The sequence below is a fragment of the Tasmannia lanceolata genome, unplaced genomic scaffold (assembly GCF_043159265.1).
Source record: "Tasmannia lanceolata isolate RefF3 unplaced genomic scaffold, GAP_Taslan_0.1 ptg000007l, whole genome shotgun sequence".
NCBI classification, from domain to species: domain Eukaryota; kingdom Viridiplantae; phylum Streptophyta; class Magnoliopsida; order Canellales; family Winteraceae; genus Tasmannia; species Tasmannia lanceolata.
Window position 1 is genome coordinate 6,980,896 of NW_027518684.1, and position 70,751 is coordinate 7,051,646.

The window sequence follows — 70,751 nt, forward strand, 5'->3', positions numbered from 1 at the left end:
AAGTTAAACAACCAAAGCTACTCTACCATTCGAAAAAAAAAAGAAGCGACCAAAGCTACATTACAGGTGATGCAGGGTAAACTGCCAGGCTCGATGAAGTTCTTGACAAGTAGGAGTTGCTAATGGGTAGCCCAAGAATAGGTCCTATGATTGGTTTCAAAATTGATTAAAAGGGAACTTTCAATCAATTCCTGGTGAAGAATGGATCTTAAAAAAATAACGCTCAACTTCAAATTCAAACCGTGATATATGGTATCCCTTCAAAATCAGTCCATCCATGGCATAGAATTTTGGCCAAAGTTTCCCTTTTAAATTGTAACTAACACAAATGAGCAGTGACTGTAACAAGTATAGCAACATGTGGTTGCAGAAGTAGTGGTGAACAAATTGACATGCACAAACCGAGACCGGTAATTTCATGGTTCTGAACCTAGTTCAAAGGACAAAGAGTTTGACCCCTTTACTTTCAGATACAACTGGATTGCAACTGGTTCCTTATGTTCAAGAATTCCATTCTCACAAAGTCCACTTAGTCAGCCAATTACTGAGCAGCAAAACTTCTCTGAAACGAAATCTAAGTAGACCCAGAAAACTGAATTGAAGAAAACAAGTTCTAAGACTTGATTTCGAAAAACAGAGTATACTCACGGCCACAGCTCACTTAAACATATCAAAGTGCAGAAATCAGTGGTCTTTAACAAGACTTCAAGTAATTTGTATGGAGCCTAGATCTGAGTTAGAATAGTCATTTCTACACACACAGGTTCAAATTTTGATCTTGCAATTGAAAGATCTGGTGTAAAAACGACTTTGAAGGTAGCTACTCAGCTTGAATTCCAATTAAACCAATAGATTGTTCAGAAACTCCAGATCTGGATGGAGCTACTTGGACCTTCCAGATCTGGTCTACGATTGCTCAGGCTTGCAAAACTCAATCCTGAGAACAGTCTATCTTTGAATTCATAAGCTTTTCAATTAAAGTGAATATGAAGAAATAAAAATGCAGTGTTGTTGGCTGGCTCAAGGAGGTTACCACGCATTTCGAAATCCCTAAACTACCCATAGGCTATTAGTAAATGACTAAGAAGGACAAAATGACACAAAAATGACACTAGCTGCAATTAACCACTAATGAAACAAGAACAATCCTACACTAAAGAGCAATGAAAGGCTCATGTGAAGACTCCAAGGGGATGCTCCTCCATCAATAGGAAACCCATCAGTGATGACCAGTCTGCTCTGAGCTGCATCTTGCTTAGCCAATTGGTCCCCTCTTTCAAGTTGGCCGAGCTCTAGTAGTGAACAAGATAGTGATTTATAAGGGTACACGAATCAGAGATGGTGCAAACTTCCATGGCCCCTTCCGACGTTCCTTTTGCCCGAAAACTGCCACTTTGAGTCCTCTTCAACAATACAATCTCCACCAAGACAGTCATTGAAAATGCGATGGTTGATGATTTTCTTCCTCACTTGTTCAGTAATTTTCTGTTTTTCCGTGTTGTTTCGTTTTGGTTTATCTTGAAGGACCAGCTTTGTCATTAACAAACAGTTTTAATGAAATTTGATAAGATGGGACTGTTCGGTATCCATGTTTAGTATGAGATCAAGACCTATGATGTTGCTTGGTGCAGATCAATGATCCCAAACAATGTTCTGTATGGGTTTTAATTGCAGGACAATCTTGGACACAAGCACTCAGGTTTTAGCGAAGCCAGAAGTGGTCGCCAAACTGCATGAAGTTGAGAGGAATTAGGGTTTACAAGGGTTGTACAAATGTAAAGAGAAACTCTCTGATTGATTATCTAAATTGGAGAGAAGGATGAGGACTGCAGGCTATTTCTTTGATTTTTAGCGTAAGAAAGGATAACTCCTTTTCCCTATAAGAAGAGCATCTATACCATGAGAATTCTTTGATTTTTTGAGGGTAAGAAATGATGACTCCTTTTCCCTACAAGAAAGAACATCTATACCATGAGAAAGCTCTGATAGCCAAAAACACGCATCTGCCTACAAATAAAAAAAGAGAAGCAGAGGAGATGCCTGATCTAGGAAAATTTGAGTGATGCTGTCGTTCAGGTCCTTCGATTGAATGTTTTGGAAGATTCGGCCAGATTGATTTCAGACTTTATCATGGACACTATGTGACCTCCCACGATCCTAAACGTGATTGGGTTAAGCTCTGAACTCCAGAGTTTCTGGATAGAAACGAGGAATGCTTCACTAGGACACAACATCATTGTCATACAATGAGACACACCCACTGTTACAAAGTGAGCTCTGCTTTTGAATGATATGGACCATTAATCAGGTATGCCCGTTGGATCTCCAATGACCTAATAACTATGCTGATCAGAGAATAATATGTATTATTGGTCGTTGAATCAATGAGAACTCATTGCCCTTGAGTAGTTTTTCATTCTCCACATATAACATACAAAAATACAAATTATTAGATGTTAGATTGCCCGATTGGGGTATTTTTGGCCTATGGTGATCCAAAGCCAAGGCCTATCAGATGGATGTTCAGATCGGTCAAAGGTGAGGCCCAGTAATAAAAAACTGTCACGCTAAGGATGGAAAAAAGAGATAGCCAGTCCTACTTGTTAGAGAGCCCAGGATTAAAGCAGCTTGAGAAGAAAGCTCGAACAAATGAATCAGTTGCCGTCAAACAGGGGAAATATGATTAGCAAACATGATCACTTCTGAAGAAAATTGAAGCACTTGCATATCGATGAGATTTTGTATTTGGAGCTCTCAGTTGAACAAATTTCATTACAAGATAGCTCAGTGCCTCAGCAGTAGGCAAAAGGGGGCATCGGTGTTCAAAAACTCGGACTTGGATGAGAACTTGGCCAAGTTTAAGGGAGTCTACTCAGGCGAGTCAAAGGAGTTATGATTGACTAGGTAGGGCAATATTCGGATTCAGATGAGAACTCAGCCAAGGAAACCCCAGTCAATCCAGCAACTCTACGATTGATTTGGGGAGTTTCCAAACAGTGGCGGAGATTGCTTAGATAAGTTAAGCTTCACTCCAAATCTAGAACAGTGCGGACTCTTTATAGGGGCGAAATATCTGCTATCTGAATGTGGAAATGAAGAGTTTTTGGCATTGATTGTTCACCAAGCTTCATCCTGCAAAAAAAGTTTGCAGGGGCAGGCAATAGAAAGGATCTAAAATAAGTCTATAATATTTATGGCAAGTTAACAATTCAATTTGGACGAGAAGAAAAGTGGTACTCCCAAGCGTGTAATGGATTAAGACGGAACTAATTATAATTGTAACTATTGAAATACATACCGAATGTTAGGCTGCATACTGATTTTATACTCATCAATAATTTGCTGGCCACTAATATTGAACTATTAAATACTTCCTCTACATGAAAATATGGCATCTCCTAAAGAACAAAAATGAATGTTTAAGCTTGGAGAGTGTTCATGTCCAATGATAGGGTTCACATGCAATTACACCCATGTGTTTCAAAAGCAATGTAAAGTCCAAGATTGATGCATGCTTGAAAATAGATGTGGACACAGCAACTCAATTAAGATGACACTATTATTTAGACAACTTTGATTTGCATAATGAAGAGGTTTTACCAACAATTTTGGGCTTCCTGCTATATCCTTCAGATTACACTTTTGGAGGTAAACTAATGACATCCCAAAAATTGGATCAGAACCCAAAAATTGGATTAGAAACAAATGATTGTTTCTAAGCATTCATGATGCCAATTGAACATAAGCTGAATTAGTTCCAGATGTAAAAAAGCATTCTATATAAGTGTTCAAACACACGCACGAGCACGTGCGCCCACACATGCGTGCGCGCGCGCGCGCGCGCGTGTGTGTGTGTGTGTGTGTGTGTGTGCGCGTTCAAGAAACATGGGAGGTCTAACTTCTATCAAGGGCGGGCTTTTGTCATTTCATAAACCATTTCCCCCATCGTACTATTCTCTTTCTTCATCCCACAGAGTTGAGAACGTGTGTGCAAAGGAAGGGGCCAGGATAAGAAGAGGTAGGGCGTTTCAATGTTTAATATCATAATATTGATTGCCAATAAAAAAAACATTTATGGCCTGTAATGGGATGATTAAGAATATAAAAGGACAAAAGAATATGCTGTAGAAACCATTAAAAAAAGAATATATTGTAGAACATGCTAACAACCTAGTGGTCAGGCACCGGGCAATAGCATAGCTAGTTCTAGGAATGAATACACCACTATGTATAATATTAAGTAAACAAAGATTTCATAAACTTCACGGGCAAGAATCGGTCAATAACTTGATAAGAAAAGACCGATCTAAGGATCTTACATTTCAACAACCCAGTAATTAAGACATGACAATTTCAACTCAACTCAACAAAGCCTTTGTCCCAAACTAGTTGGGGTCGGCTAAATGAATCCTTTAGAAAAAAAATTCATGAAGAAAGTAAAAGGAATCTACCCGGCTCTAATCTTGGTTCTAGTTGGGTTCTTCTACGTGGATCATTTTCTTCCATTCTATCCTATCCAAGGTCATGTTCTCTGCTGTGTTCCTAGCCATCAAGTCTTTCCTCACTGTTTCTACCCAAGTTGTTGAGACATGACAATTTCAATACAAAAAAATAAAGATACATGACAATGAGTGAGAGAAACTGGGGATTGGGAATAATGCCTCAATGACTATTAGAGGAAACACAAACCACTCTTAGACAGTAAGATAAAAAGATCCAACAGGGGCTTTTTTTCCCGTTTTGGCAGGCAATAAGCAAGAACAGCATAACTGAGCCGAAATTGACACCTTATGTCCCGATCAAAACCATAACAACGTGGTGAAAATATCCACTATCATTCACAGAGCTATTAGAAATATCCAAATACATCATAACAATCCTTGCGAATTTTAGGAGTGCCCAATTACAATCATCCTACGTTGAGTTTAGGAATCATGTAGCAACAACATTTGGATTTTACCACCAATTGAACAACAAAACCTCCATTCCATATTAATTTCCTTCTGCCTTAAATATGGTTACGATCTCTAGCACTACCTATGATTCCAAGGAAACCATGTTAAATCCAGCTAAACCAGCATTGAATACAAGGAATAATAGAACTTCTGGTAAAATGCCATAGTAGGAAAAGTGAGTGAAGATCTGCGATAGGAACACATATGAAAAGTAGAAAAAGAAAATCCATCTCTACAACTAAGAATATAATCATCAGAAGACATGTCCTTATAGCTGGTAAGAGCTTAAAAGGGCATATGCACTATTTTATTGTGATGGCACTGCCAGGCAAAACAACATCCCAAAGCCTAAGCAGAAATCCACAGCAACATGCCCCAAATTGGGAAAAGCAACAAAACGCAATGCTAACAAGTGGCAAGAAAACAATGACAATTCTCAGTTGAGAGCACCCACACCAGTCTTACCCTGCTTGGCGAGCTTCGTCCATTCAGTATGATATGACCCTGGACGATCAACTCGCTCGTAAGTATGAGCCCCGAACAAGTCCCTCTGTGCCTGAACAAGATTCGCAGGCAACCTTGCACGCCTGTAAGTATCAAAGTACTGAAGGCTAGCAGACATTCCTGGAATACTGATCCCAGACTCTATCGCCAGCCCTACAACCCGCCTCCATGCAGTTTCTCTCTGTACCATCTCCCTCGAAAACTCACGATCAACTATCAGATTTGGCAACTCTCGATCTCGCTCATACGCCTTCTTGATCCTGTCCAAGAATATGGCTCTGATAATGCACCCACCTTTCCAAATCCTCGCAAGTTCGCCTAAATTAAGATTCCATCCCTTCTGAATACTCTTTGCTCTTAACAGATTCATCCCTTGTGCATAACTACATATCTTCGATGCGTAGAGTGCCTGCCGTACATCATCAATCAGCCTCTTCTTATCTATGCTCCTCCCAACCAAAACCTCCCCTGCCTCGCGAATTCCCGCCTCCTTCAAAACCCTCGCCGCATCCTCTCTCTCCTCCTTCAACCCACTCAAATACCTACAATCCAACGACGCAGCAATCGTTGGGGCTGCAACAGAGAGCTCCGCCGCCTCCTGGACAGTCCACTTCCCAGTACCTTTCATCCCAGTCTTATCAAGAATCTTATCCACCAATTCATCATTTCCCCCGCTGAATACATCCTTAACCCTAAAAATATCCCCAGTAATCTCAACCAAGAAACTCTCAAGCTCCCCACGATTCCAATCAGCAAAGATATCGGCGAGCTCAGAATTGGAGAGCCCACCAACAATCTTCAAAACATCATAAGCCTCAGAAATAAGCTGCATATCCCCATACTCAATCCCATTATGAACCATCTTAACAAAATTTCCAGAACCCCCTTCCCCAATATAAGCCACGCAAGGGCCATCATCGACCTGTGCCGCGACTTTTAGGAGTACATCCTCCACATTTTTATAGGCCTGAAAGGAGCCACCAGGCATGAGTGAGGGGCCATGGCGGGCCCCCTCCTCGCCGCCTGAAACTCCCATGCCTATATATAAGAGGCCGCGTTCGGAGGTTTCGCGGATCCTGCGCTCTGTGTTTTCGTACCACTCGTTGCCTCCGTCTATGATGGAGTCGCCGGGGTCCATGAATTGGGAGAGGGCAGTGATGGTCTGGTCCACAGGGGATCCGGCTTTGACGAGGATGATGACGGAGCGAGGGCGTTGGAGGGAGAGAACGAAGTCTCTAGGGGAGTAGTGGCCGGAGACGGGAAGGTTGCCTTCTTGTTTGGCACGGTCTAGGGTTTCGTCTACTTTGGAAGTGGTTCGGTTGTAGACTGAGATTGGGAAGCCTTTTTCAGCTATGTTTAGGGCTAGGTTTTGGCCCATCACGGCCAGACCTGCGAGGCCTATGCGTGAGAGAGCTAGAGTTGAGGCGTCCATTGAGTGAGGGTGAGGGTTAGGGTTAGAGGGGGAGTGGAGTGTGGAGAGAGAAATATAAGAAAGAGGAAGGGAAGGGAGGTTGGGACATTCAACGACGGACTGGTCGAGGAAGAGAAATGCCAAGATCAAGCCGGAGTTACCGATGAGGGTTGCTGGAAAGTAGAAACCATAATGTTATTATTTTTAGTATTATTTTTAGGGGACGAACCATGAGGGTAATGGAAAATTAATTGGTGAGAATCATGCAGAGTGTCACATTTGGGTCACCTGCATTCCTCACCAATTACACTTGTCTCTTTACAGAGTACTGAAAACTCGTGTTAGACTCGTTTAATCCAACCACATTGTGACGCATGGCCCGCTCGTTTTGATAAGCATGCTCTACTACACGACAAACAAGCGGAGCGAATGTTTATCAAAACACTGGGGCGCAGAAATCATTACCCTTTTGTAATTAAGAAACAGACACCGATTGGATCTTCCTCCACATGTAAAACATGAGCGGGCATAGTGTTACATCACTCTCAACAGGTCAAAACCATATTATAAGCTACTCTCACCAGTACATATATAATAACAAAAAAATCACCTTAATATGGCTCGGGATGCGAAAGAGCAGTTTGAGGGCCCGCCATTTTACCCCTCATATTATGATAATGGCACCTTTGCCACACAAACACAATCTCCACCTCTCTAAGCTTCTCATACAGAGCCTGGAATGAGGGTAGGGCCCACCATATTACACCACATATTTTAATGATGGCACCTTTGCCACATGATCAGTTGATCACGATCTCCACTAAACAAATACAGAGATGGGCTCAGAATTGAAGTATATTTATATCGGCTACTCATATCCAGGCGGACCATGTTTTGATAACGGGACGAACTCAATTTGTCTTAGGATCTTTGTTTGGCTATTGAAAGCTTTTTTGGGAATTATAATAAGTTAATAACCTTTAAACAGCTGGTTAAAACATGCAAAATCAGATGAGTTCATCCCATTATCAAAACATGGCTGTGGAATCAGTTCTTGTAGCAAGAATTCCTCCCTGCGTAAATTCGGCTTTGCACTTAACCGCGTGGATCCAAAGGGCCCTTTTCCCGCCCTTTATGCAAGGGGCTTGCATCTATCATTCCTCTACTGGGACATAGTAAATACTTCCCGACATCCTCATTTAGACATGGTCCCATGGAGTACTTAAAAAACAGGGATTTGCTAGTGTCCATCGCAGAAGGCATTTTGCGGATGGTCAGTTGCATGTGACAGCAGCCACACAGGCTCACTTTTCAGCAGATTTTGTCTTCATTCGGGAGGTGGCTGCTATCACTTGCAACAGACCACCCAAGAAATGCCTTCTGCGCTGGACGCTGGTAAAAAAACAATAATGAAGGACAGTGTAAAGGTTTTACAGAGCTTAGGTCTGAAAAGGCAGTACATAAACATAACAGCCTCACATAAAAATTGGAGAAAGAAGATTTCTTACCATGAAATACAAACAAATTCTGTAATTATTTACAGTAAAATATTATTTTTGTTCTAAATTTGATGCAGGCAGATGGGTCAATTACAGAAGAAAATTGACACCGGAATTTATAAAACTGCTGCCTTTAATGGCAATTTAGTAAGTATTGGACAGATAGGTAGTCAAGAAATCAGCACACAATTCCCAGCTTATATTTGCATCTGATACTTCCAACAGTTTTGAGATACTTCATACAGTAGGATTACGTCCTAAGAAGATTCAATGATTGCGCTGGATTGAATACAAAAGATTGATTCAAACTTTCACATATTTTGCATCTACCTCAAAAGTAGATTCAGTGCCTGTGTACGTTTAGAGCACAATACACAGTATAACCTTTGTTTTGGCATTCCCCCAAATTTTGTACCAACAAAGAGTGGCAACATTACCTGAATGGGCTTGGGCGCACCGCAGCTCCTTGTAAAAGACTTGAGCGGCTACACAGATGGAACTAGTAGTCCTCGGTCGCACATTTTTATGCCTTCGATCCGAAATGCCATCAATCACCTGGTCTCAGTATCTGGTAGCGCCAAGCAAAACCATAAATGAGGGGCACAAGGAGGAGATTACGTGATTTAAATTCTAGTCCTAATATGGAGCTTCCCTAATATAATGCTCTGTATAAGAATGTGAGAACTCAGGGGTTATATAACAGAACATTAAAAGATTGCACTATTGGTTCAAAAACGATCATCAATTTTTCATTAGCAAAATGGGCCAGAATATTACCAGATGGCAAAATAACCAACATTGCCCTAGAATCAATGCCCCGGAACAGACAAAACTGTGCTAGATATAAAACTTTAGAGAAGATAGAAGGGCACAATCAATAAGCAACAAGAAAAGGAAACAGAACAAAGTTGGAAAAGAAAAGATTGATAAAGCAGTTTATTTTTTAGGAACAGCAATGCAGTTATAATTTTCATTTCCAATCAACAGAATTCAACTTAAGACGAGAATAAGTGTTTTTTTTTTGGTGTGGAAATAATAAATAATTAAACAAAGCCATTGGAATCAGTTCAAATGTCCAATGAAGACAGTTTTGGTTCAAGCAGAGCTCACATACCACTGTGCTTGTTGCTTCCCCGATTCCCTGAAACATTTTGCTCCAAAAACAACTGAATCGACCTCCAATAACGGTCCCCACCAGCCAACCATGTGTCCATATGCATACCAGTTGGAAAATCAACAAATATGCACCGTCTGTTATGTTCCACTGCTTTGGCATAGAGCATCTGCATGTGAGACGAGGGGACCATCTCATCTTGCAGCCCAGATAAGAATAGAATGGGCAGTTTGATCTGCAATATTAGTTGAATATTAGGTCATATAAAAGCCTGGAAAGACATTGAGAGAAAAACAGGAACACAAGAATAGAAGGTGGTTTTATGCTTTTAGCAACAAACTGTGCATACACAGTATGAGCAGAAACCATTCCAAAAAAAACACAGTACGAGCAGAATCCTTGGAATTAAACTGGCAATGTAGGTATATTCAAAAGGTATGGGAATTTAGGAAAATTTACATTGTTTCAACACTTGTCACTTTCACAGGAGAATCCTTGAAATTAAACTGGCAACTGTAGGTGTATTCAAAGGTACGGGAATTTGGGAAAATTTATATTGTTTCAGCACTCTCACTCACTCTCACTCTATCAAATGGGGGGCTAGCTGGGCCAATCAAAGAAACAGAAAATCCAGTCCTGGAATGGTAGAAACAAGTTCACAAAGCAGTGCAGGTAACCTTGCTGTAAGAGGTCTCATAAAATCAGATGCCTACAAGTGTCAAACAAATTATTCAACAAGTTTGTAGTTTGTACCCTGACCTGGTCAATAACATCAATGGTACTCCATGGTGACCGTACGAGACAATTGAGAATCCTTGGAGCTTTAGCAACATTGCGTCCTATGAACCACTTTAGGAAGGGTAGCACAACTCCAGCCATGTCCAAAACAGAAGTGAAAGTGTTCTCCAATATCAGAGCAGAAACCTGCAATTTAGTAATGAAAATTGTTAGTAATATATCAAGAGGAACAAAATAGCACATAAATGCACATTACGAGCACCTTTCATATCGGGGAAATCATCAGCACATACGAAACTTAAATTACAGGGATTGATTCTCATTCTATTTAACATCATAAAATAAATAATAGAAGTGGTGGCATTCAACTTATTGAAGTCATAATCCTATACGAACAATTTTGATAACAAAACAAATGCTGGAGAAGTGCCAATTTTTTACAACAGTTACATATGTTGCATAGATTAACTTTTTCTGGACAGGGAAATGGCCAAATTTTGAGAGAAATGATAAGAAAGAATAACATGAAAGTTTACATAGATCAGCACCAAATTCAAGAAACAATCTACTAAAGAATGGGAAACTACTTTAGGTAGCAAGAAAAAGAGGTCAAAACTAGCAACTTTGAATCCAGACATTGCCCACTTTCAATGTAGTTATAGAGCAAGGGAGGCACTTCCCATTGACCCTAATTTTACAGGTAGCCTAATGATGGTTAAAGAAAACAAAGCCCACACAGAATTACATATCTTTCATCTTAGGGGGTTGGTGGAATGAAGTGACTGCTTCAGGTCCGGCGGATGTAGTGATTGGAAAAAAAATGTGTTACATTAAGAAGAAATTGAATGAATGGAACCAGCAGACCCAGAGAGGAGATGCGGAAAGGAAAGAAGCGACTATTTTCTAGAATTCAGGAGATATCTGGAGCTGATGAGGAGGGTGCTGCCTCATCGGATGAACTCGAGGAGATGGGTTCTCTAAAAATAGAATTTAATCGGGTGGTGTCTCATGAAGAGATTTTCTAGAGGCAGAGATCAAGAGCAGAGTGGCTAAAGAAGAGACAAAAATAGAGCCTATTTCCATATTTCTAGTGCAAGAAGGCGAGGGAACCGAGTTTCATCTTTGGAGGTGGATGGAAACCTGAATGAGAAGGATGCCATAGTAGAGGACATTGTTAGCTTCTGCTCGGGCCTATAGTCTTCTGAGAAGGTGACCCGCCCGTCCACATCCTGATGGAGTGACCTTCAGCATGTTGGAGGAAGGCGAGAGAGTCTCTTCAGAAAAACCTTTCGACGAAGAAGATATAAGACTGGGCTTGTTTGCCTTAGGCAGAGATAACGCTCCAGGGCTTGATGGATTTTGTATAGCATTTTTTTCAGGGGTGCTGGGACTACGATAAGGGTGATCTCCTAAACTTTTTTAAGGAGTTTTATGACGGCTTAGAGCTAGAAAAAGGGACGGGAGCAACTTTTACGGCGTTCATTCCGAAGGTGAAGCGGGTGGTTAGCATCGCAAACCTTAGACCTATTAGCCTGGTTGGGTGCTGAAGTCATGGTGGAGAGATTAAAGAGAGTACTAGCAAGGCTTATCTCGAGTAACCAATTAGCATTTGTGTCGGAGAGGCAAATTCTGGACAGTGTACTGATAGCAAATGAGACAACAGATTATTATTTTAAATATAGAAAAAAGGTATACTTTTGTCTTTTGAAAATTGACATTTATTATTCCCTAAAGTGCCAAATAAGAGACAAGTTGTCCCCTAACAGGCTACAACAGTATCGCCCCCTACATACAGTAGAATTAGCTTACATATCCGTTATATGCTTACTCATCCCATTCCCCATTACATTACCCAATAGCTTGTATCGAATCCAACAAAAAATGCCATATTTGTGGGGCCCACCAAGTCGAGATACTTGTCCGTCATTCCAGTTGGCTTACCCAGCCTTCTCCACCTCATTCCAGTTAGCGAATTTGATTTTCAAAAATCCCGCTCGGAGGACCAGAGCTATTATACGCCCCTAACAGTGCACGATAGCCATTATTCTATATTGCGCCAGGCCATCTTCTTCGGTTGCATTATCACAAAGAGAGGAAAAGGATGAGCCGGTGGTCTACTCCGGCAAACCTCCCCACCGACCACCACCTTCTTCTCCACGGCACCATCTCCAGTCCCTCCTACAACTCCTCCAAAAAAACCATCCATCTCCACCGGAGGAATTTCAGACACCACCACCTTCTTCAAGATTCAAAGGCAGTCTCAACCTCGCACCTCGATCAACAACCCATCTTCACCACCCGATATCCGGTGGCCTCCACCTCGCACCACCACCAAGCTCCGACGGACCCCTCTTCTTACCATCCCCTCCATTTCCTACTTCCACTAGCCCCAAAGAAGTCAGAATCCGGCGACCTCCATTACCACTAGCCATCAAACCCAAACTCAGGCCACCTCCCACAATCTCCAATTCGAAAACCACGACCTCCTAAAACCAGATCTGGCGACCCCATTACTAAATCTGGCAACTCACAGCCTCCGATCCGACAACCCACAGCCTCCACGTCTTTCCACGGCTCCAGGTCCGACCTCCACGGCTCTGGATCCAGCCTCCAAGGCCCCCGATCTTGCCTCCACGGAAGAGCCACACTCCAGATCCGATCTCCGCGGCTCCAAATCCGGCCTTCATGGAGGAGCCACGACCTTGCTGTTTCTGGCCACAACTTTTTGTTTCACAATGGAGAGAGAGAGAGAGAGAGAGAGAGATCTGCCTCCCTCCCTAGGGTTTCTGTCGCCCTAGGGAGGGAGCTCTAATGTTTCCAACCAATATGGGACTCCTTAGGACAATACTAATAACTTTGAAGAAAAAAAGGTATATTGTGTAAGATGGATATGGAAAAAGCCAACGATTGGGTTGAATGAGACTGTCTTGAGTACCTCTTAAAGAGGATGGGATTTGGGAACCGGTTGTGTGCATGCATAATGAGGTGTCTCCTCATCATGGTTTTCAATCTTGATAAATGGGTCACCTAAAGGCTTCTTTTAAGTCTTCTAGAGCCTTAATCATAGTAGCGGAAACCTTGTGAAGGTTAATCGAGAAAGGAAAAGATCAGGGGTTAATTGAAGACTTTAGAATGGTAACCCAACAACTAGAAGTTCCCATCTTCAATTCGCAGAGGGCACCTTGGTCTTCAGTGACCCTAAAGTAGAAAAGATAATGACTCTAAAGGTAATTCTCAGATGCTATGAGATGGTTACTAGACAGAGATCAAACTTACACATATCCAAAATTATCGGAATCCACATCAGGTGAAATATAAGAGGGTATAGTAGGTCTTCCTGGTTACAAGGTGGATAAGTTTCAGTCGAGATACCTAGGGGCTAGCACATATTTATATCTCTCTTCACCCAGTCCAATATTTCTCACCATACTCCATTCAGCCAATATAATGGGTACGTCCATAGAATCATAGTGTTCTAAACTTGACAGTACATTATCACAGTTTCGACACTAAACTGTCTTTAACCATGCAACCAAGGTTCAATTACGAGGGATCCATAGGAAGAATATTTTAAGGGAGATGACATCTTCCCCCCAGTGTTTAAAAAGCCCTTGACTCGGCAAGGAACTCACCCGAGTCGACTCCTTTTTACCTCAGCCGCATTCCACGCTGCACCACATCCGCGTTCCACGTTATGACCTTGTCAACCGTGTCAACCGCGTTCTTGGCCGCGTCCGCGCCGAGTCGACAAGGATTCATCTTGGCCGCATTCCGCGTCAAATCCGCATTTTTAAACATGCTTCCCCCAACCCCCCGGTAGTACGCATTCACCCCCCTTTTAACATGATTTGACATAAAAAAAAGCATTAAAGTTGCCCACTGTTCACGTTATAAGGGGGGCGAATGCGTACTGCAGAGGGGGTGAAAATATCATCTCCCTATTTTTATTATAAGAAGCTAATTATGTCTCTGTTCTACTACAACATTATTTCCTCCATTCCCAACTTCTCTGTCTGAAGATATGCACAGTAGCATCATTAGCTACTCCTCCTCTGCAAGCTCTACCTTTGCTGATTTCTCTCTCAGCGAAGCCTTATATGAGGACCTGCTTTTTTTTTTTTTTTTTTTGGAATGGTGAAAAGCCAGATGATTGAGGTGGTCAAAAGGCAAAGTACAACAAAAGAAAGCACAAAAAGCAAAAGATACAACTACTGAGGCCCTAAAGTAAACATCCTCAGATCTACCCCACAACGCGGTAACCGGTAAGAGGTCAAAGCTTTGGAACTCCTCTCTACAATCTCCCACCCAAGCTAGCGAATTCACCTCCGCATTAGCGAAACGAAACACGTGTTTTAAATTTCAGCCGAAATATTTCGGTTTCGGTGGAAAACGAAACGAAATTCACAGTGAGTTGGAAAAGTACCAAATTTCGCCGAAACGTTTCGGAAATTTCGGTGAAACGTTTCGGTGAAGTACAAAATTTCACCCGAAATTTCGGAAATTTCGGTGAAATTTTTACAAGATTTTGGCCGAAATTTCGTACCGAAACCGAAACCAAGATTTAAAACCTTGCTTATATTCCAGTTCATTACCGCCAGTTTGTGTCTGATCTCCTCTATAACGTCAGCAAACAGACATGGGAATCGCACCCTGTCCCTCACCCATGAGACCATGTCGAGGGAGTCCCCCACGATAATCGGTGTTGTAGCTGGTCGCTCGAAGCTGCTTGAATCCCGAATTCATGAGAAGGACTCCTATACAAGGCCGTGTTGTTATGCCTCAATATCCTGGCCACCCTACTTACTTTCATCTGCTCCTACTGCAAAGGAAAGATCATCATATCACAACTAAAAATAATATGCATCGAGGTATGATCACAGCGGCACAAATGCATTGGATCCCACAAGAACTCCACGGATAAGAAAGTTTGGGCAAGGGTAGTAATAGGATGGGTAGCATACTTGGAAGTCCTCGAGTTGCACCCCTCATTTTCTTCACCGTTTGTTAAAATATAAAAAGATTAAATAACGCCTTCTCCAACAGCTTAAGCTTTTGGAGTAATTGGTTGTTTCACATGGTATCCGAGCAAAGGTCCTGGTTTCAAACTCCTTGATATTAAAAATCCAAGTGTAATAGCCAACCGAAAAGAGGAGCCACATGTGCCACATGTAGGCCAACACTAAAAAGAGGGGCAACACGTGAGGAGGAGTGTTAAAGTATAAAAAGATTAAATAATGCCTTCTCCAACAGCTTAAGCTTTTGGAGTAATTGGTAGTTTCACACCGTTAATAATAATAATAATAAGCAGCTTTCTCAAATTAGCACTGGTTTGTAATTTTTACGTGGTTTATGATGACTACTATGGGAGATAAAAATGATTGTATTTCAGTTTGATTTGATGAGTCCAATTGTTTCCCATGGGAATTCTATTGTCGCATTTAGGTTGAAGGAAAAGGGAACAATGGGAATGTTGGATGGCTTTGATTCAAAATCAACAGCGGAAAAAGAAAAAGAATTGGCTTAGTGGAAGACCGAAGATGAACAATGCATTGGTCATTACATGGATTCTAAATTCAGTTGAGCACCGTATTGCTCTGAATTTACAGCCTTACCAGACTCGTACAGTGATGTGAGACTACCTCCAAAAGATGTATCAGCAGGCTAACCATGCACGATTACTTCGCGTTGAATATGCCCTAGCCCAATACTCTCAAGAGAGTAAGGATATACATTACGTAGTCATATTACTCAGGGTCTAAGGCCCTTTGGATGGAAAATGATATGCTACTACTACAGGCTAAAGAAGATTTCAGAAGGCCCACATAAGAAGTGTGTGCAATTCTAAGAGAGGAGCAAAGTTACGTAGTTCCTTATAAAATTACTCCCAAAGTTTGAGACAGCTAGGGTTAATGTCATTAGTCATGTCAAGGTTTTCCCATTGCGTAGGCCATATTGAATAACACCGGAAAGTATGTGGCCAAAGGATTACTATAGTACCATACATCTAACCAGTATACTCAGCTAACATTTCATGTTGGTTATCATGTTACTACAACACCATTTGCACTTGTGAACAGTGACATTTGGAGTGTCCAGCTAGTTTCCACTCTTTAGGTTTATCATTATTTTGTTATATTTATAAATGATGTCTCCCAATATACATGATTTTTTTTTATTACGAAGAAAGTTTGAAATGACAAATGTATTTCACACATTTCTTTCTATGGTGAAATGCCAATTCCAGTCTGTTATTTAGATCCTTCGTTCTAATTCAGGCAGAAAATATTTTTCTAATGAATTTCAACAACTATTTTAGGAGGGTATCTAATCTCATAAGATCTACCCTCATACTACTCGGCAGAATGGTTTTGCTGAGGAAGAATGGGCATCTCCTCTTTGTGATTCGTACGCTTCTAGTCATTAATCAAGTCGCATGGTCCACACTATCTTTAGCGTGAAGTCGCTCTTACTTTTGTCCCCTTGATTAATTGTCAGCTTTCTCCTATTTTGCAAAATCAGACTACTAACCATTGTTTATTTGGAAAGTTTCCTAATTATTTTTTATTTCATATTTTTGGTTGTGCATGCTTTGTTCATCACTTTCCTCCCCACGAAAAAGATAAACTCTATCCTCGTGTCGCAGAGCGAATTTGTTGGTTATGAAGATGGAATAAACGGTTTAAGATGTGATCCTGTAAAGCAACGTATGTGCATCTCATGTCATGTTGTTTTCTTAAATGTATAAGTTTCTCCGGGAGGCTGAAGTCCAAAGTTTGATTCCTTACTATGCACCCACATAGCCAAAAAATCCCATAGATCCAGGAAATAGTAATGTCAATTCCATTAATAAGATGTGAGTTGAAAAGTAAAAACATGACCTCATATAACTAGTTATTTGATCTTATTAAACAACTATGGATGGTATCTTACTTATGCGGTAGTTTTTGGGTGTGTATTTATGCTTCTTCTAGCATTTCTTGAAGTTTCGTCTTAATTTCAATCGTTTCCATGGACTACCATGAACTGTTATGATTTTTACAAGATCTCAGACTTTCATAAACTTCCACGAAGTACTTCCACTTCTATGGGGACCAAAGTCTGGACCAAAAACCGAAGTTAGAGCATTTGATTCAAAGAGTTTGAGAATTGTAAATTTTGTAAAGTTTAAGTCAAAAGAAAGATTGGGTAGCTTAAGAAAGATTGTATATCAATCTTGTGATGACTTTTTCTTCACAAAATTAATCCAGTATCCACTGTTCTCCCGAGCTCAGCAATCAATAAAAGTGACATTGTTTGCTTGATTACTTCTAAGTTCGAATTCTTCTTAGAAGCAATACTTTCATAGTAATACAATTATCTTATAAGATACAACCCCAAATGAAGGCTCACTCATACATTCATAAAAAAAAAAAAAAAAAAAAAAAAAACCTATATGTAGGCGATTCCAAGCATCTACCTGTGAAAGGTGTGTTTATGAAAACGGGTCCCCTTTTCTATCTCCCTAAGAACAATGAAAGTTAGCTATTGTAATTTGTAACAATTGCCTAGAAGCTAAAACTCATAGCAATGTAAGTGTACCATAAACGGCAAGTATATGTCACATCACTGTATAAGAAGTCGCGTCAATTGTTGACTCACCAGAGTCGACTCCCTTTTACCTTGGGCGAGTTCTCTTATGAGTCTGAGTTTTTCCCTACCAAGTCAATCAAAATGCCTTTGATGTTAGTTAATGAAAAATTGACCGAGTCAAAGATTGACTCGCCCGAGTTGAATCCCTTTTACCGTGGCCAAGTTCTCCTCCGACTCCAAGTTTTGTAACAATGTCATACATTGACAAAGTGGTCAAAGAATATAATGATTAATCAAGACAATGGTACTCATTATTGATTATATTATATGACTTGGAGAGGAATATTGAACCATAAAAATGAAATGTAGGAGTATAGGTTATGTTTATTAAGGAAAACAGATGGAATAGACCACTTCCTCAATTAGCCCAGCATGCACAAGAAGCAGTGCCAACAATATACGGACATGAAGGCGAAATACAACCCTCAGCTGATATGAAATTAACCACAAACGATTGGAAGTTTAGTTAATCCAGGCAAGCCTTAACTCGAGCAGTTGATATAAGAGAAGATCTAATAAAGCTAAGTCATAAGCCAACTTTGCAGGTTTTAAAAGCATAGATCCACGGAGATAAAAACAGGTTACGAGAAATATACCTTATCAGGATTGTTTTTCGCAAGCACTGATCCAACTGCACCCCCAAGAGATCTTCCAAAAACAACTATTCTAGAAGTGTCTATGTCTGTTCTCTGGATCAGATGATCCAATGCAGCCTAACCAGAAGAAAATACGACACCGTTAAACCAATAATTTAGCAACAAACGAGAATGGGTAGAAGTTGAAAAAAATGAAGGCTTGCAAAGAAGAACCTGTGCATCTCTTGTAATGCCGTTTTGAGAGGGGAAACCATCACTTGCTCCGTATCTGTTCAGCAGTTATGAGACAATCGCACTCATTGAGATTTATTTATAGAGTGCAAACAGCTGCCAAGAACATCACACTACAACTAGATAAAACCATTCAGATCTGGGAACAAAGGTTACCCTCTATAGGATAGCATAAAAACGTTGCATTGCAATTTCTGAAGCATTAAACGAACAACTTCAAGACGGTGGGCGATATCTGAATTGTAATAGGAAAGGTCTCTCAAGAGGAAAAGTATACAATGAAGCATCCAAACACTAAACCTAAGTCCGTACTGCTAAATACACAATACCATTAGGATACTGCCGGCATTTTCTTGGAAAAAGAGCACCGTCGGACCTGAAATAATAGCAAACCCACTGTTATAACTTTTTATAATACACTAAAATTACAGGAACATGGAATAGAAGGACAAAATACTAAAACAAAACTTGGTCAAAAATTCAAATCTAGGAGGAGAACGAACAATATGGTTAAGATATTCCATAGATAATTTTTGCATTAAATTCCAGAAAGAGACTATCAATAATCATCCAAAAGGGAGTGATCTCATTCATTTAAAACATGAGTTCCTTTGAAAAAGGGGAGTGCCCTCATTCACATAAAATCAGATTTGTGTGCCCCTAATCTATAGAAAGGAAGTCTCTATTCGTAACTGGAAAATACATTGACAGACAAAAGAAAAACACCTCACAATACATCAAATATATTGAACAACAGATCATCTTTCTGCAAAAAACACAGAGAAACAAAGAAAAAACAAAACATATTTTCTATTAATCATAACACACAAAGCACTCCACCCAAAATTTCTTGCACTTAGTCCAAACCCCCACTGAAAGATATATTTAAGAGTAAAGACTACCAATGCCATAAGACTGCAGTAAAACAAAGTGAAATTCTTAAATAAGCAGAAAAATGCACAGTTTGTGTTTCAGCCATTTTGTTTCAAAGTATCCTCCATACCAGAATCAATGCCAGAATTTATTTTTATTTTTTTAAAAACAACTCAAATAGCACCAATAGTAAAACAGAAACACTTGACTCTAGCCCTCCGAGTAACTCCAATTCACCATACAGGTGACGATAAATGCAGTATGTTAAGAAGGAAGTAAAACCTCAAAATTAGCCAGTAGGCCAAACCATAAACCCTAATTTTCTCTCCAATTCCGCAAACAAGTGTGGAAACAGAAGAAATGAAGTGAGAGACTAAAAATGTATGGCAGCTGGCCAGTAGGAAACAAAAAAAAACAATAACAGTACTAAAATTCCACAAATGAGAATGATAGCATGGTTGGTACCGAAAAAAAAAAAAAAATGACAGCAGAAACAAGAAAAACAAAAACCCTAACCCTAGTTCCAATTTCTCCAACGGAAACTACACCAGGCGAAAAGGAATCGACAAAAAAGCAACTCAAATTCTCAAGAAAAGGAAAGAAAGAGAAAATTTCAAACCCTAACCCTAACTCCAAAAATTCCCAATTAGGTGGAAAGAAAATGAAGCAGAAAGAGAGAAATCTAACAAAGAAAAGAGAGAAAAAAAGGGATGGGTACCTCTACAGTCAGGAAAAAGTTTGATGAACCAGGCGTGGAGTCGAACCCCATCGGAAGATCTCAACCAGACGTCTTCATAGTTGAGTCGGAGACGCGCCGGAGTTATAGGGTATGATTTGGTGAGGCCAGGTGGGACCGGGACGTACACAAGTTTCTCCTGAAACGCTATAAGAAGAGCTATGCCCACCATTACCAACACTACCACCGCATATATCAGTATGTTTAGGTACCAAACCATCTTTCTCACTCTCAGCAAAGGAAAAATGAGAGAAGACAAGAACAGAAAATGGTCTATCAGAGAGGGAGAGGTTTTTCTTGTACGAGACAAGTTGTTGTATCTGCGTTGCGTTGTACTGCTTTTAAGGTTGGAGGGTCTGGTGGGTCCCACTATGAGTGGGCCACTGCCTGTAAATTTTACCATGATTAATGGGGGATGATATTAGCCATTAGATCATCGAGCTCTCATCATGTGATCCATCGTTAGAACGTGGTGGGTGGGCCCCCGACAGATGGATGCTTACACGGCCGTGTTTGGTTGCACAAAAGCCTTGGCATTTGGGTGCCGTAACTAGACCTGACAAATGGGTACGACCCGTGCGGGTACGGGTAAATAATACCCGCGATTCTGCGAGTAGCCATTTCATGTACCCAGATCCCACCCGGGCGGTTACGGGTAAACCACGGGTAACCCGGCAAATTTTGGAATACTGGACAATCTGAAAATTGCCTCATTTGATGGCCAAAATTATGGAATACCCATCAATTAGAAGTGTTTCTAGTGCGTGAAAAGTACTATCAATTGAATACATGAATTGTGTGACAATGAATGCTTAATCAACAAGTAGAATAACAAAATAAATGCAATAAACTTCACATTGATGGATCAAGAACAGACATGTTAGCTTTTAAAAGCATATACCTTCAATCTATTCCAAGTACAACGGGCAACTTGAAAATTCCACTACAAGAGGCAACTTGAAAATTCAAAATTGATTGTCCAATCTAAAATAAGATGCATAAGTCCACTACAATAGGCAACTTGAAAATTTCACTACAACAGGCAACCTGAAAATTCAAAAGTGATTGGCCAATCTAAAATAAGATGCATAAGTCCACTACAACAACCAACAAGCAACCTGAAAATTCAAAATTGATTGGCCAATCTAAAATAAGATGCATGTGGGAGAGCTCTTATGTGGAATAGCTCCAACACTACAATAGGCTTCAACACCACCAGATGCATGTGGAAGAGCTCCACTACAACAGGCAACCACATAGTTGATCAACTGAGTTTATGCAACCGCATGATTCTACAAAGAGGATTAGCATGCAGAAGAGCTCTTGTGCATAGGTCTACATCTTACAAACAAAAAAAGTTTATGCAACCGCACGATAACATCAAACAAAATGCAACCAGCGAAAGAAGTTGCTATATCCCTTACATTCCGTCCACAATTGAGGGGTCTCTTGTTTCCGAAGTGCCATCTTCGAAAAATTTCACCATTAGTTGATCATCACTCGGACCTTCACCTACATTTACAAATATAAATAATGAAGTAAATACTAGTATAAAATGAATAAATGTTGTATTGTTATAAATTAAATTTTACAACTTACTTTGAACTTCATAGCCAAATAACCAATTTTGAGAGCAAATCAAAGCTTGTGCATTATCCGAACTAAGCGTGCTTCGATATTTTGTGATGACTTTAGCTCCAATGCTAAAAGCCGACTCGGAAGCAACCGTGGTTATTGGTATGCTCATGATAACGCGTGTCATCTTACATAGTATGGGATACCTACTACGATTGCTTCTCCAATACTCTAAAATATCCAAAATTTGATGTTCTTTGGGATCAAAGTCTGGCTCGTCCAAGTAAAGGTCTAATTCCAACTTCTTGCTGACATTTCGTCGTTTTCTATAATAGTCATATTCATACATCATTGCAATTTTTATATCAAGTACAAAAAAATTGAAACTTAAAAAAAATAATGTAATGCGACAAGAATTATGTAACTTACACAAATATCATCTGTGAAGGAATGAGTGCCATTAGTCCCAACCGAAGTGGTATCTTTATCGTGCATGGAATATTGATCAACATATTCTTGAAAAAGTGAAAATAACTTCCCTTTGAGAAATGACACTTTTCCCTCCGCCGTATGTGAATCGATCTTATCATAGCAAAATCTCACAAATTCAAACTTGTACCTAGGATCAAGAACAACCGTCATAGCTAGAACATTGCTATAAGAATCCTAATATTTCTCAAACTTTTGGTACATATTTTGAGCCATATCACTAATAACTTTATCTTCACACATCATCTCCTCAAATAGACGCAACTGAATTCTCCACACACAAGTTTGCCGTTGGGTACTCGGAACCGGATACAAGATTAGTCATGTCCGCAAATGATTTCAAGAATTTGGCAATTTTCACTCCTCTTTCCCACTCCTCTTCCGATGGACAATAAATATAACACATTTCAACAAGATCATAATGGACGAATGCAGTACGAAATTTGATGGCGCATTCAAGCATGAAGAAAGTAGAGTTCCATCGAGTGGGAATATCCATGCGCAAACCCATTGAGGTCACAATACCAACTTGTACACAACAAGCTGCAAACTTCCTCAACCTACCCTCTGATCCTTTCACATACCTGATACTATCTCTAATCTTTTGTATCGCAACACTAGCAATTTTCAATCCATCTTGAACAATGAGGTTCAAGATATGTGCCGAACATCGCACGTGAAAAAACTCACCACCACATAACAAAGAATTTTGAATACGAAGTTGATTCTTTAATATGTCTTGTAGATTATCACAAGTAGAAGTATTATCTAATGTAAGAGAAAATACCTTTTTTTTTCAATTCCCCATTCCTTCAAGAATTGAAAAATTTTCTCCGACAAAAGGAAACCAGTGTGTGGAGGAGGAATGTGATAAAAATTAAGAATTTTACTATGCAAATGCCAATCCTCATCAACAAAGTGCGCCATAAGACAAATATACCCATCTCGTGTAATTGATGACCATACATCCGAAGTAAAGCAAATCCTCCCATCAACTTTACCCAAAGCAAGCTTAAGCTTTTCTTTTTCCCTCTTATATATTTTCAAACAATCAGCTTTCGCCGTGTTCCTAGAATATGGTTTGACATCTGAATTCAAATAACTATGAACATCTCTTGTACCTTCATGTTCAACCATTAAGTATGAGTAGTTATGCTTCATTATGGAAATAGCCATTTTCTCATGATAAGTCTCTTGACAATTTTTTAACTTACACAATTTCATCCCTTGATCAAATAGCATTTGGTCTACATCCATGCTCATATGCTTGTATTTTGTACATTTAGTGAGATGTTTCCTCAAATTTGTGGTACCATGACTATTACTCCCTATGGCATAAGATTCAACTTTGCACCACTTACATTTTGCCCTTTCTTTTCCAGAAGAATCCTTATATTTCTCATAATCATCCCAAATAGTTGCTTTTTTATTTGAAAGAGTTTCAGTAGCCGGAGGATTTTCACTGTTAGACAAATTATTAAGCAACAGATGGCTATCATCATCATCATTGGACAAATTGGCCACACCAACAGTGGGATTCTTGTTCACATATTCCATTGAAATTGAATATCCTATTATAAATTTTGTAAACAGAAATCACATATAGAAACCAATAATAAAAGTCCTCTTACACACACAACCACACACAGTAGTAATGTAAGAAATTGGAAAAAAAATGAAAGAACTAGGAAGCTATACCTGTCACTTCCGTTGCGACGAATAGAGAGGGACAGTGAGGGAGAGAAAGAGCCGATGGCGTAGCGGTCCTAACGGATGATGGCTGCTCTCTCACTAGTTGCAAAAAAATGATATCTGAATCCATAGGTGTTAAATAGAAAGGTTACTCACGAGTTGCATAAGATAGATCAGAATATTGCATGTGCTAAAATAAGATAAACTCTTTTAATTGGAAAATTGCATGTGCTAAAATGGAATAAACAAACAAGTATTGTCTTGCATGCTACCATGTCTAAGTTTTAATGGAACCAGGAATTGTAATTCTTCATCTAAACATAGGTAAAATAACATGTTTTAAATAAATGAATGGGAGCAATCAAGCATCACAGACTATTATAAATGAATTGATAATGTGCAATTTAACCTCCAATGAAAACCCATTAACAAAACTCACATGAAAAAAATGGGTCTGTCACCCACATTCTCTCCTTCCATATTAAGTTAAAAATTTGCAGGATAAGGATATCAATAGACAATTTTCACAAAATGGGTCAGTCCTCCACATCCTCTCCTTCCATGTTAAGTTAAAAATTTGCAGGATAAGGATATCAATAGACAATTTTCACAAAATAGGTCGGTCACCCACATTCTCTCCTTCAATTTTAATTTAAAAATTTATAGAATAAGATCACATGTCCTTACACACCCAACGTAAAAACCAAAACAAGAAAAACAAACCAACAACAAATTAAGCACACAGACACAAGGCACATCGTTTTTCTTTTTATCTCAAAAACCCTTTTTTTAATTTATAAACTCCACAACAGAGAGTATTTCTACAAAACCCACGAAGTAGGGAGTGCGATTTATCAGCTCTATTTAAAAAAAAACAAGAGATTAGAAAATAATCTCTTAAAACCCTAACATTTCATCAAACAAGAGATTAGAAAATAATCATAGCCCCTAAGGCCCTAACCCTATTGAGAGAGAGAGAGAGAGAGATAGAGAGAGAGAGAGAGTTTGAAATACCCTTTCCACAATCTTTCGTTGCTGCAAAAACGAGGGTTTGTGAGATGCAAGCCAAAAACCCTACACACTGAGGGAGAAAATAAAAGTCTAATGCTTTTCATTTTTTGGGAGAATATATATCGTGGGCATTTTGGTCTCTAAAAGCCCTTTGGCTTAAAACCTAAAGTCTGATGTTTTTCATTTTTCATTTTTTGTTTTTTCTATGCTACGGGCACCCGCAGATTTACCCGGCCCGGCCCAGTTTTGACGGGCCGGGTGGACCCGTGGGTCCACTTCAAACGGGTCACTAGTTAGAGACCCACACCCGCAAATTTGCGGGCGGGCCGGGTGGACCCGCGGGTGCGGGTCACTTTTTGCCAGGTCTAGCCGTAACTCCTTGTTCGGATGTCAATTCAGCATTTGCGTCTCTTGGTTGAATCATTTCGTGTCCGGTGATGCGACATCTGTGTCCCTTCCATACGAAATCCAAGCCTTGGATTTTCTAGGAATGATGTTTTTTTTTTCTCTTTCCCTATGTTCTCTCTATATTCAATTATTCATAATGACACTCTCATCTTACTGCTCTACGAGGTTGACGACCAAGCACTACTACCTTGCAAGTTCCAGGTAAATCCAATGCTTGTGTACTCCCTGTAGGCTACTTACATCACTCATCTGCGAGGTAAATACTTGCTACCAAACAGAGCCTGGGAAAGTAAGGAGCTTCTTCTCGCATTCTCTCGAATCTTTTCTTAAAATCCGATAATGTATCTCCTCATAACATTTTACTCACTCTCCCTCTCTTTCTCTATAATGGAAAAAGAGTAAACCTACGCCTCTCTTCCCCCCTCTAACATTTTCTCTACAAAAAGAACATCATGCTTTTGATCTTTCCCTCACTTCCTCTCTACAGAAAGAGTTTGGTGATGTCTTCTAAAGTAAAATATTGCTAGAAAGAACCATCTCCATGTTGAAAATCAAGATCGTAGCACAAAGCTCTGATACCACTCGTAGAAAACAAGAAGCAAAAACCTACAAAAAGACGGACCACAGAATAAGGAGAGAAACTTTTCTCTTTTAATATTTTAATCCAAAATATTACACCACTCTCTTTTTCTTTACCCATTCACATTCTGCACTCATCTTTTTATAGGTAACACAAGAACATTCCAAGTAGGAGTTAAACTCCACAAACCATAACAACATATTCTAAAACAAACTCAAAACTACCTTCCTTTTAACAAACTAAAACTACTTTAACCACTTTCCTATTCTAAACCATCAACTAAACTAACTATAACTCCTAATCAAACTAGGATTCAACTACTAACTAATTAGCATTCCTAATTTAACTAAGATATACATCTACACATGTGGGCCCGCACCAGCCCTCACTGCGTACCGTTCACACCGACCCGTCCCCTCTGGCGCCGCGTTGAGTCGGCGATGACTCTCGGCGCTCCCCCTCAGCGTTGACTCTCTCCTGGTCACGCCAACCTCCTTTCTAAACTTTACAAACTTCTTGCAGCTCAATCATTCAAAAGTAGTAAGAAACTCTGCTATCTCACAGTACAACGCTCTCAGAGCTGATTCAGGCCATATAATACCTTCCACAATTTGCATACGTGTTGTGAATTCTTGGTACTCTTAAACCCCCTGGGTTGTTCCATGAAAATTTCTCGATCCAATTCACCATGCACGAAAGCATAATTCATATCTATCTGACACAACTTCCACCACAAGCAACAACAGCAATGAGTACACGTATCGTCGTAATTTTGGCTATTGGACTGAACGTCTCATCACAGTCAAGCCATTATTTCTGAGAGAACCTTCAGCAATAAGTCCCGCCTTCAACCTTTCTATCAATCCATCCACTTTGGTCTTTACCTCGTACACCCACTTACAAGAAATAAGTGACACTCAAGCAAGTAGTGGAACTAGATCTCTCGTTTCATTCTTCTTGAAAGCTAGGATCTCCTCTTCATTGCTTCATCCCATTCAGGAACACCTTGTACTTCTTCAACAGATGTCGGTTCGGTGATACAAACTTCTTCAACTGATATCGCTACGCATGCCACATCTGGAGACTTTGAACTTTCCAAACTTTCATCTCTGTGCATCACTTCTCTTGAGGTTTTACCTCCTCCTAAGGTTTTGTTGATTCGGCATCACCTACACCAAAGTCACTGTCGAACGGAACATCTGTCACATGATTTGAACATCCCGAATCAATTTGTTCAGTTACTATTGTACTTGTCCTCTGAACTGACAACATCAACAACCTCTGTAGTCGTAAGAGTTGCTTCAAATGAATCATCAGGTTCTTGTTCGATGGGGAGAAAAGAAATTCACTCCTCATCGCTACCATACATCCAGAAATCTCCAGATGTTGCAGTATTACCTTCCTCGTTTTTCTTCTTTGGTGCATGACAATCTCTAGCAAAGCAGCCTGACTTACCACGACTATTTTCAGGCCCTTGTTCAGAACTTTCTTGCCATTGATCTAATATGGTATGTGCCTCATCTTTCTGATTCTTGGAATTCTGAAACTTCCTTCCTCGGCCAGCTAAGAGAACCTCCTCGTTTTTCTTAATCGTAGATCCAGCCTTCTGCTCGGTTAGACCCTCTTAATTTCCCAAGAGACTCTCCAATTCAAGTAATGTTGGTGGAGTCATTCATCTTGGGATTGTTGTAATGAAACCATTGCACTTGGGTTTCAATCCTCGGATTATAATTTGTTATCAAGTTACCACAGGTTGAACCATACTTTATTTATACTACCCTGAAATCATCTCTTCTTCTTCGTCGTCCAGGTTGAATCGGTTGCTGACAGCGCAACAAATACAACCGGAAGAGGTGGAGATAAAAAAAATAAAATAAAAAAAATAGAGGAGACGAAGTGGACAGCATTGTCTTTTAGAATGTAGGACGCCCCTCTCCAGTTAATAAAGTTGAAACTACCAACCATCCAAAAATTCAAATTTTTTGTAACTAATTGATATCTTGCCTGTTTTTTATCTGAGGTTTCTTTTAGTATATTATTTACTAGATTTTTGGGATGCTTCATCAATCTGCCTATGAGACACTGCCCAATCACACTACTCGTCAATTAACCATTTAAGTTTTCTCATATCTTAAAGACTACGACCATGGCTCACCACTTAAAATCTTTTTAAACCCATTTCACTGAAAACCTTAAATCGCATTGAAGTTATCTGGAGTCCTCCCGTGACGGACCACTTGTCTCATTGAAGTTATCTTGAGTCCCCATTATGTTATCCTATAGGGTAACCCCGAGGCACGCTACTTACCAAACATGCCATCTCTTATAAATATCTCGACTCCTCTGAAAAAACCCTAACTTGTCAGATCGAAAAAGATTTATTTTTCCTTTTTTAGAGCAATCTTTACCTTCTCCCCTCGTCTCCCCTGACGTCTATGTGAGCCACCCCCTTTTCCCTCTGTCTCCTCTTGTCCTTTTTTAACTCTTCCCTCCCATTCTCCTTGTTCTATTTATTTCCCCTCGCCTCTTCTTCCCCTCTCCTTGATCATATCCTCACGGTTGGGTTTATAAGCCAACTCCCTTTATCCCTTTCTTTCCCCTTTTTATGCCCCCTCCTGTGATCTTGTTTCTCTGCTATTCTATGTCCATTTTCTCTTGTGACTGAGATCATCTCCTTTTCCGTAACCTACCCTACCTTTCGCTCTCCTTCTATTTCCCGCTCTTTCGATACCTCCTGCATCACGACAACCAAGGCACGAAGCCCAACACACTGCTCCAGGTACAGATCTAATCACATCTGTTTTATGGAACCTTTAATATTTCCTCATGAAATCTTTCCGACCAACCTTTACCCCTTACCTTCACCATGAGATTTTATATGGTGCCCGTTCGGGCATGCTCGTGCAAGAGGCACCGCCCTTGATATTTGATCCAATAGCAGCCCCCTTTTTTTCATCTTTTTTACGGGGCTTCTGTTGGATCAAATATCAAGGGCTCCCTCCTACATGAGCATGCCCGATCGGGCACCATATTAATTCCCCCTTCATCATTTCTACCCCTTGTCACTTTATTACCCTACTAGACCTAGAGATTCTCCAATACTTCCTTACCCCATTAGCATTGTTTGGGCCATAATTAGGTATTTTATATTTAGATATAATTTCATGACAGATTTGAATTCTATTCATTAAATAGTTGATTTTCCTTTTGGATTACTGATGAAATATGTTTGGATTGGATGAATTAATTTCTTTTGATGATTGAACTCTAAAGCCTAGAATTTCTTTGAAAATCTTTGATGAGTATTTTTGTCATGTTTATGCTGTTTTGGAAATGCATGTTGCTGTATTTATTGAATTAGAACTCCTATTATATTTCCAAATTGTTAGAAAGTACATGCAAATGATAAGTTTTCATCACTATGACATTAAAATTCCATCCACCTATTATATTGTGATTTTATATGCCCTAGTCCTCTACACACCATTTATTGTTTGTGATTCGAAGATAGAAAAAAATAGCATAGAGAAATGCTAAACAGCAGGGCGCACTTGCAATACTCAACCACAATTATAAGAAAACGTAAATTTTAATGAATGATAAATGAGTTTGGGTGACTTGGAACCAATGGGGCATGAAATTGGGTGATGTATATCCAATGGGCACCTTTACAGCTACATTTGAGCAAGGCCGCCCTTCAGTTTAGCATTCCTCAATGGAAAAAATAGCCCATTTATCCACGTGTTGTTTCTCCTATCTTCACGAGCAATGCACATGACAGCTAATTATAGTCGGTTACTCGATTAGCAGGGCCATGTTCACTTTAGATTCTGACAACCGGGTCCAGTGCCGATTATTAATTTCAAGTCCAATAATCAGTTTTGGATTCACAATCGGTTGTAAAAAATCTAAGGCCTTGTTCGTTTAAGATTATGACAACAGAGTCCGATAATAGGTTTGGCATTCACAGTTGTTGTCATAATCTTAAATGAACATGACCTAATAAAAGAACATGACCAACTAATTTTTTTTTAAAAAAAAAACGATTTGCTAGCGTCCATCGCAACGCAAAAGGCATTTCGAATATTGTGTGTCGCTTGTCAGAGCTGCCACAGAGGCTCACTTTTCATCAGACTTTGTCATCATTCATGGGGTGGCTGCTTTGACATGCGATAGACTATCTGCGAAATGCCTTTTGTGATGGACCCTAGCAAATCCCTTTAAAAAATACTAGTTTCCTGGTTAAAGTTAATTTTAGGGAAGCGATATAATCGCCCCCTATTCTTCCACATGTCAGTGTGTATTTATGACTACTCCTTTTACACCAAAGGGTATGACCAGGGTAATAAAAGGGGCGCACGTATCATTTCCCTAATTTCAAGGGAAAGTCCTACAATATTGACATGGTGGTCATTGGTTTGGGATTGATTTTGTCAAAAAAAAAGGTTGATGAAGTGGAGGTGGTTATAAAAATTATAAATCCAATAGATGTGGAAATAATATTATTATTATTTTGCTAGGGGTAGTTGCTTACTTTAGAATAAGAACTAGGTTTTCCAAAAGATGGGCATTTTGTTCCGCGCTTGACTAGGGTCTGCGGACGAGAAAGAAGCCATTCGACCTTGGGCACTTAAAAGACCAAAGTACCTAGTCCTTTTCTATGAATTACCATGTCTGTCCATGACATGCAAAGCATTTTCTCTACAAGACCAACTGGTTTAATGGTCAAATATCGCTCACATCCTTCTTTCGAGGAAAAAGTAAGACACCGTTCGTTTTGGATTTTGAAGACTGGGTGCCAGTCTTCAGGAGTTGTTTTTTTTTTTTTTTTGCATTTTCCATGGAAAATTATTTTCAATGTCGGGTGAATTCATATTTCATGGGTCCCACATTTCTCATAGAGGGATAGTACCTTTCAAAGCCAAATGGCATTTTCGATATTTATTGTACACAGATGGGTAATTTATAAGACACTCATTCCTTTGTAGAAGTTAGGATGAGGGCGGCTGACGGGAATAAAGGGAGCAGGAGAGCGGTTAGCATTGACTAGGTAGAGGGGAGAAACGAAGTACTTGAAACGGTCAGGGACATTTTCGAAATAAATGGAGACCCAGATGGGCAAAAACTGAGCAGTAATTAAAAAAATGGGGGAGCGAGGGCGGCTAAGTGAAGAAAAGTAGTGTGTTTTTGTGTTGGGTTGTGTGCTTTTGGTGTTTTGAAATGGCCGTTGTTTTCGGGTTCACAGGGGGTTAGGGGTTTCGAGCCAGGGAACAAGGAACATGGCCATACTGATTGGGCAGTTCTCAACTTTACGAATACTAAAAGGTTTGTTTCTTGATCTTTCTTTATCCCCTTTTCTTTCTCTTTCTTTGATTTTACTTCCTTTTTACTCTCTCGGTTTCACAAAAAGATGTGGTTGTTTTTTCGTGTTCTTCTGGGTTTTGGCTTTTGTATGTTTTTTCTTCTTCTTCTTCTGAATGCGTTGGGTGCAAGTCTTCGGGGTTTTATTGCTTTCGTGTTGTTTTATTCTTTCTTCTTTTTATTTGTGTGTAGAGTGATTTTTCTTTTTTGGCGCAGTCAACCAACCTGTCAAACCATACATAAGTACACTTATCATTTTTTCAAATTTCCTTAATTAGGAATTTTTTTTGAAATTTCCTTAATTAGGAAAAAATGACATTTTACAGAGTTAGATAAAATTCCCCAACAGAGTCGCCAGTATCTAGGGACCGCCCCACTACACATGGGGCCGAAGACCTTCAGATGGGTCTAGCACTCTTGGAAGCCAATAGCTAGAACCTTGGATAAATTTTAATTTTATGCATTTTTTGCTGCACCGTGCGGGTTTCTATCATATGGATTTGCTAACACAATTATCATGTCGTCCCTTTATTGATTAGCTCTGTAGTTTTGCCCCATTTCCCTGTTTCTGTCGTTCAATCAGTGTTACGTTTTTTCTTTCTGAGTTTCAGTGTTCTGCTATGTTGATGTTTTACAACAGTCCTTCAATTAGTTTCTTGTCTGCTTATTGGTGCTCAGTTCTTTAGGGACTTTTGCAAGTGTTGGGAATTTTGTTTTGGGTTTTCTAAAATACTTGAATCTGAAGGGTGGCAAAGGGAGAATGAGTACTTCTTACTCATATTTGGTTTCAATCCAAATATATACTGATTTACACCATTTTATGAGATATGTAGACTTCATTGCCACCTGCCTCAAACATGAGGCAAGCGATCTGCGAGTGTCACTTCGGCGCTGAAAGTTCAGATCACATGTAACCGATTTTTTGATTAAATTTACTGTTGAGTCTATAGAGTTTTGAGGATGTTGGAGGTTGAATTAATCCGATTTTGACTAAATTTACTGTTGAGTCTTATAGAGTTTTGAGGATGTTGGTGGTTGGATTAATCCGACATGAAGTGGAAGTTGACCTGCCTGTAAAGTTCAGGGACAGACTTGCCGGATTAATACTTCTCCCCGGTATGTAATGTGGTGAGGTTAACCTCATACTGCTTTATCCACTTGTAGAAAGCTGCTTAGAGTTATTAGAATAAATTTGAATGACACCGATCTCTTCTCCTTGGAACAGAGGCATTCACTACCAAATCAGTGTGCTACATTGTAAACTGATCTAAATAACTTCAACATGGGCTACCAAACATAATTTTCTTAAAACATAGGCTCGCTAGCTCTTTCTTTTTTTGAGTCTGCTTTCCTTCAAACGAATGCTGGGAATATATTCTTCAAATATAGGCTCACTAGCTCTTTCTCCTGGGTCAGTTTACACTAATTAAACACATGCTAACCAAGATTCTTGTATATGGGTTTACTTTCTACTAGTTTTCTCTAATCATAACAGAAGCTTGAAAAGTGGAAATTCTGTTTCCCTAGTTTGGAAAAGGGTCGAGGAGACATTGGGACTGAAGGGTAGAGGGAGTTCAATTTGCAAGTTTAAGGAAGTGGTGTTGAAGGATTGACTGCTAGATGACTAGGCTTGGGCATACATAGCTATTGGAAATCGTTGTCTTGATTGCTTTAAGTGACATTTGATGATGATGAAAGAATACCCTGTGTTGGGTTGGTGCACACTTTGGACAAGCCTTTTCTGTTGATCGATTCTCGATTCTATTCATCAGACTGCTGGTTTTGTATGACTGGGTTAGCAACTGACTTGAAATTGCAGCTTGCTTTGTGTTATTACGCTTTAGATGTAGGGAGGGTCTGGGGGTTTGATGTGTTCTGGGCTTGATGAGTTGGTGACCTTTCATCAAGAACCAGATGGCAGTTTCATATGGGGTGTGTTCTGGGCTTGATGAATTAATGACCTTTCCTTACCTTATCACGGATGCCCCTGGAATGGAACAACTTCTTACCTTTTCACTGATGCCCTTGGTAAAGATATGGACAATCTCCTTAGGTAATGCTTATAAACGTTATGGTGATCTATTAACACCCCAAACCCTAGTTGGTATATCGTCCATTTTTTGAGAGATCTGAAATGAGCAAGTCATATTTGCATTTGGAGTGTCCTTCTCCCTGGATCTTCACTTGTGTATTAGTGGGATGCGGGATGTGATTAGAGGGATCATCATGATGGCATCAGAAGGGGATGTCCATTTGTTATTGTAGGTGTCACCTAGGTGCAGGGCAGGGTTCGTGGTTTACATTTCGGTCCAAAACCTGCGGGTTAAGTGGCTCCTCATGGCTTGAGATTGCTTGAACTTGTCATATCTTTTCACCATTTGTTTACCACTTGCATGCAAATGTACTAAGGAACCACCGTAATCACGATGTAAGATTTTGTCACTATCAGAAGACCCACAAGGCCACAACTCACTGAGTACAAATTCCCTATAAGCATCATCCATAGTCATCTGAAATCAATTACGTAGTTTTCTTCCCTCCTTTCCCATGTCTCTCTGCACTACTAATGCAGGTGCCAGAATGATGACTTATGAACATGTGGTCATGTCACAATATTCCGCAGTCAAGCGAAAATGAGCACTTGCTGAATTTTGCAGTCATGTCAGAGATCACTTGTGGACCTGTGGATAGATCAGAGTCGTCTCATTTTTCTTGTCACTCCCTACAGTCAACTACATAAATACTAGCTTATTACACATCAGTTTTCATTTACTTGCTTTTTTTATTGCACATCAGGATCATATCTGTTTTGTATAAAATAATTATTAATCTCAAGGTCTACTATTTGAGTTAAAGGAAATCCATTCTCTTTCTTGTATGAGTGCTTAACGATCATAAACGTCTATCGAATAGAGCCATTTAGGTTTCATCACAACTTCTGATGTGGTGAATCTTTTTTTTCCCTTTTTGAATGGCAATGATGTGATGTGGTGATTCTGTGGGAAATTGATTGATAGCCTATCAATGGATTGATAGGGAATTTGCGAGAGCTTTTCCTCCCTGGCTGGAGTGGCTGATGCATGGGAGGCTCTGCCATCTACCTGGCTCTAGTTGAAATTTTATGGCAGTAGTAAAGCGAATTCTAAGTGGAAAAGTTTCTATTAACAAGGAGAACATCCTCCTCCCTATGCTGGCCTGGCAGGGAGTTTAGTGATGATTGATGGCTGTTATGTTTATGAAATGGGATGTTGATGCACAACCAGGTGTCATCCAAAATTTTGGATTGATTTGTTGTTTGATGGTTCAAATGAAACTACCCAAGTAGATTGTGAGTTGTCCAGATTTTAGGAGATGTCTCTCTGGTCTCTCTCTCTCTCTCTCTCTCTGTTGGAAAAGAAACGCAATATCTGTTGAGACAAACTTGGGATAGAAACCTATAGTGTTGGTTGCACTTCTTTTAAAATTTTGCTCCATCTCATGTATATCTTCTGGCATGTGTGTGGTGTGTCTGTCCTGTGCTTGTATATTATCCTTTGATGGGGCCTTGTGCACTGGGCCGCCCTTTTTTTTTTTTAACTTTGTAACTTCATCTCTGCTTGCCAAATAAGGAATTTTATTTCTGATGTGGTAATTGTGTGTTGGCCATTGGGTTGTTTAATACTCTTTTTTTGTCTTTTTTACTTTTTAAGTTTATATAAATCTTCAGTTATAATCTTATAAAGAAACTTTCTTTTCATGAGCTTGATGTTACCTGCGAGTTTGTCTATTGAATTTAATTAGGGCACTATGATGATACAGTTGGGTTCTGGCTGGAGACATGGGGCCTTTGTAACAATTGTTGTTGATGGGGTACTCTCATAATCTCATTGGTGGTGGGGGTTGTCTATTGGAATATTATTTGGGAGGCCATTTTTATTGGGAATTTACAGATGTTTATTTATTTGGGCTCGTGGTTAAATGAGGGCACATTTATCACCACCCTTCAATTTTATTGTGATAAAATTATGCAAAATTGAAATTATCTGTAATAATTTTTACTAAGCCTGGGCCCCTTTGTGAAGTATCTCAAACCTTTTTTCTTGTCCTGGGCCGTTTCTTCTCTGGTCTTTCTAAGTCATCTTACCCATTTGAAGATTCTTTAATGAATAAAACATTTATCTTCAAATTGGAAGAATGAATATCTCTTCTTTGCCATCAATGGTTAACATTTCTTAGAATTGTTTGGTCTACATTTTCATTAATGTAATTGTTTGAACTTTCTCAATGTTTTTTGGTGAATTAGTGGCATTGACTTCTTTGATTTTTTAGTCCCTTTCTTTAGTAAAATCATCGCTTGCACACGAGATCATACGGTTCCGTAAATTGATGGTGTCTATTAACTGCTAGTTACTTGCAAGTTGGAATGCTTTAGTATCAAAATTTTGAATCTTTTATTTCTTAGGTTTAACAAAATTTACGTCACAAAACTTATTTCGGGCTTTGTTTCTTTTGAGGTGCATGCACTGACGGAGTAAAAAGTGTGAGAATTTGGAAACGACCAAGTACTTGGAAGCTTTCGGCATCATAAAGTGAATCAAGCCTTGGAAGAATCACTACTAGGGTATAAAGAATGCATAACATAAGCAACAAAGAGTCGACTCATAGTTCTGTCCATTCAACAGTTCCATCCATTGCTAGTTACGCACCATGGTGGAATTCAACTGGATCACAGATTCCACAGTCTTCTCTTTCCAAGCCTTTGACCTTGAATTTGGACTCTCCAACACATCATAGTCATCACATTGAACAATTAGGTATTCAATTGCAAGGCCAAGGTTCTTCTTCAATTCGGTCTGCTGGCCAATCTCATAATGAAGTGGCGTGTATGGGGACAGAGAACCCTCAGGGCCATCGCATTTCGGCGCAATCTGGTATGAACTATGAATTTCTTGATACTAGAGGTGGTTTTTTTTAACAGTAAGATACTAGATGTTCTGTTAGTTAGATTCATTTTACTATTTCTTTAACTTCACATGTAGGTATGGGGACAGGGAACCCTCAGGGGGCGCAATCTGGTATGAACTATGAATTTCTTGATACAAGAGTTTTTTTTTTTTTTTTGAAAAGTAGGATAGTAGATGTTCTGTTAGTTAGATTCATTTTATTATTTCTTTAGCTTCACATGTAGGTTATATATCTTTACTATGCATGTCCATGTACTCTTTGGGACTTCACTTTCTAAGAACATTAAATTACTGGATTGCACAGCTGTAAATTTCGTTTCGTTTCGTCCGAAAACCGGAACGAAATGACGAAAAATTTCGTTTCGTTCCGGATTTCGGCCGAAATCGACCGAAATTGACCGGAATTGACCGGAATTGACCGAAATTTACCGAAAAGTTTCAAACGAAATTGTCCGTAATTTCGTTTCGGTGGCCAAAACGAAATGGCCACCGAAACGAAATTTACAACTATGGTGGATTGCTTCTACATCATATTTGGCATGGGCTTTAGTTTCACTTGTTTTAGTTCCTTTGCTTTTGCATTTATATCGGAAAACTTATCTCATTTTCCTTTCTTTCAAGATGCTGGTTTTCCGTCATTTATGTATGTGCTATTCCAAATTGCCTTTAAGCTGGTTGCACGTAGTGTTTGTGATGTAGAAAAACCTTGGGGGGGGGGGGATGGGATTTCAGAATTAACGGAAGGATTAATTGGGGCTTTTCTAGGTGAATTAGTTGGAATCCAAGAAGGGAACCCAAGAAAGACAAACTGAAAAATCTCGACAGGGGTGTCAATATCGAGTTTTAAGGGCCACCCAGAAAATCGGGGAATATCTGACTGTGGGATCAGACACAAATATGGTGGTAGATCGTAATTGGAAAGCTAGGGAAGTGGTTCAAATCTGAAAGTAATGGCTTCCTTACAGCTTCACACCCTAAGGGATTATCCATGCATCAAATGAGGGAGAAGAGACTTCACACCCAAGATTGCAATGGCAATTCAAATTCTTCAATTCATTCATCGTAATTCAATAGCCCTTGGGCTCGGGCTTACAAATATACAAAGGAAAACCACAAATTCTTTAATGGGAGTTCCAAACAATTAGAAAATCTTGCCCTAAGCAACAATCTTGCACTGAGCAAGACAAGTTGCTAAAGACTCCCCTTTCTAATTTAAGAGTTCTAATATTAAATAAATTGAATTGGAAATTAATCATAATTAACCCAACAATGAAAATAAAAAATTAGCCCGAACATAGACTTTCCTAAACAATTAAAAAGAACTAACCCAATGGACATGTGTGAAAGAAGAGCATCATATTCCATTTAAATAACTGGTGCAACATCACCTTTTGTATATCCTAGTTATCAACAAACAGTTACTGAAATATTTGGTCGGCTTTATCTGAAATTAATCTATTTTTTGCACTTTGCTGCATGTTTAGAGAAACCATGCCACCACCTTACTCAAATGATTTTAGAGATATCCTGCAAAGATGAAGAGCCGGAGGTCTGAGTTTAAGCGTGTGTTATCCATTGAGTTACGGAAAACTGGAGATAAACCCATCCTTTCAAGCCCATCAGCAGCCTATCATTTGGAAACAACCAATTCTGTATTTTGATGTTATTTTTGTATAGATGAAGCTTTGCCTGTCCACCTTAGGGGTTTCATTGATCTCTAGTTTTGGGATACGATAATTTTGTTCTATTCTATTTTGCAAATTTGCATGAAGAAGATCACGCATGCTATTTGGGAGATCCCATTTGGAATCTTCTGCAATACTCTAAGCTGCTAACTTAAGGAGGGAATTCCAGTTGCAGTGAATTCACATCTTCATCTAGACATGTAACTGTTGAGGATCGTAGGCGTGTGGGACCCAAGAAGTGGCATATTTGCCCAATATGATTTTTATTTCCATGTTATTTTATTTCTATGTTATTGAGTTTTAGGGATTTTATTTTCCATATTATTTTGTTTTCAATTGCGTATATAGGCCTCGTGTACTGAACTTTGATAGCTTTTGGAATAATATTGATTACATATTTTCTCCCCTCTAATTTCTTATTTCCTACTTTTCTTCCTCCCTTTTTCTCCTCTTTATTCTCTTTCTTTCTCCTGGCTTGCATCATCAGTAACTTGGGATCTCCAAAAAATCAGTTATCACCCAAACATCGACATCATTTCCTGGCCCTAGTAGCCAACAGGATTTCTCTTTAACAGCTTGCATACCTACCTGTTGTCACTCCTGTATACTCACCTGCTCCCAGTCTTTGACCTCATGACACCTCTGTTAACTAAGAGGCCAGCTGTATTGAGGTGTTCTCATTTATGTTTCTCATTTATGTTCCTCTCTCAATTTCCTGTTAGTTGGTTGAGTTCAAAGAAAGCTCCATCCATAGTTTCAGTTTTCTTTGCTGATTTATGATTTGAGAACCTAAAAGGCAACAATGGTGTAGATTTGCAATCCTTCTGAGTGCTTTCCTTCATGAGCCATGCTCCCTCTTCTACGGTTCTTTTTTAAAACATACTTTTTGAGCCATCATCTCCACTTTAGATTACGTCAATCATGGGATAGAGATTGCACTTGGTGCAACAACCTTGAGGCAACAAGCCACCTAGGTAGATTTTCGAGAGGGCTCCTTCATCGAGGCCCTAATTATGTTAATAATACCACATTGTGCATCTCGCTCTTGGAAGAGTGGATAAGCTGATTGGTAAGGCGTAGAGTAGTCCTTTGGAAGGGTTTCTCATATTTGTTGTGGACCTACTTTCTTTTCTGCAGAAAACCAGATAGTCACCCACATATAGTAGGTGATTTATAGGGACATACCTTTTTTTATGTGTAAGGGTGGTTTTTTTTTTTTGTTGTGGTTTGGGAGGGAGGGGGAGGAGGGGGGTGCTTGATGTCAAGCTTCCTCTGTCGAGATGGGAAGAATCAGGGATAGTGGATCACCTTCGTGGAGATCATAACTAGGCTTGAAAGAACCGTTATGATGTCATTCTATATCACCGACATTCCTACTGATGCTGTGCTTGATGGAAAGCCTTTGGAAATTAAAGCTTCCTCAGTTGAGATGAGAAGAATCGGGATCGTGGATTGCCTTCTTGGAGATCATGAATAGGTTTGAAAACTGTTTATAATGTCATTCTGTATCACCAACATTCCTATTGATGCTCTACCTTCCTGACGAGGTTTAATTTGTCAAATTGTTACGAAAACCCACATTTGGCATTGTCTGATAAGTGATAAGCTGATGGTTGGAGATTGTGAATCTGCTCGAAAAACCCATTTATAGTGTCATTGTATCACTGACTTTCTTTTGTATGCTATGCAGTACCTGACGAGGTCTAATTTATTGAGCTGTTACCCCATCTTTCACATAGTCTGAGAAGTGAATGGTCGTTCAATTCAGTTATATTTCTTTTAGGATCTGTATTAATTAGAGTGAATATTTTATTTTCTAAACATCTCTTTTTGCTATATTCTATGTTACTACAGAAGCACCTTATTCCAACCTGATGACATCTGGCAACCACTTGTACAGGCATCTATTTTTTCAACATGTTTTCAATTATGGCCCAAAACACAGGCTTATACTGTTATTTATGAACTACTCATTTTAGGGCTCATTCATCAAAACTGATCATGGGGACATTTAATGGGTATCCTCGAAAGATGAGATGTCAGCTAATCATAAGAAAACTTGGATATGTATTTCGCTATTCTCTGGCTTGTAGGGATGAAGCATCCTCTTCCTCATTGGCACACACATGCACGCACACGCACACACCCTTTTTTCAGGAATGACACTCTTCCTTTACTTTTGAGTGAGATGATATAGGCTGTTTTTTTTAATGTTAAAGAGATTTTATTAATAGAAGAAAGACCGAGAAGGTATAAAAAAAGAGTACAATCGAAAGGCAAAAACCATGCCTGAGCTGCAGTTAAGGGGGGAGAAAATCAAACATTACAAGAGCCTCTCTGGATACCCCATCTCTAGCTAACCTATCCGCCTCACCATTAGCTGAACGCAATACATGATGAATGGACAAGGATGCATCGCCCATCCAATCTTGAATTTCATCGAAAAGAGCTTCAAATCTCCATGGAATTGGATGATAAAGGCTGTTATAATTCCTGAAAAGCTATCATCATCTAATCGAGCCTCACTCCATTGCTGCGAGAAAGTCAAGCAGCAGACCGAGAAAAGGAACAGCGGCCGGTATTGAACGAAGGGAAAGCTGCCCCCCTATTATGTGTGTGTGTGTTCTTAAAAAGTTTTCTCTGGGGCTTTCTTCTTGGTATTGAGGTCTGTTATCTTTCCTGTATTACTAGGCTTACACAAGACTCTGATGTGGTTGTTGTTCTTCTTTTACTCAGGATATGATGAGACCAATGGGAGGCGAGCTGAAGGACGCATGAAATCAGTTTTATCTGTAGAAAATCTTGATATTGCCGTTCCTCCTTCACAAGCTGATTATAACCAGTCGATTGTAAGTTTGCAACATAATTTGGGATTGACTTTAGTGGCCCCATGGCATATGATTCCTTGGGGCATTAATACTTTTCTTCCTTTTTATACAGGCTCGCATCGCGTACCCTTATCCTGATCCATTCTTTGGTGGGGTACTTGCTCCTTATGGGCCACCGCAGGCTATTGTAAGAACCATCACGTATCTTGTCATCTTGGCTATCAATTTACATATATGGCATGGCATGCTTCCCTTCATAGCTATACTTTTTTTGTGAAATGGTAGAAGAATTTATTAAAAAACAAGAACAACATGTGGAAGCTAAAGAGAGGGCAGAGATTGCCCCATAAACGATACGGGTCTAGAAGCACCCCCTTTAGCAAGGGAGTCTGCAGCATCATTTGCACTGCGGTGAGTGTGGAAAAAATGTAGGAGTGGAGGGCACTCATAAACGGGACATGACGCATGAAACTTCATTTGTGCATAATTTCTAGACAAGATTTTTTTTGAAAGAGGAAAAAGAGAGTAGAATGCGCTAGATTTTAATTTCTCAACTTTTTCATCACAAAAATGAGAGGATGTTAAATTAATATGGTTCTAATATACTATAGAAGTTTTAGTTTATTACGTGTTACAACTTTTTTCTGGCAAAACAATATTTATAGCTTACATTTCAGAAAAAATTAATGTAGTGATGACCCCTAAAATTTATGTTAATTTTTCAAAAAAAATTAATGTAGCGATGACATCTTACCTATTTATACTTACCGGTTCTGTTTTATGTTCATAATATGAATTGCTTCAGTCCAGTAATTTAATCTATTTCTGTTTTCTAATATAAAGGTTGAGGGTAGTGTTCCAGAAGTTACATTTCATTTAGGCTCTGTTCAGTTGTATTCCTTGGATTGGAAACCCTCGGAAATGGCATGGCGAGAAGGAAAAAAAAAGGAAAAGAACAGAAAAAGAAAAAGGGAAGAATTTGAGAAAACTAATCGTTCTGTTGAAAGGAAAGCAAAACCATAGAAAGAGGGGCAACCGGAGTGGGAGAGTGAAGTCGATTTTTTTGCAATTTTTCGTTGCTGCAAGAAATAATTCGAAGAAAGTAGGTTGTCATGTCACCAGATAGGGAATCCAGGTCATTTTCTCTGGAAGAAAAAAAAGGAAAAAGAAGGCAAGTGAACATTGTAAAAATATTGTGGCAGGGAAATATGTCATTTTCCATCGCTTTTCCTTGGCAAGTGATGCAATTGAACAGGGTCGGGAAAGTTCATGTGGATTGGTATCATGTGCTTCTGGGTGACTTTTATATGGTATTCTTTTAGGAATCTTGGATTTTGATTAAAGGGGATATATATTAGAAATGTTTATTTTTTTACGATGGAAGGAGTCTTGGGAGAAGCATGGAAGCCACCTTTGTTTCGATGATTCCCAAAACGGATGGGGTGGATATTCCCCTTTTGATGATATTTAGAAGTTCTCTATTTTTGCGTCATTGAAAAACATAAAAGACATGATAGAAAATGTGTCCAGCTAGCCCTCTCCATGTAACTGAAACATAATGTTCTCTCAAAGAACTAGTCAGAATGCATAACCTAATTCTTTTGAAGAGATACGCACCTTCACGACAAAGAAGTTAATCCTTATTAGCTAATGTATATGCCGTATGGGTCTGTATGTTTCAGCAAACTCAGTTTCTAAATTTGAATTGTTTATAATGATCCAGCCATTTCAGAAAGGGAATGATGGAGTAAACAAACATATTAATGAGAAGTTTAAAATAAAATCAGTTGATTTATATTTAGATTCCCTCCTTGTATCATGAAGTTGAACCCTTAACTGTATTTGAATGGATTCACCTTTAAGTGCTTCCCAATTATGATTAAAAACCTTTATTTGGATGTCAATTTCCACTGTCTTGTTCATTGTAATGTATTGTTGAAATTGTCCAGATGAATCCCCAAATGTTGGGAGCACCTGCACGAGTGCCGCTGCCTCTTGAACTTTCAGAAGATGAACCCATTTATGTGAATGCAAAACAATATTCTGGAATCATTAGACGGAGACAGACGCGTGCCAAGTTAGAGGCTCAGAATAAACTGATTAAAGCTCGGAAAGTATGTTCCCTAAAGGCACTCTTTCCTCCATTATTTTATTTATTTATTTGTTTGACTTGTCTTTTTAGCTGTGGGTGTCTTTATTTTTCTTGCACGTGACCACAGAATGCTATCACATTCTGGAAACTAGAAACGGAAAATACTGGGTGAAACATTGTTTCGTAGTATGAAAAAATGCTACTGTTAATCTGATTCCTGCCGTTGTTTTACTCAGTATCATTTTACCAATTTCCTGTTGTTAGTGTCTTATAGTTGTAATTATAATTTTGAGTACATGAGCCTTACAACTGCTAGTTTAAATTTATTATTAATTTCATCGTCTAAGTTAAATATAGTCGACTTTTATGATATTTTATTTATATCTGTTTTGTGCTCATACCATTAAAACAAAAGATCTTTGTGCTCATGTTTGGGACTCATATACATATTTCTTTGTCCTACATTTTGAAAAATGCTTAGTTATAACTCCGTTTCCATGTCTTGTCTGTATCCATATCTTTATTTGGGTATCATATTTGGTAATTTGATTTCATGTATTTTCTTGCTTTTATGGAAGGATAAAACAATGTTGTCACTAGTTGGAGTAGCAAGATTTTAGCGTTAGCACGACCTGATCTTTGATTGAAGTTACTTCCCACTGTGGTCACATTGTGTTATCCACTACTAGCATGTGTGAAAAAAGTCACACTTTAATTCCAACTGTCTTTAGCCTTTCAAACAAGGCCACCATGCCACCTTGCCAGCATGGGCTTGCAAGCAAGGAGAAGGGGAAAAACTTAATCCCCACCAGTACCCAAGAATATAAATGCGGGGGGGCGGGGTGGGGGAGCTATTTTGTTTACAATGGTTTCATTCCCTGATCAAATTCTAAATGTTAATTAACAAAAAAGCATGTTGTGGAAATTGACATTCTTTCTTATTTTTGCATTTCCACTTGTAATCATTTGCAGCCATATCTTCACGAGTCTCGGCATCTCCATGCCATGAAGAGACAAAGGGGAAATGGTGGGCGCTTTCTCAACATGAAGCTCCAGCAATCCAGGGTTACTGCCACACCCGAGGGCCAGAACATCTTGGATTCAGTTCCGCTGCAGTTGGGAAGCGTATCGGAATCGGAACCTCTGCAGCTTGAAAATGGCAATGCATGTGCTTCTGCTACGCCCCGCTCTGAGGTCACTATGGGTGAGAGCAGAACGGGTGCTCTGAGGTCACTATGCAAGGAGGTGGCGTTATGCAGAACGGGTCGCAACACCGAGTTTCCATCATCTAGTGAGAGGTGAAATACAACTCATCATCTAGTGAGAGGTGGCATTGTTCCTTTATGGAACACAAGAATTCAATTACAATCCGATGTCCGTTGGAGTATGCTGTTCATGTGTTTCATAAGCAAGTCATCCTTGGCTCTGATATTTTAATTTTGAATTTCATGGTTGCTTTGTTTGCTATGGTGAGAACTGTTCTACCATTCTCCACCTTTGGTGGGTCGATACAGGTGTTTATGAATTAAAGTACTTAAAGTTTTGCATCCGCAAATAACTTTATTTCTAATGAATACTGTTTTCCTTTGTTGAGAATGAGTTAGAATGTACGATTATAAGAAACTACTGTCCTTATGCCTAGATGACTTTTCACCAACTGGAGGCTCTTAAGCTTCTCTACTTGCTTAGAATTCTATATAAAGGTCTAGATAAGCCTAGAGACAAGTAGATTAGAGGTAGAACTGTATAGAATAATGTAGAGTATAGAAGATACTAGAGGACCTAGAACATTCTAGGAGGGTCTTGGATTGTTGAATGAATCTTACATGGCATGATCATAGCCATTGAAGTAAACAGAGGAAACCTACAAGTGAGAACCCTCCATTCGGAGATTCAAGCCTTGTAAGCTTTCCATAGAGAAATGGAAACCTTTTCCTACACCCAAGTGTGCATTTCTCTTGTATCCTTGTCTTAGACTAAGAGTGGGTCAGTTGGGTTAGGCTGACATGCACTCCATGTATATTCTATCTGTACACTTGTATGATGATTTCTCTCCAGGTAGAGACAAGGTATCGGCATGTTCGGTTCAGGGAAACTCTACCGTGCTTGTAATGCTTGAAAGTCTTATCGTCAACTCTTTGGTTTTTTGTTTTGTGAATAAGAGGGAATGAGGATTTGCTTATCCCCCAAAACAGGAGCATAAGGTAGAATTACTCGTTACTCCGGGCCCGCATGAGTATAAACTGTGAACGGCTAAACACTAAAAAAAAGGTAGATGATTTTTTGGTAGTAAGTGGGAAATGGGGTGACCGTTAAGCCACTGTTTTATTTTCAATGGCTTGAATCACCCCTCAATGGCTGGAATCTCTGGTGACCGTGACTCCATTGAATGAATCAATTTCTCCATCCTGAACAAGAGTCAATAGTTTGGAAAAGGCTATGTCAGTGGTGTTCAAAAACAGGGAAATGAAGGGGTATTGTTATAAAGGTCTGAGGATGGGGTTACAAAATCTGCAATGGTCATTTTGAGAAAAAATGGCAGAAACAGAGGTGAATACTTTTGATATTTGCCTTGAGAAAAGTTGCAGAACAGGGTGGCAAACTTTCGATATTTGCCTCTCCCGATGGTAATTTATACATGCTCATGGAGTGATTGATGAATAGGCTAATAGCGATTTAAAGCAGCATAAGAACCTCTTTAAGATCTTTAGTATGAAACATTAACAATCTTTTCGTGAGACTCGATTTTGAGTCCAACAATCAGTTTTGGACTCAGAACCTAAAACGAATAGGGCGTAAAACAGTGAAATAAAAAATGTATATGCCATTAGTCTCTTCCAGAGTAGTTTTTGGTTAACGAACGTGGCACCCCTATAAGCATAATGTGAGTCCGTCGTGTTAAGTAAAAGCAAATAAACGAATTGTAGAGTTAGGATCGTCTAGTAGAAGTGAGTTTTGCTCCGTGACCAATCCATGGCAAGGCCTAGGAAATAAATGGTTTTGATAAATTGAGAAAGTGGTCTCCTCTTGTACTTTTGCCTGCTCATATTTTCTGTCCATCATATAAGAACCCTTCTTAAGTAGGCTTTGGAATTCTTTTCAAAAGTTCTGGTAAAATTTCTCACCCAGAAAATAGGAATATTTTCCCAAATGGACCATTCTCCAATTTTTTTTGGTGATTAAAGATTAGAACAAATCCAGAGCCCTCCCTCCCAATGACTGAAGAAAATGTTACTCAAAGCACAGATCAAGGTGGACTATTTGTCACTGTACATCATCAGTACATGAAATGCAAAGATATCCTACATTTAGGGGGAAAACGAGTTCATCCAAAATGGGTTTCAGATATTCACTGCACGCACATCGTTCTGTCCAAATGCAGTACCGCAACCAGGGCACTTGCGATGGCGAATCTCCAGATTCCTCTGGATGCATTGATTGCAGAAAAGGTGGTAGCATTTTGTAATGACAACCTGCAAAAGAGAGAGATAAAGACCAAAATTAAAGCAATTTCATGCCATCCTGACCATGAAAATGTAAAGAGGGTGATGGGCATATTGATGAGTGGATGAATAAATGGTGTGTTTTAGTCATTGTGAGAATGCATGTAGGGAAAAAAAGAAGTTAGTGCATGTAATGTGCGTTGGAAGTGTCAAGTGAGCATGCATGTAGGCATGAACAACTAGTCTCAAGCCGGGATTGAGCCTCTAGCTCAATGGTCAAGGCTTTGGTCTGGAACCGTGAGGTCGGAGGTTCGATCCCAACTTACCTAGCACGCGAACAAACAAGATAAGGAAAAAAAAAACCCTACTAGTCTCAAGCTGCATTTTACCTCTTTTGGGTTGTCAAAGCATACACCACACTTGAGTATTGCCTTGCACTCCTTGATCTCATCCTGAATTTTCTGCATTGCAGCCTCCCTGCTTTGAGAACTCATCTCAGCAACCTTGCCATTCAATTCCATGAGCTCTTCTTCGAGTTTTTTATTCTCCATTCTGGTTTACAATTGCATTTACAAACTTTCAGCATAGTCAGGCCGCAAAAGAGGATGCATAAAAACCAACCCACCAAGCAAGGCTTATTAAATCAACTCCAACATGCACTATGTGCTTAGGTGGGCCCATTTATGGTCAATAGTTGAAAGGTAAATGCTCCGAAGTTAAATGTCTGGACATAAAGACCAAATAAATCGGAAGAGATAAGGTAGGGAATTTGGCATTTATGGGTATGCTCCCCATTGACGCGAGTTCGAATCCTCCTGGGCTTACACAATGCGCGTGGTTTATGGGTGATTGTGCGCGTCTGTAGAGAATAGTCCCACCCTAAAAATTGGTGTGGGGATACCCTATGTCATAAAAGAAATAAAAAAAGGTACCTTTCGTTCTCCAACTCCGCTTGGATCTCGACAGCCTTCTGCTGATTCTCCTCAAATTCCTTCTCAGAGGAATCAACAGCAGACCTGAGCCACCTTAACTCTTTCTCAGCCTCTGCCAACTCTAATTTTGCACTCTCTATGTTGACAGCAAGATGTCTGTTTTCCATAGAAGCTTTTCCGGCTTGAATAAGAATTGCTTTCATCTGCAGGATCCAAGTGAATGAAAAAAATAATGATAAACAGTATCCAATTGGGCCTTGAATTGACTAAATGAGAAGATGCAGAGTCAAGAAGGGTACCTGTTCCTCACCACGGGCGATCTTAAGTTTGAAGAAACCTAACGATTCATTAGCCTGATGAAGTTGATTTGCAATGACCTGCTTTTCAGAAAGGAGGGAGCTTTGTGCCTGCTTTGTTTTTACACTCTCAGAAACCAGCTGCCATACATCCCATAACAATCAAATTAAGAAAGGCTTTTGAATGGATGAGATAAGTGAGGATAGAAAAAACTTAAAGCAGTTCTAAAAATGCTACTCTAGCAATTAAAATGGAGGTCGAAAGATTACAATGGCACGCATCACTTGCTGATTCTGTCAATGACAGCAAGGAGGAAGCAGGATACACAGTTGTCTTTATTGCATTAGTGAAACCTCATAAAACATGAGGCAACCATGATTCAAAGTATCTGGTTAAATATAAGATCAGAAGTTCAGAACCTCAATTGCATGCATATGAGTCCCCTCTGAAAAAAGTTTAGAATGACTAGGTTAACAGTTAACACATAAAGCCAGATGAGAACCTCCTCAACAGTTTCACAATCCAAACGAGAACCACCCCTCAAATATTGGGAAGGAGCTGGAACAGGTCCAAAGCTTACTTGATGTATCGGCAACCGATCAGACCTTGGCGACTGCCTCTCTAGAAGAAAACATGAGCACCGGAAGTCTAGAATGAACTTCTTGACTCAGATGGTGGCTCTCGATCTCATATTGGAAAGACTCGGCTGGATCTTGATCCTCCAAGGATCGAAGCCTTTTGCTGTGCAACAACTTTGAGGACGGTTAATAATTTAGGTGTGATTAAGCTTAATTTCGACAGAAGCTCTATTAGGGATGGATGAAGGATGTTCGGAAATTTTGAATTGTTCCCAATTCTCATGCTTAGTTACTCCTTATGTTCGAGGAAGTGCATGTTTCATTTGTGAGATTGATAGGTGCATTTATTCGGGATGGATGAAGGGATGTTTGGAAATTTTGAATTGTTCTCAATTCCCATGTTTGTGCCCATATCTGTATATAAGTACGATAGGTCTCATGCTTAGTTACTCCTAATGTTGGAGGATATGCATGTTTGATTTTTGAGATTGATAGGTGCATTTGGGCTCGATCATCAAGGGCATTTTTGGTTTATTCTTTTTTTTTTTCCAACTTCTTGTCTCGGATGGTAACTATCGGATCTCCACAACCACCACACACGCACACAAGGGTCCAAGCCTTTTGTTGTGCCCGCCACATCGACGACGGTTCAATTTTCAGATGAGAACTTTTGTTACAAATATTTTCAAAGTTCAATAATGGTGTATGGACCGTGCTAATAGTTCGTGATCAATGCAAGCTAGTAAATTTCAATGATCTCTCAGTGACAAACCATGATATCTTAATCATATTGCCATTGGAGTGATAGACCTATTAAATTAAGTTAGTGAGACAAAGTATTTGGAAAACCTTGATATTGTAATCATCTCTTTCAGCGACCTGCTGAAGCAAATGCTGGTTCTGTGTTTGCATATCTTCATACGCTTGACCAATGGTCTGTACAAACAAAAGATGAAAATATTGACTAGCTATTTTATTTTATTTTTTTTGAATGGTGAAAAGACAAAAAATGTGCAGCAAAATGAAAAAAATAAAATAAAAATAGAACTGAAGGATCAAACATACCTCAATTTCAGAAATATATGATTCCGCTTCCCCATCTTTAACTTTTATTGCCTCTGTAAGCTCCAACATTTCTCTGCAATGGCATATGTCAATCAGCACAAAATAAATGACACTGCGGCATAGCCATCTAAAGCATTTACAACAAACTCTCAACTCAACTCAACTCAACTCAACTCAACTAAGCCTTTGTCCCAAACTAGTTGGGGTCGGCTAATGAATCCTTTACAACAAACTCTATGACTTAAACTAAATAAGAATTAGTCTAACATGAATTTTCAAAAGAATACATTATATAAGTGTTTACTTATTTATCGTGATATGGTTTCTGACATGTGACCAAAACCCCATACAAGCACCGGGACTTGATCCTTAAATCAACAGGATACATCAAAGACTATCAAACACAAGATCTTGATATCGTTGATATGGAAGTTCTAGGGAAAAAGTAGGTTATTATAATGATGATCTAGGATTAAAGAATGATGATACTAGAAGTAATTTCTAGTAGAATTATAAAGCAGTTGTGAAAAAAGGCTATCAGAAATAATAATGCCGCAACATTTGAAGGGATTGGAAACAGGCTGCAAGAATCATTAGCAAGCTAGATAAACTAGAGAAAAAATGGGTTCCAATCCCCATCAATGTTATCAAACTAAATTTTGACGGAAGCTCCCAAGGAAATCCGATCTAGTGAGATTTGAAGGGTTTCTCAAAAACGATGATGGAGAAATCATCAAGTTGTTTTCTTGACCAAGTAATATCACTGATTCTGATGAAGTGGATAGCTGGGTCCTTCTTAGTGGACTACTCATTTTTCTGGAAAACATTCCAGCAGACGCAAGCCTTAGGTAGAAGATGACTCATCCAATGTGATTGCATGGGCAGAGGGTCCAAGACTGGGGTCATAGAAACTAGCTGCTATCATGAAATAGTTGATACGGATAACGCTGAGTTTTGCATACGAGACACCTTCCTTCTATCCTAGTGGGAGGATTACTCCATGTCATGGGCTTACCAATGCTTTCTGGCAAGGATTTAAATGTCGGTTTTGATGTTGGTGTCAGCAGCCATCGAAACCGAAACCGAAACATTTCGGTTTTGGTGGAAATTTCAGCCAAAAGCATGTAAAACCTCAATAAAAAATTCAGTTTTTTTTTTTTAATTTTCATCGAAATGTATAAAATTTCGGTGATTTCTGTGGAAATTGTGGCAATTTCGGTGGAAATTTTGTATATAAGGGTGAAAAACGAAATTTTGGGGGAAATTTCGGCAAAATCCTGTACTTTTCCAACTCAATGTACTTTTGGTTTCGATCCAAACTGAAACCGAAATATTTCGGCCGCAATTTAAAACTATGCTTTCCAAAACAATTAGCATTTGTAGGACAGTTTGACTGTCTCTGTATTCATTTGATTCAAGATCTCCCAAAAAAGTTTTATTTAAAAAAAAAAGACCATCCAACTCATGGGTGGCTTAAGACAAGCTACTTGGGGAACATGATGGACATCCACAATTACGCTAGATAAGATTTCTCAACCCAGGGCTTGTTCTTTTCGCTCCAATAGATTCTCAGTTATCTTTAAAAAAAATGCTGCAACAACGTTGGCAATTGGCAGGCACTAAACAATACAAAGAAGCAACAAGTAAAGAAACATAAGACCAAATATTTTCTTCATTTCAATTGTTCCATATAATCCACACATGAAAAAAAAGACAATAAACAAAGATCCAGTATTCCAACCTCTCAGAAGCATCCAACTTTGCTCTTAAATCAGTAATTTCAGCCTCAGCAGCAGAAAGCCGTTGCTGGCAAGCGCCTTCAGCCTCCTTAGCAGCTTTCACTCGCAATTCTAGACTGTGTTCATCAAGAGCGCTTCTCAAGATTTCAGCTTGCACCCTAGCTCTGCGTTCCGATTCCTTGATTTCCATCACATCTCTGACATTCACAGTGGAAAACCATAAATCGAATAAGAGTATGTAATTGTATACAATGTCAGGCAAATCTATGAAATGGAAAAAGCATATCCATGCAGAGGACAATGTTGGTTGCGTTGAGGAGGGATCAAGCAATAAAGAAACGATTGATGAGATTAGTTGTCATAGAACATAATTCCTTCCTCTTTTAACTCAAAAAAAAAGAAAATAATTCCTCCCATTTTATTTTATTTTTTTGCGATCAGTTCTAGGGATTTGAATACTAAGAAAATTGAATGGTAGATTTGAGATTTGAGATTTGACAGAGGAATAGTAGTGTGTGGGGTCTAAGAGTTGAGAAGATAGACATTTAGGGGCCGTTTGAATACATGGATTTTAGAATCTTGGATTTCCTCAAAATCGTAGATGGGAGACGAGAGAAGAAGGAGACCAGCCGTTGTTTTCTGGTTTTCTGATTTCTCGCCCTTCTTTCCGTCAGCAAGGGAGTAGGAGATCATCCCATGTTTCCAGGTTTTAGAAATCTCAGGATGGGGGATAGATTTAGAGAGTGCTGCTATGCCGCCAGACGAAATGCAACACAATAGAAGAGTTTGCTCCGCCCATAAGATCCTCGAACCTACCACGGCCACCATCTGCGGCCTATTTTCGTTCTCTTCCTTGCCCGGGAAAGTGGATCAAAGAAAGGTAGCTTGCTTCTCTCCTGGACCGATGGCGGCTTATGTAGTGGTTGGCCTTCCCACCAGAATGCCTCCTTGGTCGAAGAGTCAGGCCATTGCAGGAAGCAAAAAAACTTGCGCGAAGAACATTTTCTTCTCTGCTCTCTCCTCTCCAAAGGCCAAGGGAGAGATTGCATCCCTTTCCTTCAGTAGCTCTTTTTGTTTCCCAAGGGTAGCGGTAGCTGGGGCAAATCCCGCTTTCTTCGCTCCACAAACGAGCGATAAACTCGGAGGAAAAAACAGATAAAACTTGGATTTCTTACTTAAAATCCAAAATTCTAAAGATAAGTGAAACAGACGGTCTCCTTCTTCTCTTGTCACCCATCCAGGATTTTGAGGAAATCCAAGATTCTAAAATCCATGTATCCAAATGGCCCCTTACGGCATTGGAAGAAGAAAATAGAAAACCCATATGAGAATATTTCATGAGGGAAACAAAAAGAAAGAGAAGATATTAGAAGTACCTCGATGGATTCAATCTTGAGGTAAACCTTGCTCATGTAAAATCTACCTCGAATCAAGAATAGAAGAAATGAAGAGAGCAGAGGAAGAGAAAAATTATGACGGATCCAATATGGGAGTAATTCTCATTGATTAGAATCTATTATAATATAGCATATGAGATATAACGACTTATATACATATGTCACATTTACTATTATGCCCTTAATGAAGGGTATCATGACACAAATGCATGTATTTTAATTCTCTAACAAAGCCTAGCTACATAAATAGGTATCAAGCTGGCCAACATCCAGTTCAATCCATACCTGTTGTCAAAGCACTCCTGTCCATACATATCCAAGAAGATCTGCAGTTCTTGTTTTTCCTTTTGCAATTTCTCAATCTGCAGAATTTATATATTTTAGGTAACTAAAAGTATTCTCAAAGAACCAAAATTCAATCCAATTGGAAGCAATATGTTGAAGGAAACAAAAAAATATGAATTTAATTAGTTGAAGAGAAACAACTAGACACAGTATTAAGATGAGCCAAGATAACAAGCATACCAGTGCCTGGAGGGACTTAATCTCAACCTTTTGTCCAGTCAATTTATCCGATAGGCTCTTGTGTTCACTCATCTACGCACAAATAAAAATTATCCATCTCAGAGGACAAGTTATGAAGTGGAGCCCAATAAGAACATCATACATGGAATTTGAAGACCTCAGAAAGATTGAAGAAATGAATATCAAGCTTGACATGAAAGACACATGATCCAGCAAACAATTATCAGAGACTCAAAGGACCATTCCCTATTGATCATTTTACTACAGAAACACAAATCATAATGAGAAAGGAACCAATCAAAACCTTTCTATTTAATAGAGCTTTCAAAGAATGTGTTTCTGCACGCAAAGAGAGAGCTTCATGCGCTATCTCCTTAAACCGATTCAACTGTGTTTCCATCATTTCCATTTCTTTAGACAAAGCTGAGGCCATGACTTGGAACTCCCTTTTAATGTCTTTTCTTCCTGAGATGACCAACAGCATTTAGGAACTACTCATAAAAAAAAACATTTAGTAACTAGACAATAACTCTACCATTCAAATATATATATATATAGACAATAACTCAGCACCATTAGTAGAAAAATTCCTCGATTTTTACCTGAATCTTGCTCAGCTTCTTCCAATTTGAGTTCAAGATCATTTCTTTCAATAATACACTTTTGCAGCTGAAGCTGTAGCTCTTCTATCCTAACCTCAGCATCGGTAACGGCACTCCTGGCAGCATCTGCAAGTTCCCCTTTTACACTCAGTTCCTTCTCCCTCCGCAGGACATAATTCTTATCTGCCTGAAGTCAAACTTTTAAAAGACACAACCAAGAACCAAGGCAAAAACTAAAGCACGAGCAAATAGGCAAAACACAGATTTACCTGCAAGGAATCTGTTAATCCTTTGTATCGTTCCACTTCCGCATTCAAATGTTGGAGCTGATCACTTAGTAAAGTGTAAGGTCCAGAGGAGACTACATATTTGTCATCCTCCAATTCATTCTATAAAATGAAATTAGTCATAGCAGAGTAAGTCGTGACATAAACTTCGGGAAAAAAAAGGGACAATCACACTTTATAAGACAGAGAACTAATGATTTCAAGATTGAACACGACCTGGAGAGTTTGTAGTTGTTCTGACAGGATTTGATGCTCTTCACGTGACTCCTGAAGTTCGGAACTACGGGTGGCTGCCAGTGTCTGCAGGATTTGTTTGAGAATGATAATAATCAATCAACGGCATAGATTTCCCGGTAAAGAAAGAAAAAAGTACACACGATAGCATTTCGCATTTTGTGAAAGAGAAAATTGGAAGCAGCTACTTGAGGCACGGTCCTCCCCTAAGACCCCCTCCTAAGTAGGCTAACAATACCTTAGCCTCTTCAACTGAATCCTTCAACTCCCGTAACCCCCGTGTCTTATCCACAGGCTTGTCTGGAGAACTGGACCCATTTGCAACATTAAAAACTGGAATATGCATTCCGTATGCTCCATCCTTCTGCATTTTTAAATTAACCAACTTTCTACGACTTTCCTCAAGTTCTGCCATGCTTTCCTCCAGCTCGCCTGATCAGCAAAAAAGAACAGGAAAAGGGGATTCAAAAGATATGCCACCCTACGGCCCTGTTTGGATTGCAGGAATTTCATGGAAAAGTTTGGAAAGGAAAAATATTTCTACAATTTCCTACTTAAGACCAATGAGGGCACCCTTTGCCTCCTTTTTCTGCAAGGGCGCCTGTGAATCTAGCATTCCTCGATTGATAATACCCCATTAAATTAACTACAACCATATCATTTCTTTCTAAATTGTGGAAAGAAAAAAAAAAATCCCAAGAAATTTTTTCCATCAGAAATGTTTTTCTTGCTGTCCAAACAGGGGCTAAGGGCAAGTGACGATAAAAATTTGCAGCATGCCTTCCTGTATGTATGCAATCATGTATATAGAAGCAAGAGCACATTTAGGCATAGGTATATGGATATATGCCAGGTTTTAATATTTGAATCGGGAAGCGTACTAGTATGTGCCCAAACAGATATATGTCAGGCACATTGGCACATACTGAATATTTGGTATGTATTGGCAAGATCAGACAGTTTGGATCCTCGGAAATCCGAAACAGATAACAAAAATGCAATATGGCATCTTTTAAAATCATGGTATATATGTATACTAGTATTCTGAGGCCATGCTATGCATGGGTGTCGCATGAAGGCCCCACACCATCAAAACATGAGGTGTATAATGGTGGGGCCCACCCTAATGCATAGGTTTGGATAGAGGTGATGGACCCCACATCATCCATAACATTAGGGGTACAATGGTGGGCTCCACCCTATGCATAAATTTGTAGAGATGTGGGCCACCTATGCATGAGTTTGGGTGGAGATGGTGGGCCGACCACATCAAATATAAGATTTAAAATGATGGGCCCCACCCATGCTAGGCATGACTATAAAATGTTGGGTCCCATCCCATCACCTGAGGTGTAAAATAGTGGGCCCATCAGATCAAGTGTAAAATGGTGACCCCACCCATGCTATGTCTGGGCACAAAGTGTTCACCCCACCCCCTATCAAAACAAGACATGAGATATAAAGTAAAGGTTTTCCAATAAAAAAAATTCTTGGAAAGAAAGCTACTGAAAATGGAAAGAACATGTGTTTCCATCATGTGTATTTGATGGAAAGCCATTCAAATAATGCTCAGTATATATTATAGATATGAGTGAAATTCTGTACGGCCACACATCTATTTCATCATGTGTATTTGATGTAAGAGGAAAGAAAGAACAAGTGTTTCCAGACCTGCAAGACGTTTTATCTCAGACTGATCTTTTGAATGGCTCTGAGGATAAGTCTGTATCTCATCTGTGTATTCTTTATGCTTTGAGTGAATAATATCTATCACCTTCCTCATATTGTTAGCCTCCTCTGTCAACATATCAACAATCTCGCGCAGTTGGATTAAAGCATCTGAGAGAACTCGATAACACACAATCATCACCAAAAGGCCCAAGCAAAATTCATCCTATTTGATATTTATATCAATCAATTGTATCAAATAACACAAACTAAAGAACATAGCAATCCATTAGCTCAACACAAAGAATGGAAAATTAACTACAGGCACTTGCTTAAAACTTTCTGACCTTCTGTAGATGGCTTTTCATGTGTAGCCAGGGAAAAGCTCTCAGTTTTAGCTCTTTGAGTTTCGATAGTCCCCTCAAGGTATTTCATCAAATCCATCATTGATGAATGACGTGCAGATAGGGCTTCTTCAACATATTTGATGGCTCCATTTGCTCCACCACTTTCAATAGGACCTATTTCTAGAAGTCTACAAAGAAATGTCTCTTCTGGAGAGCATGGTGGAATTGAACCTAAAAACAAAACACTGCAGTCCAGTCAACCTTATACTCCAAAGAGCTTATCAGGAGTAATAATGCTAAGCTCAGGGGCGCCCTTGCATAAATAAGATGAAAGGGCGCCCCCATTTTGGGGAAGTCACCAAAGTGCATTTAATGTCTTTGACTTTACAGTTTTTGGAGCTACTTTCATCTTATTTATGCAAGGGCGCCCCAGAGTTTAGCATTCCTCGCTAATCAGATACCTATAATGACTTATAAATGAATAAGAAATTGTTACAGGCATACAGTAAATTAGCAGAGTTCTGAGAACAACCTCTAGAGTGATCTGTGTGATCCAAAGCTTGTAAACCTTTCTCATAGCCCCCAGCTTGTAATCCGAGCAATATCAAATCATCGACCACCTATAATTTGGGAAGGGAAGAAACCCAAATCATAAAACATAATTCAGAAAAGAGAAGGATAAATAAAGAAAAGTAAAAAAAAAAACAAAATTCACAAGATTGACCTGGTTTCAGCCATTCAAAAAAAAAAAAATTATTGACCTGATTCCATAGTTTATTCACTGTAATCAAGGTCTCATCATATGAAATCTGTTTGTCTTTCAATTCTTTGAACTTTCCCTCCAGTATGTGCATTTCATTTTTCTGGGCATCTAACTGCTGAACAAGGTTTTGATTCTGATACTGGAGAACTGTTGGATCAGCCTGCAAAAGCAAATATAAAGCTGTGATATGCATTTTTTTTATTGGTAAGTAGAGCAGTAAATCACCACACAATAGCCACAATGAAAAAATATAAAAAGGGAAAAAAAAAAGGCAGGTAAGGCAATCCAAAGGCTCCGTTTCTTTCGACATAAAATGATCGTTTTTCCACTTTAAAATGGGTATAATTTTTTTTACTCCCATTTTACGTCGTCAGATACAGGTTCGCTTCTTGATGGTATGAGCAGCAATAGATAAACAAAATGTGAGGGAATCAAATTGCTTTTGACAAAACATATATGAAATAGAAAGATAAAGAACAGAAAGGTTCAGTTTCTTTTTTGATGGGTAAGATGGTATTGGAATTCTGACATTTCTTTTAACAAAACATAAATGAAATGAAAAATAAAGAAGAAGAAAAGGATCAGTTTCTTTTCTGATAGGTAAGATGGCGAATTGTTCGGGCAAATAACGTCCAAAATTGAAGTGCTTTTGTTTCATATCCAGGAAACCCTAACTCTACCTCTAACACCAATCGCTGTTTCAAAACCCTAAACCCTAAACCCAATTTTCTGCATCTTCTGATAAAATTTCCTAATAAATTTTAAACCCACAAATCAAAAGAGATCAGAATCCTATTAAGAGAACTATACTCAAAATGCTCATCCTTATAGATACCCAAATTAATACCCCCATTGTAGGCAGCTTCAAACAAATAAATGTTCAAACCCTATATGTCTCGAGAAAGCCCTAGTCTGAAAAGCATTATTTGACGAAGCTGGGAAACTAAATTCCTACCTCATCAAACTAAAGAATCTTTCGAAAAACTATAGAAAATAAACAGATATCGAAAGAGAAATAGCTAAAGAACACAAAAAATGAAAAACCAAAGAAAAGAGTGAATTGGGTCTTCTGCAATCCTTACCATTATGGGGAAAAACAACCTTCTCTTCCCTCTTCGATGGTGCTGTAAAAGGGGGGAAGAACCTTCTCTGATAGGAATACCAAACTACTCTCTCTCTCTCTCAGTCTCATATATAAACAAGGAAAACACTTTAAAAATGGGATTCCGTTTGGAAAATAAAAACGGGGCTGAAATGATAGACTATTTTCGGTATGTATTACCATTAAGATTTATATATAATTTGATTTGAGTATTTGCCCAAAGGGGATGTAGCTCAGATGGTAGAGCGCTCGCTTAGCATGCGAGAGGTACGGGGATCGATACCCCGCATCTCCACGTTCTTTAATTTTTATATATATTCAACCCCGGCCCTCCCCCTTTGTTCCCTGGGCCAGCCAGCCACCTCTAGTGTATTTATGAGTATGACTAGTCTTTTACACCAGGGGGTGGCGTGGAGAAGAGAAGGGGCTAAATACATTTCTCTTTTCGTTGAACATTCACTGACTAATGGGCTAGACCCCTAACCCATATTGGGCCTTTTATGGACCGTGGTTACGAACAGTGATAGGGACCTATAGGATTCCGGGTGGACCCACCTTTGTGATGTGGATCTGGCCCGAAATATCCATCCAGAGCCCACAATTTAGAAGCCAAAGCCTAAAATCACACACAATTTCAAAAAATTGTATCAAAATGGGCTTTTTAGTTTTATTTTCTCTAGGAATTTAAATGTGTGCTGCTACAGAGACTGCTTCCTATCCGAGAGGGCAACTGAACAAATCCCTACATGGCTACATGCCACATCATGGAGAGAAGGGTAGTTTTGCCATTGTGAGGGGAAAAAAGAGCAAAAACCAAGAGAAAGGGGGAAAAAGCAAAAACCAGGAGAAAGTTGTTGCGAGCGTGTGTGAAAAGACTGTTTGTTCAGTTTCAATCACTGTTAAAACATCCTTATTCTTTCAAATTTTATCATTTGCATCCACTGATTCGGTGGTATGATCTTCGGTCGGTGTGGTACCAAATAATTACTTTAGTATGATTTTTGTGGCCGGGCTCTCTATCTATCTGCCTAGCTTTGATACATTTCTCCTAACGCAATCCACAAACTGAAATTCCACAAATCCTTCCTGTCGATGTGAACTCTTGGGGAAGATCAACCTGTTATCAATAGATTAACTTTTATCCGTTGAGTTGCTAGTCATCCTTCTTTCTTTGGACTAGCAGTCATCTTCGCTTTCTCTCCCTTTGGTCGAGTGAGCTTTCCAATTGTGCCTTAGGCTTACTTTGTAGAGTAGGATTGTATGATTGCCAACATAGTGAGACTTCACTAGAAAGCAAAGTCAAGTTGAGGTCATATGAAGGGGAACTTTTGGAAGATGCCACTTTCTACAAAAGCGGATGAATCTTTCTTTTCATTTTATATATCCCATAGGTGTATAGACAAAATCATTAGAACTAAGTAGGTTTCGAAATGAAATAGCCCATTAAGTAGTCGAGTCAACGGTTCATTGGTCTGTTATAAGTTATAAGTATGCCTTGCTAACTAAAACCAACGCAAGAATAAGAGAGTCCTCTGGTTTCACTGAGTGGCGCCTATCCCTTCTCCCACATGCATTCTAAAAGCAAGGGTAGGGCATCCACGTGAGTATGCATTCATTATTCTCGTTCGCGTGTCTTCTAGCTTTCGAGATGAAACTTGAAAGTTAAAAACAGAACTAGTCGAACCTGCTACTGGGAAATAAATTTAAAAATACTAAAAGTTATCATCCATATAGAGGATCTTTCCTATATTTGGGTGCAACATGGATGTGATTGGATCTATTGATCCAACCAATGAGCGCTAAGTCTAGCCCATTGGCACTTGTTCGTAACCCTTGATCAATCGGGCCACTGGCATTTGTTCGTAACCCCTTGATCTATAGGGTCTCATTTGGGGCTCCACCAAGAGAAGTATGGATTTTCGTGGGCTTTATAAACCCTATTTAGAGTAAAAGGATAGAATTACCCTTTTTATACCCCTATGAAACAACCAATTACTCAAGACATTAAGCTGTAAGTAGGGGTGCAACTCGGGTCGGGTTGAACCCGAATTTGGGTTGGGTTTTTTTTTTTAATTGGGTTGGGTTGGGTTGGGAAAAATCAACCCGAATTGGAAATCGGGTTGGGTCGAGTTGGGGTGTCGGGCAACCCGACCCGACCCAAAACCCAATTTCCAATTCCGATATGTGCTTAAAACCCAATTTCAACTGAACACATTTCCCATTGAAGCTAGAAAAGTGCTTAAGTTTCAACATAAATTTATCCTTAAGTTCAGTTACAAAGAGTTTTTATATGGTGGATGCTTGTGTAGGAATGTGAGAAAAAAAAATAGTGGGGCCCACAAAAAACATGTGCATGAATTGGAAATCGGGTTGGGTTGGAAAAATGGGTTCCTTGGGTTAAGTCAGGTTGGCCTCAACCCGACCCAACCCGACCCGAGTTGCACCCCTAGCTGTAAGCGCTGGTGTTACTTAATCATTCATACTTCAACACTCCCCGTCACGTGTGTGGCCCTTCTTTTGAGCTGGCCATGCACTTGGATTTTAATATCAAATAGATGCTGTGAGGCAGTAACTCTGATACCATGTGAAACAATCAAATTACTCAAAAAGCTTGAGCTGTTAAAGAGTTGGTGTTATTTATTCATTTACACTTCAACACCCTCTTTACAACCAATTACTCGAAAATCTTGAGCTGTTAAAGAGTTGGTGTTATTTATTCATTTACACTTCAACACCCTCTTTCTCTCGTACTCTTGTTCGGTAACTAACATCATTTTTACAACATAAAACAAATTTTACTTTCATTTTTATGAAAGAGAGATGGAGTGCAATGGCCTGTGACTTACGACAATCAACATAATCCTCTATCTATATTCTCATAAGTCTACCTAATCGTGTCATCGCCAACCTCGGGTATTAAGTAATATATGTTCAATACGAAGATTTAAAATTTACAATTCTTTCACTCATGTTACAGTCAGCACATGTGTTTCTGTTGGAGCCACTAACATAGAAAGTGGGAGAGGCATTCTTCTAACTAGTACCTTTTGTTGGCCAAATAGTAGATGGTTCACTTTCGGGAAATCCACCGATGTTTGATTAACTCGCAGAAAGGCTCCCACATGATTATATGTTGCCTAAAACATCAGCCCAAATAGCACAGTGATAAATCGACCCCCTGATATCTTAAAATCGACCCCCATATTTTTCTCTTTCTCCTCTCTCTATCTATATATCTCTCTCTAAGCACTACCCTATATGGGGTCAATTTTTAACTTAAAAGGCTAATTTTTTTAACTCATAATTTATCTAGGAACTTGGGCTGACACCTTAAGTTTTAGGAATTTGATAAGGAGAATCGCAGAAAGGCATTCTGCTGCTGGCTGTTGCATGTGAAAGCAGCCACACAGGCTCACTTTTCATCAGATTTTGTCTCATTCAATTAACTCATCTGAGGTGGCTGCTCTCTCATGCAAAAGCTGGCTGCGAATTGCCTTCTGCAATGGTCCCTAGCTAATCCCTAAGTTTTATGGATAATAATAATACATACAAGAGGGGGACATCCTGCCTTACATCCAAACCCAAATAAAAAACAAACATATTAAGTTTTTCCTCAACCTATCAATGCCCAAGGTGTTACAACAAGCAGCTCCCCTATAATCTCCAAGAAGCTGATAACAAGAATAAAACAAGGGCAGTGATAAATCGACCCCGTATCTCTCTCTCTCTCTCCTCTTTCTCCATCTCTCTCTAAGCACTGCTCTAAATGGGGGTCGATTTATGATATATGGGGGTCCATTTATTACTGCCCTAAAACAATCGATTGTCCTTAGTAGTGCATGAAAATAATCGGTTGTCCTTAAAAATAAGCCATTTAAAAAAAATAAAAATCGGTTTTCCATTTTACTTCATGATTAAGTCACTCTATGGATTTTGGTACCTAAATGGGCCCCCTTAACTCATACTCTAAAAGCTCTAACTGAAGTCCTTTACTTACGTAACTATCCATAAAGAGAACAGCTTTTCTTTTGAAAATTATTAGGCAAACCCCACCCCACCTGACTAGATTATCAGTGGACATCTAGTTCGATGGATCGAAGAGGATCCGAATGCTAATGAATAGGATTTGTGCACAACACTCAGGTCCATCCTGTCTATTGGATCTATATCCTAAGGCCCGAAATTATTTTGGATTGTGACCAACAAAATCTGACGGAGTGTCCGAGATTCGAATCGAGGGTGCTAACAGTTCTCACCTTTTTTAGTGTAGAAAAGGAAAGCAGCTCTTAAGAACTCCTCAATCTTTACCCTACACGTGGCTGGATTGGAACTAAATAACAGGCAGGGGCCCATAGAAAAATATCACCAATTGGGCGATCCTGACCGTCCAATTAGAAGAGAAATCTAACACCCGGATGTAGACACTTGGATATTGCTTGTTCTTCCCCTCCATTTATACCCTACCGATTAAACATCCAAGATCATCTTGACGCAATTAAATGAACGGTTTAGATCACATATGAACGGTCATCTTGGCGGAATGAACGATAAAATGGGAAAGAAATCAATGGACCAAGCAAAATGAACAGTCTAGATCACATATTCAACCATTTACGATTTCCCTGCTGTTTTCTCTTGACTTTATGAAATGTTTGCCACCAAAAAAAAGAAAAAAGTAGGAAAAAAATGAAAGAGAAGAGGTGAGATGGACCACATCAATAGAAACACTTTCCAAATAATACACAACCTTAGCTTTTTCTTTATATCACCCTACGAAAGGCAAAGCGCCATGGTCGGTTATACGTGGCAGCACCTCACTGGACAGCTTCAGTATAACACGAATCCCAGCCATGAAAACAGTCAGCATCCTTGTAAGTATCTGGAAGGATCTTCAAAAGAAGGAATCCCCATAGTGCAAGTAAAGCTAATATCTTTCCTTCCTCTTTCTTTTATTTTTCTCCATCTTTCTCAAACCAATGCAGATCAAATCAACAAAACAAAACCTCTCTATAAAAACAAACACCCCTCTTCTCCTCCTATTACACCACTCAATTCCACAAAATCTTCAACTCTTTCCTCTTATCTCTTTGCCAAGTAAAAACCCATTTCACAAAAATGGCTTACTACAACCAAAACAGGCCTTATCACTCTTCTTCTTATTCACAAACTCCTCCTTTGTCTATCCACCTTTGTTTCTTTATCTTTATACTACTTTTGTTGATGGGTCTCTCATGGTACATGAACTATGAGTCTGCATTTGAGAGCTTAATTGATCAGCTGAAGTTAGTTATTATGTTATCGCCTTTGGTTTTGCTATTTGTGGTCCACTTACTGTCTAGTGAAGGTAGAAGAAACGTTCCTTTTCTGATTCAGTTACCTGAGAAAGAGTCATTTCACAGGGCTGGGAGCTCTCCTTGGGGTATTGGGCTTGTTCTAGTTTTCCTCATGTTTATGATCTCTTACCAATCTTCTTTCCATGAGCGTTGGTTTCCTCTCCTGAGCAGATGAAAGGATGATTGTACCATGGTTGGGTGATTAAAGAGGAAATTCAAATGGAGTTTGACAGTTTCTTATGTAATTTTGTAGCTGCAAGAGAGTAAGGCTTGGATTCTATTACATACAAGACTTACTACTAGCTTTTTCTTGCCATTTATGTTTCTCTAAAGTTGCTAAGACAAGCTGTACTGAAAACGCTTCCAGATTTTGATGTGTATTATGATGGTTTTGTCATATGACCAACTACCTTCCATTTCTTAGTTATAATTAGCATTATGGATATGTAAAAGTAGTTGCAGGTGGTATAAAGTAGGGTTGCAAATTTGTAATTCGATTGGTGGAGGATGTTTGGAAATAGATTATTTAAATAAGGTTATAAATTCCATATCTTTTTCTGTTCAAGTTGTTTTTTTTTTTTCGTGCGTGGAGAAGAGTATGAAAATTTAGAAATAATTTTCCTTTCCAGAGTTTTCCAAAAAAAAATTCATGTAATCCAAACAGGGCCCTATGGTGCACCAAATATCCAAAATGCCCTTATAATCACCTTTTTAATTAGGGTTTCATGGTAATTTCACATTAATTATCCCATCAACCTTGATTAGTCATGAGCTCACAATCATTAGAAGCTTGAGATCCTTATTAAGGCTTGGACTAAAATTACAAAATTTTAGTCCAATAATCGGTTTGGCACTCACAATCGGCTGTCATAATCTTAAATGAACAGGACCCAAGTGATAGAGCATAGAGATTAGAGGCTCACTCTTGTGCCACACGCGTGTGGGTAGAAGTGTAGAACTATTAATCAGACAAAAGACTGTGGGCAATCGTCATTGGTTTTGAGTTCTATTGATTACATGTTTGTCATCGATGACATTCTTTTCCTTGAAAATTGAAAAATCATTTCCCCAAGGTTTGCTAACCTTTTTGACATAAAAAATGTTTTAGTTAAAATTTTACTGAGATAGTTGCCTTGTTTACCACCACCCCGCTCATAATGCAACTAGGTTTTTAGTTGGGAAACCAAAATAGGGAATGCGTGTTGCGTGATCATCTATGTTATGGAAAAGGCTGCTCATATTGGCACTACCATGGTTCAATAATTGCACAAGCTCAACTTGTCTTTTTTGTTATGATTGGCTTGAGAGTGCTTTTTGGGAACTGTAAGAAGTTTTTACAACTGTGAGTTAGTGTAATTATTAAAAAAAGGCAGTGACAATCATGTTTTAAATTTCGACCGAAATCCGAAATTTTGGGTTTCGGTCAACCCCGAAATCGAAATTGGGTAAACTCGAAACAGTAAAATTCCCTGAAATTTGGACAAAATCTCCCAAAAATCTGGATTTTAATCTTTAATAAATATTTTCCCTAAATTTCAATTGTACAAGATAAAATACTATTTGATTTGATTTCGTTAGATTTCGACCGAAATTTTGGTTTCGTGAGGGACGAAACGCATTACGAAACCAAAATTTGAAACCTTGGTGACATTGTTAGTAGCCTTGTAAGGTATCATATTAGCCGATGAAAGGGATTTAACAATATTGATTTCATTGTAGAGGGTGGTGATTCGCTCAATGTAATCAAATGGCTAGATGATAGCCATCCCCACCCGTGGAGGTTTGATGCTATAGTGGATCGGTGGATGAGATCCAGGAGCTAGTAGTTGGCCCTCACGTGCGGTTTCAACATGTGCTGCGATTGGCAAATATGGATGATGATGGATTATCCTAGGCAGGTGTGCGTAGGGAGGCTCTAGAGATCTTTGATTTCCTCCCTCTTCAAGGGCTTTTGTTGTTTCTGTTTCTTGTTATTCTTTTTCGTCATCAGTTCCCTTTTGTTCAGACCATCACGGTTGCGGTTCCTTTCTCTCCTTCTCTTTTATAAAGTTTAGCCATTAAAAAAAAAACCCAATATTAGTAGCCTTTGGAAACTACTATGTTATAGCCCTTTCTCTGATGACAAAGAGGGGGAGAGAGTTTATCTTTTGTATTTTTTTTCTCGGTTCCTCACGGCTTCTCCTCTTTAGTTTGGGGCGCGTAATCCTAGAGTAGGGTGAAAAATCATCTCCCAAAATAAACCTTCCTCCTCATAGATTTTATATGGTGGAAGTCCTTATAGTCCCTTATTTTTCAAAAAGTACTGTACCGACCACACTGGAGGATAATCCAAACCGTCCATGTGATGGCCACAACGAAAAATAGAAATGAATTTTTGGGCAACATAGTCACGTTATGACCCATCATCACATGGACGGTCTGTATCAACCTCTAGTGTGTACTTTTTTAAAATAAGGGACTATTTAAGGGCTTCCACCATATAAAACTCTCCTTTTCGAACCCGGAAACTTGTTCCCGCCTCCTCCCACGACTCTCTCTCTCTCTCTCGGGTACGTTTCCGATCTCTACCTTTTATCTGTCCTCCCAAACCCTAGAAGGGAGAAAAATCGATCTCCCAAACCCTAGAAAGGCAAATTCGATCACCGCCTAGGTCGCGCTCCCGTGGTAGATTCAAGAGCCAAGGACGGGATTATTGACGGGTTCTGATGAGGTTAGGGTTGTTGTAGGAGGAAATCTGTGCGATAGGAAAAAAGAGGAGAGGTTAGGGTTTGAAAGCTGCGAGAAAGATAGGATGGCCGACGATAGTGGCGGTTTGAGCACTAATAAGGGGAAAGGCCAGGAAGAAGAGGGGAGCACTGCTCCCTTCCCTGAAAGGGTAGGATCAATTTTCTTTCCTTTTCATGTCTATACATTGTTTTTTGTTTTTTTTCCCTCCCTCGAGCTAGAGATGGGTGTTCATAGTTTTCTTTTAAGATTATTGGGTTCTAGTTTTTCTTTCGAGTAAGGTGGTCATGGAGTTATCTTGTATTGGGTGTTTGATTTCAAGTATTGTTTGTTTCTGTTGGGACCCTGGTAGAACTCACCCTTAAAAGCTAGCCGTTAAGGGGAGGTTGCCCATTCCCTTATAAGCCTATCCACATCCGCTCACTTTTCCGATGTGGGATCTTTGCTTTTGCGTGGAATCCCCAACAGGTTCATTAAATAATCTAGCTTTGATCATCACAGTTTTTTTTTTTGTCAATGGAGAGGCATCAGTTGGTATTCCGCAGTGGTCTTATCTTTCTTTTGATTTTTCACTAGTTTGCATCTAATTTTATTGTTTTGTCTATTAAATAATCTAGCTTGATCATCACAGTTTATTGTTTTTTGTCAATGGAGCGGCATCAGTTGGTATTTCACAGCGGTCTTATCTCTCTTTTGGATTGCTATTCAGGTTCAGGTAGGGGAATAACCTCTCTACAAGATTGAGAGGAAGCTGGGTAAAGGTGGGTTCGGTCAGGTTTTTGTCGGGCGTCGTGTGACTGGTGGGAGTGATCATACGGCAGGCCCTGGGGCTTCGGAGGTATTCATTTGCTTGATATATTTGTTGATGATTTTCTATTCTGGATATATTCGGCCTGAATAAATTTAGTGCTATCAATTTATTATTCTGTTCTTTAATGGGTTGCTTTTAATTGGTCGCAACTTCCTGCCACAGGTTGCTCTAAAATTTGAACACAAAAGCAGCAAAGGCTGTAAATATGGTCCTCCATTGGAGTGGCAAGTTTATAAGTACGTATTTTTCTATACAGAGATCATCTTATTTATATTTCCAGTCTCTTGTTATGTTGAAATCTGTTGTTGTTTCCTTATGAATAGCACTCTTGGGGGCACTCATGGGGTGCCTATGGTACATTATAAAGGGCGGCAGGGTGACTACTATGTAATGGTATGCTTTTCTTCTATCCTCTGCTTTCTTATTCCATTTGTCCGTCATTCTGGTTTTGCTTTCGCATAATTTTTCTTCTTCCGGTTGGATCTGGTGTGGATCTTCTGGTGTTTGTTCATGTGTTTTTTTTTGTTTAAAATTAACTCAGTGCTTGTTTATTTAGCAGGTAACTTTTTCTACGACGTTTTATGTATCGCTTTCTTTACATTTATTTGCAGGTTATGGACTTGTTAGGTCCTAGTTAATGCGATGCATGGAATTCTTCCGGTCAAACGTGAGTGTCTTTATTTAGCGAGTGCGAACGTTTCTGGCCAAGTTTGTCCTTGTTTTTCTGCTTTGAGTTTTAACATTCATACTGTCAATGACTGCCGATTAGAGGAACTTCTCATCAACTGCAACACTTTGCACTAGGAGTGTAGTCCATTATAAGGAGTGTAGGAACCTATAGTCTCAGTTTCTTGAAATGTACAGTTTTTGCAATCATCTATATTTCCTTAAACTTTTCAATTTCTTTGTTCTCTCTTTTTAATTCTCTTTCTCATTTATTTATTTAATATTCATTTTTATGATGGATTGACCTTTACCAAATTTCTTAAAACTTTTCAATGGCTGAAGTTTTTTTTTTTTTTTTTTTTTTGTTTCATTAGCAAGTGCCTTAATTAATGTGCTTTGCCTACTTGTTACTTTTGTGGCTGTTATATGTGTTCTGAATGCAAAGGTGAAGATCTTCAAGCTATTTGATAAAGTGCAGCGTGATGTGTCGTTTTGCTTATTCTATTTGTTCTTTCTAAATTTAGACGCAATTTTAAAAAGGTGACGTGGTTCGTTGGGTTCTTACTCGCCCCTACTTAAGATGACTCATGGCACGTTCCTTCAATACTAGTATAAACATAAGAATGGATACATATTTGTGTGAATTGCGACTAGATGTGGCTATATCCAAGAATGCCATGCAATTTCTACTGGTTTTGCATGTCGCAACGTCTTGTATGATTTGTGACATGCAAATCCGGCAGGAAGTGACATGTGGCACTCATGGATATACCCACATTTTTCCATTTCAAAAAAAGAGAGAGAGGATATAACCACATTTTTATTGCGTTAGAATTAGAACCACAGTTACCGGAAACTTCCTACTAGGATGAGAAGCTTGCTTCCCTGGAAAGTGGAAACTCGCTCGGAAGCTAAGTTCTTCCTGCGTCCCAATTTTAGGGGAACCACGCTTCCCACTCGTTTTCTCTTAATTAAGAGTACTCTTTCTACTTATGTGATTATTTCTTCCTAAATGAATATTTTTTCCTTTTGGTAATGCTGAAGGAGCGTATGTATTTAAAAAGAATGCATTTTTAACTGGAGAAATGATCTTAAGTTTCGAATGAAAATTTTGCGGATCTTTTTCCTAAAATGTAGCATTAAATATACATGAATAAAAGATGTGAAACGATAAATTCCTAAAACTTGCAATTCTAATTAGTCACAAAGTCTTCTTTTCTATGTGTAATCCTTATCTATATTATCCCTTCCACCCTATCCTGCCACAATCCACTCTTTCTAAGTACTTTTTTTTGCTTCCAATGAAGCTTCTTACATGCTTCATGTTGACTTTCAATGAAGTTTTCACAAATTTTCTCTTTACTTTTTTAGAGTGTTCGCTTCCTGCAGTTTCTCTTTTCTAAACTCCTTACTTCCCACTTTCACTTCTCGCACTCGCTTCCCACTTTGGCAGCTATGGTTAGAACTCGTTTTGGATGACAAACTTGCGGATAGAATGGCACCATCACATGGCATGATATAGGACTTTTAGTTGCTTGCCAAAGCTGCCATAGCGTATGCCTTGGTGTTGTGCTTTAAAAGCGTCTCTCAAGTTATTGTTCATGTAATTTAAATTCGTATGGACCTTGCTATAGGTGGACATGTATGATGTATGGCCTCATACCTTAGTTCTCACAGTTTTTGTGTGTATTTATTTTTCTACTGAACAACCTTTTAAAATGGTGACAGGTCCTAATTGCAGTGGTAGGAAAACAACGATCCTTTATTTTGATTAATTTTTTTTATCTCCTACATTTTGTTATGAAAATGGGCATCTGAATTTATGTTTAGGCATTTTAGCAATTGCTTTTTTTAATAATGGCATTTTTTAATGGCTTTAATAATAGCATTTTATCAATTGTTTTTTTTTTTTTTTGAATAATGGCATTTTTGCAACAGCTGTTTTGGTATTTAGGGTTTTGGAGTTTGTTCCTTCCATGATTTTGGTAGTATAAGTCTGCAGGATGCGTCAGAAATGGTAGCTTGTATTGCTGTTGAGTCTATCTCAATTTTAGAGAAGATGCACTCCAGAGGGTAAGTGTCGTGCAGGGTTATAAATTATCATCATATTACCGTATATTTTTTTCTGTGCAGGGTTATAAAGACATCCCTTATTACCGTATATTTTTTTGAAGGCATACATTTTACATTCCTCTTTTTCATGCCATGCCTTTGTCTATGATATTAGCTATGTCCACGGAGATGTGAAGCCTGAGAACTTCCTACTCGGGCAGCCAGGCACCCCACAAGAAAAGAAGTTATATCTTGTTGACCTAGGATTAGGTGATGGAACTTTACTTGCTATATTTCATTCTCTTCTGAAAGTTATCCTCTATTCTTTCATTATTTTTTTAATTTCTTATCTCTCTTTTAATATTTCTTTTTAAATTATTATGCAGCTACAAGCTGGAAAGACGGTGTTGGTGGTCACCATGTTGAATATGACCAACGCCCAGATGTGTTCAGGTAAGCTGACATTTTCTATGATTTTTTTGATAGGTAAGCTGGGATTGAACATTTTCTATGAATTGAAATGCGACACAATAAAAATGCAAAATTTGCTTTATCTATTTCTGATATCACTTTCTGGGTTGGCCCATTTGATTACTGTAGAGGAACTGTTCGTTATGCCAGCGTCCATGCTCACTTAGGAAGAACTACAAGTAGAAGAGATGATTTGGAATCTCTTGCATACACACTTATCTTCCTTCTCCGAGGCAGATTACCATGGCAAGGATTTCAGGTAATCTGATGCGAGCAATGCAAACCAATAGCTTCAATACTGTGTTTCAGAGGATTTATTGATAACCTTTTTTTTTATAACATAGGGTATTCCCACCCTGATTTTAGGGCGGGACTAGTCCCTATGTATGCGCGCAATAACCCGTAAACCCCGCGCATCGGGTAAGCCTGGGGGGATTCGAACTGGCGTCAATGGGGAGCATACCCATGACTTTAAGCCAAAGAGCAACACCTGTACGGGTTATGATTTATTGATAACCTGTTCATGCTTCACTCACATTTATTCTCTTGCCAGGGTCACCACAAATCCTTTCTAGTTTGCAAGAAAAAGATGGCAACATCTCCTGAAATGTTGTGTTGCTCCTGCCCTCCGCCATTTAAGCAATTTCTTGAGCTAGTGGTAAACATGAAATTTGACGAGGAGCCTAATTATTCCAAGCTAATATAACTGTTTGAGGGCTCAATAGGACCTGATCCAGCTATTAGGCCCATTAATACTGATGGTGC

At 39.1% G+C, this 70,751-nt stretch overlaps 4 protein-coding genes, 1 non-coding gene and 1 pseudogene across 10 annotated transcripts in view; 3 read left to right on the forward strand and 3 right to left on the reverse strand.

The window, feature by feature from the left end:
* Positions 1 to 5,167: 5,167 nt before the first annotated feature.
* On the reverse strand, positions 5,168 to 7,163 carry LOC143881654 (6-phosphogluconate dehydrogenase, decarboxylating 1, chloroplastic-like). The gene has a single exon (XM_077384873.1). It carries the CDS (start codon positions 6,889 to 6,891, stop codon positions 5,392 to 5,394), a length of 1,500 nt encoding a protein of 499 aa, XP_077240988.1. The 5' UTR covers positions 6,892 to 7,163; the 3' UTR covers positions 5,168 to 5,391.
* Positions 7,164 to 8,536: 1,373 nt separating this feature from the next.
* Positions 8,537 to 20,586, reverse strand: LOC143881655 (alpha/beta hydrolase domain-containing protein WAV2-like). The gene is made up of 8 exons (XM_077384875.1): positions 20,269 to 20,586; positions 19,018 to 19,053; positions 18,834 to 18,912; positions 18,660 to 18,714; positions 18,447 to 18,563; positions 10,243 to 10,407; positions 9,484 to 9,718; positions 8,537 to 8,937 (listed from the first exon to the last, which is right to left on the reverse strand). Exons 1-8 carry the CDS (start codon positions 20,504 to 20,506, stop codon positions 8,921 to 8,923), a joined length of 942 nt encoding a protein of 313 aa, XP_077240990.1. The 5' UTR covers positions 20,507 to 20,586; the 3' UTR covers positions 8,537 to 8,920.
* An 8,022-nt stretch (positions 20,587 to 28,608) lies between these two features.
* Positions 28,609 to 44,549, forward strand: LOC143881656 (nuclear transcription factor Y subunit A-3-like). Of its 3 annotated transcripts, XM_077384877.1 has the most exons (8): positions 31,064 to 31,366; positions 32,418 to 32,518; positions 35,896 to 36,312; positions 36,421 to 36,456; positions 40,767 to 40,879; positions 40,971 to 41,045; positions 42,808 to 42,972; positions 43,923 to 44,549. In XM_077384877.1, the coding sequence occupies exons 3-8, from the start codon at positions 36,012 to 36,014 to the stop codon at positions 44,250 to 44,252; spliced, it is 1,020 nt and encodes a 339-aa protein (XP_077240992.1). In that variant the 5' UTR covers positions 31,064 to 31,366; positions 32,418 to 32,518; positions 35,896 to 36,011; the 3' UTR covers positions 44,253 to 44,549. The 3 variants fall into 3 exon arrangements, with proteins under 3 accessions (XP_077240993.1, XP_077240992.1, XP_077240991.1); XM_077384878.1 differs by lacking the exons at positions 31,064 to 31,366; positions 32,418 to 32,518 and adding an exon at positions 28,609 to 28,820; XM_077384876.1 differs by lacking the exon at positions 32,418 to 32,518.
* Positions 44,550 to 46,136: 1,587 nt separating this feature from the next.
* HUB2 (histone mono-ubiquitination 2) lies at positions 46,137 to 58,064 on the reverse strand. 3 transcript variants are annotated; one of them, XM_077384880.1, is made up of 19 exons: positions 57,910 to 58,064; positions 56,826 to 56,987; positions 56,597 to 56,684; positions 56,065 to 56,295; positions 55,721 to 55,846; positions 54,288 to 54,481; positions 54,032 to 54,115; positions 53,798 to 53,917; positions 53,529 to 53,715; positions 53,231 to 53,391; positions 52,927 to 52,998; positions 52,687 to 52,763; positions 51,007 to 51,201; positions 49,266 to 49,338; positions 49,050 to 49,136; positions 47,625 to 47,762; positions 47,326 to 47,528; positions 46,783 to 46,945; positions 46,137 to 46,423 (listed from the first exon to the last, which is right to left on the reverse strand). In XM_077384880.1, exons 1-19 carry the CDS (start codon positions 57,910 to 57,912, stop codon positions 46,292 to 46,294), a joined length of 2,496 nt encoding a protein of 831 aa, XP_077240995.1. In that variant the 5' UTR covers positions 57,913 to 58,064; the 3' UTR covers positions 46,137 to 46,291. The 3 variants fall into 3 exon arrangements, with proteins under 3 accessions (XP_077240995.1, XP_077240994.1, XP_077240996.1); XM_077384879.1 differs by having other exon boundaries at positions 55,721 to 55,888; XM_077384881.1 differs by lacking the exons at positions 56,826 to 56,987; positions 57,910 to 58,064 and having other exon boundaries at positions 55,721 to 55,888; positions 56,065 to 56,309; positions 56,597 to 56,686.
* An 87-nt stretch (positions 58,065 to 58,151) lies between these two features.
* Positions 58,152 to 58,224, forward strand: TRNAA-AGC (transfer RNA alanine (anticodon AGC)). The gene has a single exon. It is a non-coding gene; the product is annotated as a tRNA-Ala (tRNA).
* Positions 58,225 to 65,746: 7,522 nt separating this feature from the next.
* The window catches only part of LOC143881658 (casein kinase 1-like protein HD16), a 12,013-nt pseudogene continuing 7,008 nt past the window's right edge, over positions 65,747 to 70,751 (forward strand). The window contains exons 1-10 of the transcript XR_013251978.1: positions 65,747 to 66,137; positions 66,696 to 66,824; positions 66,960 to 67,033; positions 67,121 to 67,190; positions 67,409 to 67,464; positions 69,453 to 69,536; positions 69,691 to 69,785; positions 69,902 to 69,968; positions 70,116 to 70,245; positions 70,540 to 70,751. The exon at positions 70,540 to 70,751 is cut by the window's right edge and continues 7 nt beyond it. The product of XR_013251978.1 is annotated as a casein kinase 1-like protein HD16 (transcript). The remainder of the gene's footprint in view (positions 66,138 to 66,695; positions 66,825 to 66,959; positions 67,034 to 67,120; positions 67,191 to 67,408; positions 67,465 to 69,452; positions 69,537 to 69,690; positions 69,786 to 69,901; positions 69,969 to 70,115; positions 70,246 to 70,539) is intronic.

What these genes read in the sequence shown, in the direction of transcription:
- LOC143881656 (XM_077384878.1), top strand. Translation starts at nt 36,012, where the DNA reads ATGCATAACATAAGCAACAAAGAGTCGACTCATAGTTCTGTCCATTCA. An exon ending in TCGCATTTCGGCGCAATCTG is followed by an intron (nt 36,313 to 36,420) that starts GTATGAACTATG and finishes CTTCACATGTAG; the next exon opens with GTATGGGGACAGGGAACCCT. An exon ending in AACTGATTAAAGCTCGGAAA is followed by an intron (nt 42,973 to 43,922) that starts GTATGTTCCCTA and finishes AATCATTTGCAG; the next exon opens with CCATATCTTCACGAGTCTCG.
- LOC143881654 (XM_077384873.1), bottom strand. Translation starts at nt 6,891, where the DNA reads ATGGACGCCTCAACTCTAGCTCTCTCACGCATAGGCCTCGCAGGTCTG.
- LOC143881655 (XM_077384875.1), bottom strand. Translation starts at nt 20,506, where the DNA reads ATGGTTTGGTACCTAAACATACTGATATATGCGGTGGTAGTGTTGGTA. An exon ending in ACTTTTTCCTGACTGTAGAG is followed by an intron (nt 19,054 to 20,268) that starts GTACCCATCCCT and finishes CTATTATTTCAG; the next exon opens with GTCCGACGGTGCTCTTTTTC. An exon ending in CGAAAAACAATCCTGATAAG is followed by an intron (nt 10,408 to 18,446) that starts GTATATTTCTCG and finishes ACTAAATTGCAG; the next exon opens with GTTTCTGCTCTGATATTGGA.
- HUB2 (XM_077384879.1), bottom strand. An exon ending in TCACACAGATCACTCTAGAG is followed by an intron (nt 56,296 to 56,596) that starts GTTGTTCTCAGA and finishes TTTTGTTTTTAG; the next exon opens with GTTCAATTCCACCATGCTCT. An exon ending in AGAAGCTGAGCAAGATTCAG is followed by an intron (nt 53,392 to 53,528) that starts GTAAAAATCGAG and finishes TGGTCATCTCAG; the next exon opens with GAAGAAAAGACATTAAAAGG.